The 72,089-nt window shown below is 34.4% G+C and overlaps 3 protein-coding genes and 1 non-coding gene across 4 annotated transcripts; 1 reads left to right on the top strand and 3 right to left on the bottom strand.

The window, feature by feature from the left end:
- Positions 1 to 5,557: 5,557 nt before the first annotated feature.
- LOC145572424 (endochitinase At2g43590-like) lies at positions 5,558 to 6,903 on the bottom strand. Its single transcript, XM_081631399.1, has 2 exons — positions 6,618 to 6,903; positions 5,558 to 5,958 (listed from the first exon to the last, which is right to left on the bottom strand). The coding sequence occupies exons 1-2, from the start codon at positions 6,901 to 6,903 to the stop codon at positions 5,558 to 5,560; spliced, it is 687 nt and encodes a 228-aa protein (XP_081487525.1).
- Positions 6,904 to 16,430: 9,527 nt separating this feature from the next.
- LOC145571202 (protein FAR1-RELATED SEQUENCE 5-like) lies at positions 16,431 to 17,270 on the top strand. Its single transcript, XM_081630273.1, has one exon. The coding sequence runs from the start codon at positions 16,431 to 16,433 to the stop codon at positions 17,268 to 17,270; it is 840 nt and encodes a 279-aa protein (XP_081486399.1).
- A 13,874-nt stretch (positions 17,271 to 31,144) lies between these two features.
- LOC145572423 (histone H2B.11) lies at positions 31,145 to 31,730 on the bottom strand. The gene has a single exon (XM_081631397.1). The coding sequence runs from the start codon at positions 31,667 to 31,669 to the stop codon at positions 31,262 to 31,264; it is 408 nt and encodes a 135-aa protein (XP_081487523.1). The 5' UTR covers positions 31,670 to 31,730; the 3' UTR covers positions 31,145 to 31,261.
- An 11,354-nt stretch (positions 31,731 to 43,084) lies between these two features.
- LOC145573459 (small nucleolar RNA R71) lies at positions 43,085 to 43,191 on the bottom strand. The gene has a single exon (XR_014097480.1). It is a non-coding gene; the product is annotated as a small nucleolar RNA R71 (small nucleolar RNA).
- Positions 43,192 to 72,089: the final 28,898 nt, after the last annotated feature.

Below are 72,089 nucleotides of genomic sequence, written 5' to 3'. Positions count from 1 at the left end.
ATATTGTTGCGAGTAAAGGTCTTAGCCCTAGTCCTGCCATGGTTGCGTTTCAAGGCAAGATCTACCTTTTCCACCGCGGCGGGCAGTCAGTCAGTGCTAATGTTTTTTATACAATTTCAAGTGAATATTCGACCTTGTTTCCACCACCTCAAGTCGGGTATTTCGACGCCCTATATGATACTTCTGCTGTTGCCGACCCTGACAATAACAGGATTCTCGTCCACTTCTCTACCATCAATTCCGTCTTCGCTTTCTACCCTGAAACTTGTGAATGGGATTTGTTCCTTGAATCTTTCGCTTGGTCTTCGCCGCTAGTTTTAGTCGATGGTGTTATCTATTACTACTTGGTCTACTTCCCCGAGACCCCTGAATTGGTGGGCGCATACGATATTGCCACCAAACAGCGGCTTAATATTGTATTTACCTCTGAGCTCTCTCACCGTGTTTGGAGATACGAGTTTGATGCTATGATAAAATAATTTATGATATAGAGTAATATAATATTATGAGTGGGTGAATAATTTATTATAGTAAAAGTTAAGATATGAACCATGAAAAAGAAAGAATGTGAGGGAGAGTGAATATTTTTATTATATAAGTGGAGACCATAGAGAAGAGAGAAATGATAAAATAATTTAAGCGGGTTTAAAGTAAGAGAGATAAATAATAAAATATAATATAAAGTTATCAAATAAGAAAGTGATGCATTTATAAAAAAAAACACCCGTAAAACAAAAGTGATGCATTTAAAAAAATAACGGAGGGGGTACAACAAATTATGTAGTATTTGCATACAACTTGTACAAGTCATTCGTATATGGAAATCAATTACCAAAGGGTCCAACTAAACAGCTCGTGCAGTCAAATAGTGACACAAATTTGGAATACCAAAATGCAAGTAATCCACTCTGTTATAAGATGTATTTTTCAACTTGATTTAATTTGTCTAAAAGGTACTTATATGTCCATTTTTTGTGAAAAATGACCTTATATGTTCAAAGTGGTAAAAAAGGTCCTTATAAGTTAGTTTTGTTGTGCGGAGGGACATTGACATCAAAGTATGGTCGCTGACTTCACTTTTCCCGCATTGACCATCATGTTACATGCACGTGATGTTTAAAATGTGTTTTCCTTCTTTTTTTTCCCATGATTTTGAGGAAAGAGAAAGAATTTTGAGAGAAAATTTGGGAATAGAAAGAGAGATAATGTGAAAACGTGGGGAAAAAATGAACGAAAGACTATTAAAAACATCACATGCCACGTGCGTGATGGTCAACACCGGAAAAGTAAAGTCAAGGACCATATTCCGACGTCAAAGTCCCTCCTCACAACAAATGTGATTTATAGGGATCTTTTTCACCAATTTGAACATATAAGGTCTTTCTTCGTAAAAAAGTGAACATATAAATACATTTCTAACAAATTTTCCTTTAACAAACTATGATAAAAAAAATTAATAATTTCCCTATTCCCGCTGTAAAATAGATACTATCACCAATTAAATTGGTTCATCAAGGAAATATTTCAAAATGGATATATTAAACCACTAGTATACAAACTTCTACATTCATTCATGAAAATGATACTCAGATTAAGCTTAATAAAACCACAACAAAACTTTCAAGTTTAGAAATTATCTGTATAATGAAGCAAGTAAAATTAGACCATTACAGATGTATTATACTTGAAGTGATTTTTGAGATGATACTCTTTGATCTGACATTATAGTAGCTTATAATCTTTAAAAAAAAAAAAAAAAAAAAAAAAAAAAAAAAAAAAAAAAAAAAAAAAAATCAACAAAATAAATTAAAGCAAATTTTAGGTGAGGAAACTTACCAAACACTTTGTGGGCATGATAAAAACATGTAAAATATATGAATGAAAATAAAATTTCCAGCAAGTAGAATGCATCGAATAACATATTTTCAAATCATAATCATCTTTAGAAAATTTAATCACATCAGAAAAGTAATTTCGAATTGAATTAACAAAATTTATGCAAAAAAAACCCTAAAATAATTAAAATATGTACAAAAAATACCCTAAAATAATCAAATTTTAAATCAAATTAAACCCTAGATTAATAATTAAGTCAAGAAGAGAAAGATCATTCCCAATTTGCAGCAAGAGATTGAGTGAGGATGATTCCTGAGTTTTCAGCTTTGGAGGAGAAGGGGAAAGATTGGAAGGGAGTGAAAAACACGACTTCCCTTCTAATTTGGGGAAAAACGTTTTCTTGTATAAAGAACAATAGGTTTTTAACCCAAATTTTCTTTTTCGTATCCGGTCCAAACCAAACAATGTAAATAAGGAAAGGCTCATTAGCAATAGAACAATGTGTGTGGGGTTAATTTGTGAAAGATTATAAATATTCATGTGATTTTGACCGATGACTTAAGAAATTAAAGTATCTATTAATTGTGAAATAAATCAATTCGAGTCGATTTTCAGTTTTCAAAAAGCAGGTTCTTAACGGTTCAGTTCCTTTCTAGTTCATTTTTGGAACGGACATGTTCATAGGTTGGGTTACAAATTGGCAACTCTAGTTGATCACTGAAATTTTTTCCATGGAGGCGGATGCACGATGCTTCTTGCATCCGGTTTTTTTTTTAAAAAAAAAAAGGTAGAATGAACATATAGTTATTCAGTAAAGAACATATAATTGTTTTGTAAAGAACATATAGGTATTTAAAAAGAACATCACATATCGCTGTTTTGTAAAGAACATATAGGTATTTAAAAAGAACATCACATAGCGTTGTTTTGTAAAGAACATATAGCTATTTTGTAAAAAAAATCTAGCTTTATTTTCTTTATATATATCTAATGAACATCCGTAGTATTAATAAAGAACATGATAATATAATGTAATGTAATGAACATTATTTTTATTCAACCACCATAATCTAAAGACAAATTTCAAAGAACATTTCAAAATAAACAATTAACATTATGTCACAAATAAAAGTACATTATACTGATAATCAAAGAACATGTATATAAAGAAGGGTTTTTTGTCATAAACTACCTAATACAACCTAAAATTTGTGAGAAACTACCTAATAAAAAAAATATTGTAAGAAACTACCTTATAAAAGGTAAAATGTTGTAAGGTACTACCTTTGGCCAAATTTCCACAATTAATCTAATTTTAAGGCGTTGACCTACCTCAAAACACCCCTGAAACCACCATAGGGTTGCTTTTCAAGGTGGTAAGGTTATTTTGGGGTGGTTAGATGATATTCCAAATTGGTGAGGGTAGTTTAATTTCGTGATTCAGATATTTATTTTTGGGGTTAGAGGTGGTGGTTTTGGGATTGGAAGGTGGTTGCTTTGGCTTGGTGGAGACAATTTCAAGTAGGTTGTGTTGGTTTTGGGGTGAAAGCGATGGTTTTGGAGGTGTTTTGAGGTGGGTCAACGGTGTCTTCCCCGCGGAGGTAGTATTTTACAACAATTAATATTTTGTTAGGTAGTTTCTTACAACATTTTACCTTTTATTAGGTAGTTTTTTACAATATTTTTTTATTAGGTAGTTTCTCACAAAATCTGAGCTTTATTAGGTGGTTTTTGACAAAAAGTCCTATAAAGAACATGATTTAATAGCATGTATGTTATTCACAATTCTATAACATGTTTTTTTCACTTTAACTAAATGTTCTTTACATTTCTATACAATGTTCTTTCTTTCTTTTTTGTTTTTTTTTTTTTAAAGAAGAGATCGACGCACCATGAGAATCATGCATCTGACTGTAGGAACCACGCGTTGGTTGATCACAAAGTTGTCACTTAGAAATGAGTGTTATACAACATCATATATTACATCTAACATTAAATAATCAAGATCAATAATTCGATTTATTTTATTTCATTTATAATACATTTTTGTGTAAATTATTGTTAAATAAATAAATGAATCATAATAACTAATTATTCTTTTAGTAAGAGCAACTGTGCAAGGACCAAAGCTAAATATATAATTCAAAAAACACAGAAACATTGCCCTTCAAGTCTTCAATAACGCGGTGAATTAACAACGTTCTAAATGAACGGTGTGTTTGGTAGAGGAATGGGAATGAAAGAAAAGAAGGTGAGGTAGGGAAGGGAAGGGGAAGGAATTAATGATGAATTTTCCTCCAAAATATGATCTTTTTATTATTGGAGAGATTAATTTCTTATTACGGTTTAATTCTTGTATCTTCTTTCCTCTATTTCTCTTCCCTCTTCATTTGTTTTGCAAATAAGATAATTCTTCTCTCCATTTTTCTTTCCTTCCTTTCCCTCCATTTCATTCAATCCAAACAAAATAGTGTAAGTTATTTTTTTCACATTGGTAAATAACTATATATATTGCTTAAATTATTATTCAATCTTAACTGATATTCTTGTTTTCATGAACTTCACAAAACAACACTGCCATCAAATAAGCTCCTATTGTTAAATTTTACACATGAATATATTTTATGATATCAATAATATGCGTACAGTTAATTAGCAAATACATTATCACAAAATTAAATAAGACTTTTTATAAAGAACTACCTTATACAAGTCAATTTTTGTGAAAAACTACCTTATTAAAATAATATTGCAATAGCATCTCCAATGGCAAGTTACAAGCCTACAATGCTCTGTAGCTTGCTTTTCCACATCAATTTTTAAGCTACAAAACTTTTTAGCAACAAAGTGTTCCAATGGTAAACTACAAAGTCTTTTAGTTTGCAAAAAATAAAATTTTTTAAAAAATAAAATAATTATAGACATGTTACAATATGAGTAGAGTTTTTTTTTTTGTCTCTTTTTCAATCAAGCATGTAGCTTGTTTGGGCTACAGTAACTTGCATGTTGCTCAATTTTTTGTTCTCCAATGATAAGCATGTAGCTAGGAACTTTATTTATATTACAAGCAAGTCCTTACAATTAAACCATTGAAAATGCTCTAAGAAACTACCTTTTAAATAATAAATGTTGTAAGAAACTACCTTATAAAACAATTAATGTTGTAAAAAGCTACCTTTTGCCGAATTATTTCATTGAATAAGAGACGTTTAATGACCCATTTCAGTCATTTTTTTCTCCTTTTTCCACCCAATTTCTCCATAGCCCTCTTATAACCCCTAATACCCCTTCTCTTTCATTGTTAAATTAAGCACATGCATGGTAGCAAATTACAACATTTAGTTTTTATAAGGTAGTTTCTTACAACAATTTTTTTATAAGGTAGTTTTTCACAAAATTTGATGTATATAAGGTAGTTTTTTCACAAAAAGTCCAATTAAATACTAGCATTTTTCAAAATAATATCCGTGTATAATAATTAGAAGCACACATATATTACTTGAAACACTAAAGTTACATTATTATCTTCATGTTTACATTATTTTCTTCATGTGTAAATCACTTATTTCTCAAGTTATACACGTAATTGTTTACAACACCTTAATACATAAACAATGCATACTACTGATATTAAGTACTGAGAGTGCTACGTATATATCATTTCTCTCCCAATCATAGGGTAGAAACCATGCATGCATACAATTAGGGTTTATAATGTTTTTTAGCAAGAAACGTTAGGACCAGGAGTAATTTTGAACTTCTTGCAATAGCTCTTATAGTACTTAACACGGTTTTTTACTGCGGCAGGGCTTCCACCATTGCATTCGCCTCCATTTATAGCACGGATAGTAGCTCCAAATCCTTTGCTCACTTTAGAATGAACCCTAGTGTTCCAGTACCAAAGTGCTGTCTTGAAGGACACACTAGGGCTTGTCGATGCGAGTTCGGGATGTTTCAACAAGTCAAGTCCAAGGTATTTCCCAGCAGCTCCATAGTTGCAGTTCCATGTCAATTGAATCGGCCCTCTTCCATGGTAGCTTTTTGCTTTGCAAGGATACTTTGTACAAGAGTGGTCACAATATGGTTTAGATGATGCACCAATCTCATCTATGTAGCAAAAATCTACAATGCAAAGAAGTAAACATTTTTGTAAACTTTGTACATTTTTTTTAAAATGGTGAGGACCTTGACCTGACTTTAATCCTCACAGTTTTGTTTGGTCTAGTATTTGCGGGTCAGGCACTTGGGAGTGGAAGGGAAGGGTAAAGAGAATCCCTATCCCCCAAATTCCCTCATTTAGTAGGATTTAAACCCCAAACCGCTAGGATCTTAGGTAAGAATCTTACTAAGTGAGCCAACACTTTATTGGTTGTAAACTTCCAACATTAGTTTGTTTGAATTCGTACACTAAATATTACTATGAGTTTAAAATGCGTATTAATTACTATGCATAAAATTTTTAGTAATTTGTAGTTGGGAAATTACTCCTTGTTAAAAATAATAGTCCCTCCTCAATCGGGCGATCGGTTAGGTTTAACTTTATAAAATATGAGCATTATTGATCAAATTAAACAATGATTGACTTATAGAACAATGTATAATAATAAATATTTTGAATTTTTACATTCTTATAATTTTTTATCATCATTTATAGTGCAAGAAATATAAGATTGAGCTAGCTAGCTCAGCTAATAATAATACTACGGAGTACTAATTCATAAGTCTAGATATGTAAAATTTGATGAAAATATAGACGAAGAAGCTAAGTTCAGGTGACTTACGACCAGTCTCGTGGGTGGCATGAGCAAAGAAGGCAGCGATCTCCCTCTTGGCAGCAAGAGTGGAACCACTTCCAAACTTAGGAAAGGCTTTAGCAGCATTAAGAAATCCTGCACGAGTGTAGAAGTGTTTACCCTTACACGACGACGAAGCTTGGTTGATGATACTATTGAAGAATGATGGTGTTACTAGACTTGATACTTTTATAGCATCTACCACAATAAGGTTATTACTGAGGTGAGTAAAAAGTATTCCCACCATCATCACTAGCCCTAATTGTATTTTCATCTTGCCCTCTAATCTTATTGTTATTATTCCACTTAAGCTATATTTTACCTCAAACTTGTTTGAGATTTGTGTTGGAAAATGATGAATTAATTTAGCAATAATAGGGGCTATTTATAAGCTAAAGTTTAGTTTAGTAAGGAGTACATTACAAAGATTAATTAATACAATGTAATAAATTATAAGATATTATAAGATTTTTAAGACTTTGTTTATTACATAATAGAAGGCCAATAATAAGAATTTTAGAGCATTGGCCAATAAGATCTTGCCAAAGATGATTTTATTGTCTTATTATTAGTCAATAGTTGACCATTGACATTTTCCATGTTTTTATCGGCAACATATGTGCAACATAATACGCTAATACGCTATGTATGTGATTATAATAATTGGCCAATGTTATTCATATCATGATAATCCTATTTTTTCAAAATAAGTTTTTTGTTCTAAGTCAAAGTTTCATGATTATATCATCATTGATTCATTGTAATAGATTAGAACCTATTTAGTTAAGCTTATACGAGTATTATACAGATATTCCTTGTCAACAAAAAAAGAAAAAAAAAAAATCTATAGATATTCTTGTTTGATTAGTCCTTAGATCAACTCCAATATTAAGCTAATTAGCAAATTGGCTTGACATGTGACATAAAATTTTAAGCTAAATTCTTTTGTAACTAGTTTGTGCCCCCAAAGGTTAGGCGCTATTAGCTTGTGATTTAAATGAACCTTATTAATTTCTTAGTTATCTTTTTAGATTTAATTTTATTAATACTAGTTTTGTTCCCCCTGCGATGTCCGGTTGTTTATTGAATTTTAAGATAAATTTTTTAATCTATATATCAAATTTTAAAATATATCATTAATACAAAATTAGTTAGGAATTGATGTGCTTTTGTGACGATTTGTTATCTAACAGGCATGTAATGACTAATAATAATGTTGGAGGAAATGTTCGGTTTAATACATTAAAAAAAATTAAAAAATTAGCAAAAAATAAATTAAATAAAATAAATGTTCAAAGCCCGTTGGGTTGACCCGAACCCAAAACTTTGGGTAAGGTTGATCATTTCTTCACTCGTAACTTGAAGTGACCCAATCTGAGATGACTCATGACCCAACCCTAATTTACATAGTAATAAAATTTTATTAGATTGTGAAGTATATGAATTTAATCGATTAGTATATATTATAAATGGATGTTTTACGCTTTGAACTACTTCCTTTGCTCCAAAAAATATTATGATATAAAAAATAAATTTATATGATAATTTTTGAGAATTATAATCTAATAATTTTTTTGAATAAAATAATAATTCAATTTGTACGTCTAAAATATTGGTATTTTATCGAAAATAAAACTTTAAACTAACAAATTTATCTTAAAATTCTATCCAAATAGAATTCTAAACTAACTTTTTTATCTTATGAAATCTATTTAAATCTATTTAACTTTTTTATCTTAACATTTACAGTTTGCACAAAAATTACGAAAAAGAAAACAGCGCTTATTGGATAGTAATCAAAAAGTTAAGTTGTGTAAGGAAAAATGTACATAAAGCTAGAGAAAATGAGTGAAAATGTGTAAATATTATAGGGTTAGAGAGGTAAGGTAGTAAAGCAGCTAGGTTTTCTAAAAACGAATTAAAATAATGAATGTAGCTTTAATTTTAAATATAGATGGAAAAAACATGGTCATGTCTCAATTTTTGTTAAATGGTTGCATTTAATTAATTAATAAAAAGTCATTCGACATCTACAAAAGATTACGTTAACATTTTATTAATGGAGTAATTTTACTATTCCTAAAAAAAAAAAGGAAAAAAAATCATGACCATATTTAATTTTAAAGGTTTGCTAAAGGTGTATTAACTAAGAAATATCAACTTTTTGTAATTTTTACCTCACTACATACTGTATTGATCTCATTATTTTAACTTTTACATTGGCAAATGTGCCTATTCAAGATCGAGCATTTATTTTGAAACAGGTGGAGTACCATCTAAGCTTGAGGGGTGGGAATTAATAAAATGGATGTTTAATAATAAAAAAATAAAAAATAATAATAACTTTGAGGATGAAATTGGATTATCATGGACGCTAGTAATCTTATATATTCGAATAACCCTTATTCTTTTGTTTTGATTATTACTCCGTAATAATTAACTTTAACTGTTTGTTTATAAGGGTACCCTCAAACACATACATATGTAATAATAATGATTGTTTAAATCATTTGACTAACAAAAGAGTCTAAATTTAACCAAATTTATTTCCTTTTGTTTTATACAAAGTAATAAATACTTTATATATTTATAATATGAACAAAAAAATTGAATATTATATTAAATCCTTTCAGCAACTTTTTGGTGCAACATGCTACACCATGCGACATGGGTTATCCGAGATTTTTTATCAGAGATTACTCGAGTTTTTTTTGTCATGGGTTACTCGGTTAGGGGTTACTTGAGTGGCTCAGACAGGGGTTACTCGAAGGATTCACTCGGTCAAGGGTTACTTGAGGGGTTACTCAGTTATGGGTTACTCGAGTTACTAGATCAAGGGTTACTCGAGTTACTCGGTTAGAGATTACTCGAGGGTTATTCGATCATGGGTTACCCGAGTTACCCGGTCAGGGGTTACTTGAGTTACTCGGTCAGGGGTTATTTAACGAGTTCGGTTAGGGGTTACTCGAGTAATTCGGTCAGGGGTTACTTAAGGAGTTTGGTTAGGAGTTACTCGGTTAAGGCTTCAGGGGTTACTTGAGGGTTCACTCAGGAGTTACTCAGTCAGGAGCTACTTGAGGGGTTACTTGGTCAGGGGTTACTTGAGGATTCACTCAGGGGTTACTCGAGGGATCGATTTGGTCATGGATTACTCGATATTTACTCGGTCAGGGGTTACTTGAGGGGTTACTCGGTCAGGAGTAACTCAAGTAACCTCTGACCAAGTAACTTGAGTAACCCCAACAACTCGAGTAACCCTTAACCGTGTAACCCCTGACAGAGAAACTCGAGTAACCCTTGACCGAGAAATTCGAGTAACCCCGCCAACTCGAGTAATCCCGGACCAAGTAATTCGAGTAACCCCTAACCGAGAGACTCGAGTAACCTTTGACCGAGAAACTCGAGTAATTCCTAACCGAGAAACTTGAATGAACCCCAGAAACTCAAGTAATTCTTGACCGAGAAACTCGAGTAACTCCTGTTACACGGTATATTAGGCCGCATACAAAAATATGTGAAAACCTTTTTTATTATTTTTTTTTTTTTTTTTTTTGAAGAAAAACTTTTAATATTTATTGGTTTACTTTCAATGATAATAAAAAAAAGTATAAAAATAAATAAGATCTTTTATTGGATAGCATTGTGGCGCTAACCAAAAATAATCCGAATTACATGCATGGCCAACAAACACTGCTCCATAACTTGCTTATAAATTGGTAGAGAAGCTTGCAATATCTTTCATTCTCCAAAAAAAAAAAAAAGAAAAAAACCTCTCTCAGTTAAGTGCATTTGTTTTTCTATATATTTCATGGCGAACAAGACTACGGTCCTTTCTTTTACCCTCATGCTCATGGTCATCTTGCCTACAGGTATATATAATATAGTTCACCCTCCTTCAACTTTGCAAAGTCCTTTAAACATATTTGAAAGGTGCCCCATTTCAATTTTGCATGCACTTGATGCATTATGTGTATAATATTTAAAATTATAGGTATCTTTTTATTCAAGCATAATGCTACCTATAGCATTTTCTAATTTTAAAAAGAAAAATCATAATCCCTACTAAGGATAGCCTTTGCCTAATTTTATTTACTCCGCCATTCAATAATAAAGTGTAAATAGTCACGTACTCATGTGATATACGAGTACAGTTTATCATCTCGAGTGTACTTTTATAATCTCAGCTTCTTAAAATTTTGGTTAATTTGTTACTTAAAATATTGATGGTCAAGTTTATGTTTGTAGACTATAAAAATTGAAATAGGTATTACTCTGATCTCTCTATCCCTTGATTCTTGTCCCATTGCTTTTTTTAGGTCAAAATTAGAAACTTTGACTACAAATTACTATTAATCTATAAGAGATAATATAGTTATATAGGATTTTTTAAATTCATTTCATTGTATATTTTATTAATATCACATTTTTATAATTTATACGTGTATGAAAATGATGATATATAAGTTTTAAAATGCGCTAGAAAATCGTAAAAAGTCATATATATATATATATATATATATATATATATGAAACAGGGACAATGAGAGTATCTCCCTTTGTATTTAAATAAGTGAAACGTTTTGACTTTTTGTAATATTAATCTAATTCAACTTAACTAATGTTTGTGATTTATACATAAGAATAAATATAGTCTTATATAGGTATTTGTTGAAATTATCTCAATGAATAATTTATCAATATTATCAGTCAAAGTTATAAGACCGAGGAAGTAGTATGTTTTGGACAACTAAAATGTGTTGGAAATATGATTCTAATGGAGTTTTTTTTTTTTTTCATTAATAAATGTGACTTGACTTTTTTACATAAAATCTGAGATTTCGAACTCATAGATCAAATGATTTTTTTTTTTTTTTTTTTGATGTTTTGAAAGCCACAAGCTAAGGGCAAGTGATAAGAATCGATCTCAGGATCACATGGAACCAAGAGAGAAGCTTTAACCACTTGATCATTCCCTCACTCTCGATGAATTATTATTATGGAATAATCATTAAGCGTTAGGGTAAAATAAGATATTTTCATGAGGACACTAAACCTCCAGGTTTCTTTATACTCCCTCCATCCCAAAACTTCTATCCTTTTGGCCTAATTTTAGTCCCGAAATGATCGACCCATTTGCATAAAATACCCACCAATTTACAACAATATTTGTGCAAAATTAGCTTCCCCGTATAAAATTTTGTTTTTTCATATATTTTTAATACTTTATCTCTCTACTTTTTTACAAACCCCATGTAAAATTTATCTTTCCAATATATTTTTATTTCTTTTTATTTAAGTTTCTTAATAACCACGAAATCAACCCAAAAGGGTCGAAGTTTTGGGGACAGAGGGAGTAGTTGCCTGCACGCGATGCATGCGATAAAGACAATAGATGTTAATTTAATTAAATATGTTTTTTAATATACAAAAAGTATTGAAGTTTGAATCATGTTAAATGACTAATACAGAGTAATAATTATGTGAAATTGTATTTGTAGGAATCAAAGGACAGGGTGCGACATGCAACGATAACTATCAAATGACACAGGAATTGTGCAATAGTGACGACGATTGCCAGAAGTTATGTCAAACTAAGCAGTTTTCCAGATTGTTGAATTCAAGATGTCAATCAATTCTTGAATGTCAATGCACTCACCTTTGTAGGAAAAAGAGGAGGCCTAGGCCTAGGAACCCTTGAAAACTTGAATAGTTTAGATATTCTCAAAGAAGTGACACTATAAGTCACGGTAAAGGGTAGGGGTACACATGGTGTACAAAAGCATCAATCAAAATTTGTCAAGTCAGCATTGAAGTTAGGGAAAGGAAAAAAAGAAGAGGGAAAAACGAGCGGCAATATTTTCAGGTTGGGTGCCACTGTGATGTAGACCTGGCAATCCTGACCCAGACCCGATGACCCGACCCATGACCCGAAATCGACCCGAAACCAGTGACCCAAAATTGACCCAAAACCCGAATCAACCTGACCCGACCCATACCCGACCCGAAGTGGAACTGACCCGACCTTGACCCGAAACCCGAAATGACCCAACCCGAAACGACCAGACCCGAAGTGGACCCGAGACCCGAAACGACCCGACCCGAAATTGACCCGAGACTCGAAGTTGACACGACCCGAAGTTGACCCGACCTTCAACTTGAATTAATTGACCAAAATAGACTTGAAACCCAAAGTGACCCGAACCAAAATTATCTTATACCTGAAATGACCAGAATCTATTTAAGTTAAAGACTTGTCCTTAGCAAACCGAAATAGAAAAAAACCGCAATCAAATTGAATTAATTGACCTAAATCTATTTAAGCTAAATATTTTTTTTTTCCTTCTTATTGTTTTACTTTTATTTTTGTTTTTCTGTATTTTAGAATTTAGTCACTTTACTTTTACTTGTGGAAATTTGGAGGGAGTATTCCCGCTCATAATTTACCTCTTGTCCTCATAATGAAATACTTTTGTAGTTTTAGCCATTTGGGGGGAAGAATTTCCCACTATTTTAACCAAGTTAAAAGTTTTATTTTGTTTCCCTCTTAAATCTTCACTATTAAGTTGTAACTTTGTTAAATTGAAATTTTGAAAAATTTTAATTGATCAACAACTGTGTCCGTAATCTTACATCTAAATATGAGAATATTTCACTTAATTAGTAATACCTCCGTTTTTTTAGTTGACACATTTTGACTTTATTCACACACTCCTCTTTGACCGTATTTTGTGTTTTATATGTAATGAAAAATATAGTCATGTAGGATCTTGAGTTCTTTAATTGGATAGTAGACTAGTCAATAGATACAAGCATAGTTGCATAACTGCAATACTTCATAATTCATTAGTTCATTATATACTAATAGTGATGAGACATCCTATGAAGTAATTTGAACCGGAGAGTCGGAGACTGAGCTATTAAGTAGCCCAGAAAAGGTTTAATCTAATCCTATCAAGTTTGAATTTCAGATCAAATTACCTTGAAAAAGAAAAACCTTATTATGAGTTTCATTTGAAAAAACTTGAACAAGAAAAACCTTATTATGAGGTATAAGCCGTATAACTCAATTAGTTAGAGCATCCCTCTTAGTTTCAGGAGATCCTGAAATTGATTCTCAATCTAAACAAAAAAAAAAAAAAAAAAAAAAAAAAACACAAGTTCAATAAAAGTCAAACAATTACTATATTCCATGAAAAAAGTAGCCTTAATAAATGTAGTGAGTTTTTCATCAAAAAATAAATAAATATATACACAGAGTTGAATTTAACCCAATGCATTGACCCGAATATGACCCGACTCGAAGTTGACCCAACCCGAAGTTGACCCGAAAATTGGACCCGAAAATTGACCGACCCGAACTGACCTGACCCGAACTGACCCGACCCAAACTTGACCCGACCCGAACTCGACCAGAAGTGTTGACCCGATTATCAGTCGACCCGAAATCAACCCGAAACCCGAAATAACCCGACCCGAACATGAACCGATAACTTTTTTACCCGAACTTGACCCGACCCATACCCGACCCGAATGACCCATTTGTCAGGTCTACTGTGATGGAGCTGAGCGGCAAAAATTTCAATGGGCGGCAACAGTTAATACAACAATTAATGGATAATACAGAATTAATTACCTAATTTAGGTTCAAAATTTACCATCTTCTTCCCCAAAATTTCATCTTTTCCCCCAAAATTCCTTGACAAAGAACACAATTTGAATAAGAAACGAATTATGACAAAATTATTCAAGTGTGGATGTTAATTTCATCAATCAGCTACAAGTATTAGGAGGTAATTTTGTTTCTTGTCGAATTATTTCGATCAAATTTCCTAATTTGATGATTTTGATGATTTAGGGTTTTAATTGTTAGATTTTGGGTAAAAATTTATTTTGGGTAAAAATTAGAATTGTTATAATGATTGATTTGAAAGGGTAAATCGTGTAGATTAATATATTGATTTGTATGTTGGGTTTGGGATTTGTTTATGGTATACTTTTTTATTGTGAAATGTTATTGAAGTTTAGGAGTATTTCTGGGTTGCGTACTGGTATCAATTGTTAAATGGAATCGTTGTTTATTTGCCGCCAATAATAAATTATTTTATAGGATCTGTTTGTTGTATGTAGTGTCATTTTGTCAATATTAAATTAAAATATTATTTCATAGCATCTTTTTTATTTTTTAGCATCTGAAATTAAATACAGTAGTGTGTTTGGCATTTTGGCAGTGAAATGGAAAGCGAAAACCAATCCCCTCATTTGCACATTGATATTAGTGAAGTGATAAACGATGTAGTTAGCTCAATCGTAGATTCAGAATCAAACGATGTAACAGAAGACGAAGCAGCAATGCCATTCGATCTCAATGAAGATGCTGAGTATAATAACATTGATAATGAAGAGGTTGAGGCTAACAACAATATAAATGAACATGATTCTCCGAATCGGTCAAACAGAGAAGAACAATCCAACCGTACTCCATCTGTGGGTATGTATTTTTCAAGTGGTGAAGAGTTTACAAAGTTTTGCCATACGTATGCCTTTGAGAAAGGGTTTCAATTTTTTGTTCGATCAAGTATAATAATGAACGATTATCGTGAAAAAGGAGGAGTAAATCGTCTAGGTGTTGGGGAGATAGAGCCTAAAGGTCACGTGATGTCTCGTATTAGACTAGTGTGTAAGATGGGTACAAAAGACAAGAGGAAAAAGAAATCGAGAAGGAAGATATCATGTGCTCCTACAAACTGCAAGGTGTGTGTTGAGGCACGATTCTCAAATGGTTGGTTTTACATTAAGAATTGTGTGTTGTCCCACGATCATGTACTATTTCCAAATGATAGTCGGCTGATGGTGAATTATCGGGGCATTGATGACGGTGCTTATGAGAACATAGTCTTAAATGACTCAGCTGGAATTTCAATGACCAAAAGCTACAATTCGATTGTTATTGCCAGAGGAGGACAAGAGAATTTAACTTTCAACAAGAGTGATTTGAGAAATACAGTAAACATTGTTCGACGACGTGTCATATTCGATGGGGATGCTGATGCAGTACAAGAATATTTTGAAAAGATGTCAGAAGCAAACTCTGATTTTTATAGTGCAATCCAAACAGATGAAGAGGGCAAACTTATGAATGTATTTTGGGCTGATGCAAGGGCTCGTTCGCAGTATAAAGACTTTGGAGATATAGTTACATTTGATACAACATTTTTATGCAACAAGTAAGAGCTGCTTTTACTGCATATGTTTGGTTGTTTGTATAATTTAAGTAGATTAATGCAGCTTGTTTGTTTGCGATTTATTTATAATAGTCAAAATATTTTAAAGAGTTGTTTTATAATTTACAGAATCTGATTATAAATTATAACATCTTGTTTAAAAATTAATAGAATAGAACTGTACGTGGCAAGGATTTGTGTTTATAAACTAGGAAAAAGATTGTTGTAAAGAGTTGTTTTATAATTTGTAGTTTGTGTTTATAATTTATATCAAGAAAAGAACCATCTTCAATTCTTGTAAACGGTGAAGTTCTTTTTACTGGTTTATTCTTTGTACTATAATGTATCTTTAAGAATCAATGAGTATGTTTAAAGATTCATTTTCTAATTTAAAGTATCATGTTGAATTTTGTTGTAAGTTATTGAATAAAATTATATTACCTTGTTCAGGTACCATATGTCATTTGCTCCTTTTATTGGGTGAAATCATCACGGGTCGTCGATCATTTTAGGTGTAGCCTTAGTTACTAATGAAAACGCAAAAACATTTGAGTGGGTATTTAAACAATGGCTGCAGTGTATGGGGAAGCCGCCAAAAGGTATCATCACCGACCAATGTAAAGCTATAGGGAAGGCGATTAAAATAGTATTTCCTGATGTGCCACACCGGCTATGTATATGGCACATTTTGCAGAATGCTCACAGGAATTTAGGAAAATTAGAGAAATTTAAGGAGATCAAAGCTGATTTGAGAATTGTCGTGCATGATTCGCTGTCTGCAGAAGAATTTGAGGATTCTTGGAAACAAATGGTGATAAAACATCGGTTGCAAAACAACGATTGGATTAATGACACCTACGAAAATAGGGAACACTGGGCCCCCAGTTTCTGGAGGGGTATTTTTTGGGCTGGAATGTCATCAACCCAGCGGAGTGAAGGACAAAAACGATACATTAAGGGATATGTTGGTGTGAACACTGGGCTGTTGCAATTCATGCAGCAGCTTGAGCAAAGCAATAAGAAGAAAGTCGAAGATGAGAAGGAATTGAATTTCCTTTCACATAGTAAACCTTGTGGTTATGATAACACAATTTTGGCCGAGTGCGTATTTAGCAAGGCGTACACAAATAAGAAATTTCTTGAGGTAAGGGATGAGGTGATATGCCTAAGGCTAACAAATGTGTTGAGGACAGGAAATGAGGGGACAAAAGTTATGTATGATGCAGAAGAGAAGATTCTGATTCTTGTTTGGAAAGCAAGGCGAAAAATGTTCAAGGTTTCTGTGGACAAGGAAAAAGGTGAATTTTTATGTTCATGCAAACTATTTGAGTTCTGTGGAATACTTTGTAGACATATTATAAGGGCTGTTGAGCAAGAAGACATTGACTGTATCCCTTCAAAATACATTTTGGATCGTTGACGGAAGAATATAGTAAGGGATTATGAAGGCATTACTGTGTCGTACTACGACCCTAACGATTCGATGAAGTTGAAAAAGCAGAACGAAATTCACGCAAGACATCAATACCTGTCAACACTTGCACTCCATAGCGATGAGACACTGAAATTGTATAAGGAAGCAACCGATAAAATCTGTGGTACTCTAGAAGCAATTATTGGTATTCGATCCACGAAAGATGGAAAGGACTGGTCAGACCCTTCAGTGAACAGGATGTTCGGCCGGCGCAGGCTTAGGCCGAAGGAGCAAAACTAAGAAAACCTTCAACGTAATGCAAAACCACCTGAAGAAAGGAACATTAAGGATCCAGTAGTCAAAAGAGGTGTGGGAAGGGGACAAACTACAAGGAATAAACACCTATTAGAGAAAGGATCGAAGAAAAGGAAGAGGAAAAATGACCAGGTTAGAAATTTTTGTTGTTCATTAGGTGCATTGATTAAACTACAATTATTCTTGTTTGTTTTAATTCGTGGTATCAGTAACAGATTTTTTTTTTAAATGATTTTTTTGAATTGTTGGTATCATTAATTTTTTTAAAAAAATGTTCTTTGTTTTAGGAACCTGAGGATGACGGTGATGGGGATGATAATTTTGACAATGATATGTTTGGTGACGCAAACCAGTTTTATGGAGTAAATCTGCGGCAACATACTGGTAATTTCAGTTCTGTTTAGGGTGGTCCAGTTCAGTATGGTTCAGTCAACCCCCAACGCATGTACCAGTACAACCCATACCGAGGACTAAACCAAAGCCCCCCTGTTGGTCAAGTATTTCAACAGCCTGGAACAAATATGAACCTACATAGTGTTGGCAGAGGCGTTCCCGGACAAGTAGCCATGAATTCTCAGAATAGTTCTCAACAATCGAATGTTAATACCCACATCCATCCAATGTTTCTGAGTTGAATGACTAAGTAATATGTAAGATATGAATCAGCAATCAAATATTTGTACTGCTCCTATAAATATCTTTTTGATGCTGTAAATACAATTTTGATGCTATTAAAACTCGAAAAAACCTTGTTTTATGGAATTTAAAGAAATCAGACTGGTATACAATTCCGATATGTGTTAGAGCTTGGAAAAACCTTTTATGGAATTTAAAGATGTGTTATTTGTTTTTATAACTTGTAATGATTTCATCTAATTGATATGTATATACTAATAATGAACTAGTGTAATGTTTACATTATGAAAAGTTTTTTTTTGTTTTTATTATGAAACCAGACCTCGATTAGTTGTATTGATAATTACAAACATTAGTATTTTTGGCTATTATGTGAATGAAACCTAAAAATAAAACCTATATATATATATATATATATATATATATGTGTGTGTGTGTGTGTGTGTGTGTGTGGGGGGGGGGGGGGGGGGGGAAGGTTTTTGTGTTGAAGTGGGATTCTCATAATATCGGATTTAAACATTTCAGACCTTGGATTGATTTTATTGACGATTGGTAACATTAATATTTAAAAGTAATAATTATGACTAATAGGAGATTAAAATGTAAACAAGAATTATAGGTAGTGTATTGACTTTAAAGCAATCATGGCTGAAATTGTTTGAAGTATAATTAGTATATTTAAAGTCTAAATTAAACCTTAATAAAATCCAAAAAAAAAAATGGTGTAGTCGGGAATCGAACACGGCTCACTTGTGATTAATAAAGACATATTCACCAACTACACCGGAGGGTATCAGCAAATTCAGCACGTCTGTTATAGTATTATTTATGTTTTTGCACCATATGTATTTATATAAAAAGAATGGGGTGATTATATTAAATATAATATTACTCGTTAAATGTTAATAGGATGCTTATTTACGTTGGGTTTGAAATTATACATTGATTAAATCTATCATATTCAAAAACATTTACTATTTAATTAAATCATTTGGTAATTGATACAATACTTAAAACAATTGTTGTTATCAACCCCATCCTAGAGAGTTTCATGTTGGTCTCTTCGCACTTGGACAACTTTATACGTAATAATTCACTATCAACCCTCATTTCCGATATTTTGTCTCGGAGAAGCTTATTTTTTCAACTTTTAGATTGACCGCCTCGCAAATCATCGCCATGCACTGCTCCTTCAATTGTGCCACTAGATCTCTTAGGCTTTGGGATTCATGTTGGTTTGCTTCTTCTTCTCAGCAAAAGAATCCACAATTATCATCTTATCAAAAAATTTAAACATTTGGGTATATCATACTCCACAGCACTTCATAAACCGAAATAAAGGGGAAATTAAGGGTACAGCTGGAAATTACCTTCCAATTCAGACATGAATAAAACTTGCGCCCTGCATTTTCAGTTTTTTTGCACACTTGTACTTTGGGTAGTAGACTATGATTGCATACAACAACACGTTCACCAACGTTCATGTTCCAAGTAGAGGATGAACATGATTCATTTTTTTTATTTTTATCCTCTACAACTGTCATCTTCACTCACAATACGAATTTGTTGGCATTCGCTCTCTACTACTTTATAGGTTTGACACGTGGACTATTTGGATTTTGAAATTAAAGCAATTAATACTGTTACCGTTGGGTTTATCATGAAATATTCACTTTTAAAAACTACAAATATATCATGTAACATAATTTAGTTTACAGGATCATTATAATTGTTATAGAATTAAAATTGTTTACTTTGAATCTGAAAAATACAAGTATTAGGTCCTTGGTACACCCGTTGATCAATTTGTTAGTGCATTAAATACTATACCCGTTGGTAAATTTAGAGTGCATATTTCAAAATAGTTATCGTTAGTGACGTAACACTTACTTGTAGTACCAAATACCTATTTATATTATCGGATAATTAATTGTAGTATCAAATGCATGTTTATAATAGCCAGAACAAATTCATAATAGAAACACAAATTTAACTACTGATCATCATATAATACTGTTAATTAAATGAAGCTAATAAGTAAGTTATTGTGCACAAAACAACTTCTCATATACATTTAATTTTTACTTTGGTGACGCGTTTACTTGGATGAATTGACCGGGTATGCGATCCCATAAACAACACATCGACAGCCTAATAAATCAAATAAGGAGTTTAATTTATGAAAACTGAAAATACTATTATTACTATGTAATTAGGAATAAACCTTTGCTTTGCTGTAAACACCGTTGTATTGAAGGTCAGACTATATTGCCACAGAAACATTGTCCTTGCTCCATGAACAAATCATGCAACCATTAACATTCCACTCCACCTTGCTTGAATAGCTAATCCTGTCTAAGTATATAAGTTGCACCAAACAGGTTATTTATATCATCTATTTTGTGCATAAACAATAATCAAGAGAAAAACGTCAAGTATAAACAAACCACGATTAGAAGTATTCCACAACCTTGCTTATCCTAACTGTCACTGTACATCGTAAGCCAGTCCAACATATACTTGCCCCAGTTATACTTATATGCCAAGTTGCATAGTGCAGTACATAAACATGAGCAAAACTTATCAAGCCGTCTTTCATCGTTGGACAAAGCAACACACCTAGAGTATAGAGTAGAAAGTGTTGCTTGAACATGGCCTTATTATATTTCTCAGCACATATGTCACCATACACTTTTGACTCTTTGATAGCACCGTGAAAGGAATGACCCTTATACTTTTTTCACGTTTGAATGTTTCAGCAGAAGCTTTTCCGGATAAAACAAGAAATCAAAACCAGGAACTCCGAGGACCCACCCAACCATCTCACAATCAACAACAACATATAAGTTCTCCCTAATTTTTAGGGTGCGTGAAACGGGATCAAACCTTAAAACAATCCAACTTTTAAAGGATGGGTCTATACTTGCAACGGACAAATAGAGCAGATTGACAAATCCCATTTCATCAACCCAACCTCTTTGAGTAGGATTCAACTTCCCAACGAGTTCAACAAACCAAATTAGATTTTTTGTGCAAGTTGAGTATTGTACCACAAGTTTTACAAAAAATAAAATTGATCAACATACACCCATCAGAATAACAAATAACTTATTTCTTTTAAAGTATCATAAGTTAGTTTATGAAATAATAATTTAGTGAATGAAAGCATAAGTTGTTACTATACACAGGACAAATATTTTATTTCTTTTACAGTATCATTAGTTGATTAATGAAAGAATAAGTTAGTTACTATACACCAGGAGAAATAATTTATTTCTTTACCATCATTTTATTTAATTTACTTAATATAATTTTAAACCATAATTTATTTAAATTTATATTAATTTATTTTACAGAATCATTTGTCCCTAACTAACTGTAAACAATAACTAATTTATTTCTTTTACAGTATCATAAACTACATAGTGTAAGGAGCTTATCTTAATTTGCATAAAATAAACTGCAATAATTAACTAAAACTAGAGTGTTACAAAACCATTAAAATTGAAAGTGAATTTTAAATTACCATGCAAATTTAGATACGAATTTGAAAGTTAATTTCAAATTTATAATTGAAATGCTTCAAATCAAAGGTGTACCTTCGGATTTGGTTTCCAAACAGCAATATGCTTTTCAGATCTTCGTACCCTATCCCCCTTCAATTTCTGGTTATGTTTGATTAATATGTGCACAGATCAATTTGACAATGCAACCCTTTTCAAGTTGATGAAATCATCATCATCCACGAGATCAAATAATTCACTCATTGAACAATCAAACGAAGGAATATAACTTACATTACATGGTTCATACCCAACCCTTCAATTATGGCAGCCAATTTGTCTGGTTCGAATTCATTGTCAAAGATGTGAACAACAAGGTGTTCTCCATCTTTGTACTTCAATTTAGGATAACATACAAGCCTCCCACCATGCCAGATTGTACAACTTATTGAATTTCATCCTGCCATTCTGAACTTTAAATGCATGTACTAAAAATGGATCTAAAAAAGAAAAAATATTTAATAGGAAAACAAACAGCAAAGTGGACTGGGAGGTGATGGCGGTTTGAAGTTTGGTCCACATGTTCCACAATATATACCATTATTTTTATTAATTTCATTTAAAGCTATAGTGTGTACTAGAGTTTAAAACATTGTGTACGCGGATCTGAAAGTATTACTTTTATTAATTTAGATTTTATAAACAAAAGAATGATTCTTTAAAATAAAAAAAAATGTTTCAAATGAAAAAAACAAAAAAAAAAAAAAGGTTTTTTCAAGGTCGCAAGGTTCGAACACTGAATGGCTTTGCTTAATACGCTATTTCGATAATGTCTAGACCATTGGACTAAGGGGGTATCAGCACATTCATTGGATTACATATTAATATATATTATTAAATGAATAGGTTCTTTTTTAAATTTATCAAATTTGAAAATTTTTTACTTATTAAAATACTTTTTAAATTTTGGATAGAAAAATAAAATAGTTATTTAAATATAGAAAGTTACATCTAAAGGAATAAGTTTGTTTCCTTCACAGAAATATAAAAAAAATAAAAAATATGTTTTTGTTATTTTGATATTTTAAAATTAGATATGATTCTGTAAATTGAAAAGTTATGAAACCAAAAATAAATAAAAAAAAAAATTTATGTACCTTGTCGACAGAGTTCGAACTGTGGTATCCTGCAGACAAATACACACGAAACTAGTATTCTAAACCATTGGACTAAGGGGTATCAGCACGTTCATTATGTGAAAATAAATTTATTTATTGAAATGTATCTATGGCAATTCCGGCAAAACTTTAGTGTCTCCCACTACAATTTCGGCGAAAGTTTGATGTCAATTACAATTCTGGAAATTTTTTTTTTGTGTCCAATTTCAATTTCTAACAGCAAACATTAAACCAATTTCCAGCTACAATTTCTACGAAAATATTACAACATCGACATTAACCAAATTAATTTACTTACAGCATATAGTTCCAAATCTTTTTTTTTTTTTTTTTTTGAAACATCAACCAAACTTGTATTCAAATAAGTTTATTCTTCATAAGTATTATCATTAAAATTCATTTTAATAATTTTAACCCACCGCGAGTACGGCCGGAAACAACAGGAAGAAATAACATAATTGACCGACGACGTTCAAATTTTCACCGGAGAAATCAGTAGAAATCGCAGCGGGGTCAAATTATTCAATGAAGAAACTAAGAATTTAAGATTTCTTCAGTATTCTTCATTCGTTATGAAGAGAGTAAAAATTGGACAGAAGAAAAAAATTAGGAGACAGAAAAAAAAAATTAGGAGAGAGAAAAAAAAATGAGGGGAAAAAACCAGAGACATTTTTATTTAGGGATTATATACTATATTAATTTGGGTAGTTGAAAGGTTAGATAAATTTGAAATTCAAAATTGAAAATTTAAAAAATATGGTTTGAAATTCAAATGAAAATGAGGGTGGCCCACAAATTAATAAGATTCATTTTCAACCAATAAGGTGCTTGTGTACAAGATTCTTTTGTACACATCACAATTTGAGATGAATATAATAAATTTGTCACAATTATTAGTGTCACAAGACTACATAAGATTTGTTTTTAGTCCCTCAAAAAAAAAAAAAAGAGAGAGAGAGAGAGAGATTTGTTTTTAGTGCGGAGTAGCAAAATAAATTTTGTTGTACAACGGATTATAAGAATGAGTACTATCATTGTTTTATAATAAGTGTTACATTTTGACTTTTTTTCACATTACATAATTGTTTTGACTTGAGCAATATATATATATATATAAAATAAAAAACAAATATTATTATATAATATATGAATATTGTTGGATTTGTTAAAATATATACTTCCATAATATCAATTTTCTAATTGCTTAACATATAACTAGATAATTTAATGGTCAAAGTCTTGTCTCAACACACGTCTTATTACTCCGGAGTATAATTTTACTAAGTGCCATGGTATCACTATTTATTTATAATATCAAAATATAACCATATAAATTATAAGGATCTTGCTATGAACGCCCCGGGGCGTTTGATAAGCATTGAAAATATTTCCTAAAGTGGTATTAACTTGGGAATGCATGCCGAAATCACTCGTCGATCGCTATAATTAATGTTCATTTTAATCTAATTTTTCTACTTTTAGCTAACTTATCCAATGTCCGGGGTGTTTGTTAGTATTTGCCAAATGATAAATAATGTAGTATTAAAAATTTGCATCTTCCACATTAATGAAAGCAATGATACATTATAACAAATGATCATACTTAAGATTGAGAACCAAGGACAAGTTGAAGTTGTGAATATAATAGGTTTTGATGTTTATCATAGATTTTGTAGTGTTAGTTCCAGTACGTAAAGTAAATGGTAGAGACTTAGCTTGGCTAAGGGGCATTTGCCTAGGGGACTAGTACCCCCAGTGTAATGTTTTGGTTTGTGTGATTAATAAATTTTGCCTTTTCTCAAAAAAAAAATGATCATACATGCAAATAAAAGTTCACGTCTATCATCATCTATGTCTTTCTCAATGTCATATTAAGTTTTGTTTGCAAAAAGCTACTGATTGAGTCACCATTTTTTCAGATCTCATGAACTTCCTTGTTCAACTTGTATTTCCTTGCACCATTGGTTTGCAAGAACATTGTTTCAATCATGTTGTTTCCAGATCGCTACAGCAGTGCTCGAGAATACTAAAGATCTTTTGACTAAGTCAATCATGTTAAGCTATATATGTAAATATATTTTTGTTATGTTAAGTAAATATTCATGTATAGCTTTTCCTAATTTATAACCTTAGGTTATGCCTTGTATATGGTTATATATTGTACGACAGTCAATGAGAATCACTTGAGGAAAATATTCCATACATTCTTTCATGGTATCAGTTGCCTAGGGCACGATTTCTTCATCTCTTCCACTGCTATCCTCGGCTTACCACTCACCATTATTGTTTTCTCTTCTTTCTATTCTTTTCTTCTTTCTCAATAGGTTATTCTAAATCATCTTTCCATCCCCGGCTCTTGCCGTTCCCAATATCAAGAACTGCATTTCCATTACCCTAGAAATGGAAAATGTAAAATACTCTACGTGGGCAGAGTTGTTCAAACTTCACGCAAAATCTCACCGGGTCCTTCACCATATCATTTCCCCCCTTCCAAAGGCAAGGAGAAAGTTCCTACCGAGGAAGAAAAGGAACTATGGCAGACCCTTGATGCCGCGGTTTTATCGTGGATCTATGGTTCTATCTCAAGTGACCTTATCAACACCATTATCGAACCAAAAGCTACAGCCATGGACGCCTGGAATAGGTTGCGTGACCTATTTCAAGACAATCAACATTCCAAGGCTGTCACTCTTGAGCAGGAGTTTTCCACCACGAATTTGGAGGACTTCCCTAATGTCTCGTCATACTGTTAGCATTTGAAATCTCTCGCTGATCAACTCAAGAATGTAGGTGCACCTGTTTCGGACAGCATAATGGTTCTTTAGTTGGTTGGGGGCCTTACGAAAGCGTATAGTGGTGTGGGTACGCTTATTAGGCAGAGCAATCCCCTGCCCGCTTTTTATCAGGCGCGATCAATGCTCACCTTAGAGGAGGCCGGCATGGCCAAGGACGCGTAGACGGGGGTCTAATTCGGCGATGGTTGCTGCATCTCCTGATAATTTGCAATTTGATTCCGGCTCCCATGGCCATTCAAAAGGGAAAAATCAGAAAAAGGATAAGTCCGGTGGCAACCGAAAAAATTCTGGCGGTGGTTCCGGCGGTGCAAGATGCGGTTCCAGCGATGGCAAGGCTAATCAGGGGTCCGGCGGTGCAGGTCGTGGTTCAGGTGGGCAGCAGCAATATCCGACTTGGGGGTGGATGCCTCAAGGGTGGTCCATTCCACCATGTCCCTATCCAACTCAGGGATGGGCTAAGCCCTCTTTTCAACAAAGGCAGCCAAGTCTGTTGGGCCCATGCCCACAACAAAGTCAGCAGGCCTATGCAACTTCCTCTCCTGGGTAGCCCAGGTCTTATGCTCCTTCTTATGCTCCAACAGACATCGAGTCTGCAATGCATACTAGACTCTTTCTCAACCCGATCCGTCGTGGTACATGGACACTGGAGCTACTTCTTATATGACCTCCTCTCCCAGTAATTTCTCGTCTTATTTTAATTTGAGCACTCATCCTAATAATGGAATTATTGTTGGTAATGGTCATACTATTCCTATACTTGGTTATGGTCACACTAAATATCCTTCCCCTACTACTCCTCTAGCTTTAAAAAATGTTCTCTATACTCCTAAACTCATCAAAAAATCTCATTTCTGTTAGAAAATTTACCATTGTTAATTCTGTGACATTTGAGTTTGATCCTTTTGGGTTTTCTGTGAAGGATTTTCGGACGGGGATGCCAATCATGAGGTGTGATAGCCACGGGGACCTTTATCCTATTACCAACAATCAAGCTTATCCTTCTACCTTCGCCGCCATATCTCCTAAGCTTTGGCATGATCGGTTGGGTCATCCGGGTGCTCCTATCTTAGACGTTCTTAGGCATAATAAAAGCATTGATTGTAATAAACATTCTAGTTCTAGCATTTGTGATTCTTGTGTTTATGGCAAGCATGTTAAATTGCCTTTCGTTCCATCTACTTCAAACACTCTTATGCCATTTGATATTATTCATAGTGGCTTATGGACATCTCCTATTTTGAGTTCTACATGACATCGTTATTACATTATGTTATTGGATGATTTTTTAAAATATTTATGGACTTTTCCTATAGCCAAGAAATCGGATGTTTATGACACTTTTCTAGATTTTAAACCCATATCCTAACCCAATTTGAACGAAACGTCAAAAATATTCAATGTGATAATGGGAGGGAGTTTGATAATGGTCCATTTTGGGATTTTTGCAAACGTAATGGCCTTCTTGTCCCCATACTTCTTCTCAAAATGAGAAAACCGAACGAAAAATTAGAACTATTAATAATGTCAGTAGAACTCTTCTTGCTCATGCATCCCTACCACCTTAGTTTTGGCATCATGCTTTGCAAATGGCTACATACCTCCTTAATATTCTTCCGAGTAAGTTGTTGGGTAATAAGTCTCCTTTAGAGATCCTTTATCAACGAGTTCCCTCTTATTCTCACTTACAGGTTTTTGGGTGTTTATGCTACCCTCTTATTCCTTCTACCACCATTAATAAGTTAAAACCAACGTCTACTCCTTGTGTGTTTTTGGGTTTTCCTCCTAATAATCGTGGCTACAAGTGTTTTGATTTATCGTCTAATAAAATCGTTGTTTGTCGCCATGTCTTGTTTGATGAGAATGTGTTACCTTTGGTAAACTTCATACTCCAACTACTCACTCGTATGCTTTTTTGGGTAATGGATTGCATCCTTCTATTATTCACCACTTAACCCAAGCTGGTGATAATTCTACACATGCCCAGCCCAATTCTCCTCCTACATCACCTGCGGCCCAACCCCACTCCCCTCTCTCACCTACTGTCCATTCTCCTTTGGGTACACAAGAGGCAGTTGGGCCTCCCTCTCCTTCCAGCCCATGCCGTGCCTCACCTCCACCTTCTCCCTCGACACAGCTACAAAACGGCCCACTTGCACCCATTCCTGCCCACATTCCAGTCCAGCAACCTTCCATTGTGACTCATAGTTAGAATGGCATTTTTAAGCCAAATAAAAAAATATTTTTCCAATGTTGTTGTCACGAGGTCTCCCTTACCTCGTAATCTTGTCACGGCTTTACGTGATCCTAATTGGAAAATTGCCATGGATGATGAATATAATGCTTTTATTAAAAATAAGACGTGGGAGTTGGTGCCCCATCCGCCTAATGTGAATGTTATTAGATCTGTGGATTTTTACTCATAAACTTAAGTCTAACGGTGATTTTGAGAGGCATAAAACCCGTCTTGCAGATGATGGTAAAACTCAGTAGGTTGGCATCGATTGTGGTGAGACATTTAGTCCGGTTGTCAAACCGGATACAATCCGTACTGTTCTTAGTATTTCATTATCGAAGGCATGGTCTATCCATCAGTTGGATGTCAAAAATTCTTTCTTACATAGTGAGCCGCAAGAAACAGTTTATATGCATCAACCAGTTGGTTACAGAGATTGGGTTCATCCAGATTATGTTTGTCTCTTGCGTAAGTCACTTTATGGACTTAAGCAAGCACCTCGGGCTTGGTATAAGCGCTTTGCTGATTGTGTGTTGCTCTTGGATTTACTAACAGCAAGATGGATAACTCTTTGTTTATCTACCGCAAAGGGTCTGATATGGCTTACATTTTATTATATGTTGATGATATTATTCTGTCTGCTTCTTCTGAAGCTCTCCGACGTTCTATCCTGTCTCTTCTTAGCTCTAAGTTTGCTATGAAGGACCTTGGTCCTCTGAATTATTTTTTTAGGTATTGTTGTGACTCGACATGAGGGTGTTTTGAATCTCTCACAGCGCAAATATGCCGAGGAAATAATTTACCGTGCAGGATGTCATCGTGTAAACCGTCTCAGACACCAGTTGACACGAAATCAAAGGTAGGCGCTACTGCTAGTGCTAATTTTGATGGCCCATCTTTGTATAGGAGCCTTGTAAGGGCTTTACAATACCTTACATTCACCACATCGGATACTTCTTATGTCGTTCAGCATATTTATCTGCTCTCAAACGAATTATTCGATATGTTCAGGGTACTCTTGGTTATGGCCTACATTTATATCCTGATGCGGATCAAGGATCTTGGTGTAGATTTATTTTGTTTAGGACTTATTTTTTCTTATTTTATCATGTTAGTAGTTGGTTCAATATTATTAGAGTTTGTTAGAATTTAATATTATCTTTTTAGTTATAGTTATCCTATCGGGCATGGGATTGTATGCCTATAAATAGATTATTTTCATTAATAGAATCATATGTTTTTGAGTTTAAAATAATTAATTGTGAGATTGATTCGTGTGAGTTAATTTCGAAACGTTGCTTTTCTTCTCCTTGGAATCGAAAATATCAAAATTTATTGAATTAGGTTTAACCCTAATTGCTAGTATCCCTTATCGTAGTTTAATCCACATCATATCCATCTTCTATTTCTTCTCTGGTCACATATACTGGTGCACATTAGGGGGGGTGCCCTAATATGAGACGCTCGACGTCTGGTTATTGTGTACTTTTGGGTGATAATTTGATCTCTTGGTCTTCCAAACGCCAACCCACATTGTCAAAATCTTGTACACAGGTCGAATATCGTGGGGTGGCAAATGTTGTCTCCGAATCATGCTGGATTCGGAATCTTCTCTTGGAATTATATTGTCCGGTTAAAAAGGCTACAATTGTTTATTGTGACAATGTTAGTGCTATTTATTTATTTGGAAATCCAGTACAACATTAACGTACAAAACACATTGAAATGGATATTCATTTTGTCCGAGAGAAGGTTGCATGTGGGGAAGTTCGAGTTCTACATGTGCCTTCCCGATAGCAGATATCTTCACTAAGGGTCACCACGAGTCTTGTTTGAGGATTTTCGGGACAGTCTTAGCTTATTTGGCCCTCCCGCTTCAACTGTGGGGGTGTGTTAAGATATATACTTCTTCCATTTTTTTATAGTTGTAACAGTTTGACTTTTACACTATTCATGTGTTTTACTTTGACTAGCTTTGACGATTTATACATAAATAAAAATATAGTCATGTGGATCTTGTTAGATTCGGCTCTATTTGTACAATTTTAATATCTAAAATTTATAATTTTTACACATTGGTAATCAAAGATATTAACGATTCAAGACATAGATTGGCAAGCGTGAAAAAAATGAGAATCCCTTGAGGAAAATATTCCATACATTCTTTCAAATCATGTTACTGGTTGGCGATGCTATAACCATGATGTTACGAGTAATGATGGCTTAAAGGCCTAAGTTCCCAGTACATGGGCTGCCAACAGCAACATGTCTAGTACACTTACAGAATGAAAACACAGGAGCTCCACAAATGTACTGCTCCTTCATGTCAAAGATAACTCAACCAACAATTCACTGATATTGTATAAAAAGGCGACAATTCTAAAAGGTAGAGGTTAATCTAAGAAAGCAACATCTTCAAGTTTGAACTTGGCCTAGCACTAGAGGGAATAAAATCAAGATTTCCTTAGCTGCTTTTTTTTTTTTCTTTTCAGTTTATACATTTGTACTTTTGTTATACTACGTCGAAAATTCAGAATATACTCATCATAATTCTTCCTGCAATTCAGCACTTAAGGTTAATTGATTCGATTTACTAGTTTGCATATGACCATATTCAATATCAAATCAAATCACATACCATATTTTGCATTAAAAGAGAATTTCTTTATCCCAAATTCCCAATTAAACTTCAAATTATTTATCAATCCACTAAATTTCTTATTCATTACGAGTATCAATTAGTGCTTTTTTTTTTTTTTTTTAGGAAGTTAGTGCCGTTATTAAATGGCTAATTTGCAAAAATTATACTACAACTTCAACACATGAAATTAATTTGATAATTTACAATTAATGTAAAAAATTTCACAAATATTGTTCAATAATTTACAATTCCACAATATTCAATCAAACATCAATGTATTGTATAAGAGATTTCGGCAAGAAATTTAACAATTAACTCCACAAATAATCAAAGAATTAAAAAATAGGACAAATGCTATTAACTCCACAAATAACTCCACAAACAATTAACTCCACAAATAATTCTATTTCCTGTATTCATCCAAATAATTCTATTTAACAAATAACCAATTAACTCCACAAATAACTCCACAAACAATTAACTCCACAACTAATTCTATTTCCTGTATTCATCCAAAATTCCAAGTTAATGATAAAAAAAAAAATAGGACAAAGGCAGAAATTGAACTAATTCATCAAATTAACCAACAAAATGTGATAACTCCATTGATATCCAAGCAAAACTATACACCAATTCCATAATAATCCAACAACATCAACTGAAAAAACGAAAAACATTAAAATTCAAAACCCTAAATTAAGAGCTAGTAAACTTAGTAACAGCCTTAGTTCCCTCAGAAACAGCATGCTTAGCCAATTCACCAGGCAAAACAAGCCTAACAGCAGTCTGAATTTCACGAGAAGTAATAGTAGGCTTCTTATTGTATCGAGCAAGACGAGCAGATTCTTGAGCAAGCTTCTCAAAGATATCATTTATAAAGCTGTTCATTATGCTCATTGCCTTACTCGATATTCCGATATCGGGATGAACTTGTTTCAGAACCTTGAAGATGTAGATTTTGTAGGTTTCTACACTCTTCTTTGATCTCTTCTTCTTTTTCTCCCCTAGTGCTGCTTCTTTGGGGAGTTTCTTTTCGGCTTTCGGCTTCTTTTCAGCATCAGCAGGTTTCTTCTCTGCTGGCTTCTTGTCTGCCTTTGGCGCCATTTATGGATGAATTTTAAGGTCTTTGAGAGAGAAATTTGTGAGAAATGTGTTGTGTTTTGGAGTGAAGTAGTGGAGTTCTGAGACAGAGGATTTGGGTATTTATAGAAAAGTGTAGTGGAAGGCGATTGGTTGGATTTCAGTGACACGGATCGAGGGTATTTTGCCGTTGATTTTTTGAGATATGGTATAAATGGATGGTTGAGATTGGTTTGTGATTTTTAGCAGGAGAGTTTATAAATGAACTGAAATTTTAAAATGGGGGTGGGTTTTGAAATGGCGGTTTAATTTTGAACTTTGTGAACGACTCAATTTTTATTTTTCTTTAAGAAACCCAAGGAGGGCTACTATTTTATTAAATCACTAGTTTTGGCTCCGTATAATGCACAATAAGATTATTATTAATAATAATAGTCAATTAAAATTAAATGATTTATATAATTTTTTTTTTTTTTTAAACGTGAATTTATTAATATTTACCCTTTAAATTCTTATGTGTTACATATGCTAGTTTTGTGTCCTGGGCGATACCCAGGTTATTTGTTGAATTTTAGGATAAACCTATTGGTTAAATATGGTTATATAATCACTTTTGATAATGTAGGATATTTAGACATGTGATATTATACTTAAATTATTTTTACCTATTAAAACTTATTTTTGCTAATTCCCTATTATTTTAAATATATTATAAATGGAACTTATTTTAAATAACTTTTTAAAACGAATTTGATGATGGAAATAGAACCGAGTTATTAGATTTTTATTAAAAGTTAGGATTAATTTTGTATGTGTGAAATATTAAAATTATATCGATAATAAAACTTTATACAACAATTTTATCTTAAAATCTATCCAAAAATCACTTACTTAGTATCATATGTGTCACAATAATACCTATTTTTCGTCTATGTGGCGCAACGCTTGGCGAAAAAGTAGAACGCCAAGTGTCACTGTCTCGTGGCTTGGCTGCGAGACCGGCTTTATATATTAGTGATATGATATATATAAATAAATAAATAAAATTATTTTTTTTGATAAAATTTTAAAAATAAAAATAATAGCATTTTGGAAGGAAAATTTTTCACAAATTATACCAAGTGTCCCCTCCAATAATTACTTTAGTTTAAGTATATGGACTAGTTTACTTTTTTTCTTTTTATGGTTTTTTTTTGACAAAAAGAAAATGGATTTCAATAATATAAGATAGTCAAACAGCGAGAAAATACAAGTTAATATCCTATATATATTAACAAAACTTGTTAATATCAAGGCTACTTTTGTAAATTTAGCATCCACACTAAGGGTAATCTTGTAAATTTAATGGCCAACTGTAGACACCTGATTGTGTCTCCCCAAAAATCAAACCCAATGATGAGTACTTTTCACGTCATTAATTATCGAATGAGGTGAAATATGAAAGAGTCTCGTGGTGCACTTGTTTTTAATAAAAATACTTCTTTCTGTTTTCAAAATCTTTCTTTTCGTACCTTATTTATGAAAAATGTCCAGTCCTATTTATTTTGGTCTTTGATATAGGTCCAATAACTGTGTAGTTGGATGGGGCTCAAAAAGAGCTTTCCAACGATATATTATAAGCCCAATTCCGATGAATAATGAGAAAGTTATGACCAAAATACTAAATTGGCCCCAAAATGATTTTATATACGGCTCAATGATCAATTGGAGGGCCCATTAATTATTATTCATTAAATTATTAGAATTGCCAATTTTCTAGAATAATCTAGGAGGTTATTTTAAGTTCTAATTGAATTAGGATTAATAATTACACTTTTATTTTATTTTAGAAAAGATAATAAATTTAATTTGGAATAAAACAAATATTTTAATGATAAAATTGATCTAAGAATAATGATAATTACGGAGTCTAATCGTCTAATTATATTAGAGGGAGGACTCCCACTACAAAAAAAAATGAGAATAGGCAACACTTAAGATTGCAACACTTACAGAAATGTTACTCTTTATAATCTAACACAACAATATTTATTTCTTACCTTGAACTAAAGTAACAGGAAAAAAAAAAAAAAAAAAAAAAAAAAAAAAAAAAAAAAGTGTTGCTCTAGACTATATAAGGCAATAGTCGCTTAAAGTGTTACCTTTTTCTTGTCTAAGACAACAAACATAATAATTGTTGCATGAAAAGATAACAATAACAAAACTATTGTTTGAAAATATAATATTAATATCTATGTTGCCATCTATGGCAACATTTATATTAAAAAGACAACATAATTTAAGATGTTGCTTTTATGGCGAGTGTTATGTGTGTGGGTGTATATGTATATATACATACATATATATGTATATACATATATGTATATGTATATATATATATACATATATATACATTCGATGGTGTTCCCTAGCTTGCGGAGGACTGTCACAGCAGAAAATTGAAGACAGCTACAAGCGGAGGTGTCTTCAACAATATCCCCTAGCTTGAGGAAGGTCGTCACAAATGCAGCAATAAATTGGTTATCCCGGAGACGTGTGCTCGACGGTGCAAGATACACGTTTCTTAACTCTTATATCTGTTTAACTAATGCTAGTTTGCAGGTATCGGAGTTAAAAGAATGATTTAGGATCGCAGAACGTTCTGAATCATTCTCCGTCCCTATCGCTACTTTGGCTTTTGTTTTCGAAACTTATGTTTCTCCAAACTCAGTCAAAGTGGGGGCTTCTATAGACACCTTATTGTGTTTCCCCAAAAACCAAACCCAGTGATGAGTATTTTTCACGTCGTTGATTATCGAACGAGGTGAAATGTGAAAGAGTCTCGTGGTGCACTTGTTTTTAATAAAAATACTTATTTCTGTTTTCAAAATCTTTCTTTTCGTACCATGTTTATGAAAAATGTCCAGTCCTATTTAGTTTGGTCCATGATATGGGGTCCAATAATTGTGTAGTTGGATAGGGCTCGAAAAAAGCTTTCCGACGATATATTATAAGCCCAATCCCGATGAATAATGAGGAAGTTATGACCAAAATATTAAACTGGGCCCAAAATGATTTTATATACGGCCCAATGATCAAGTGGAGGGCCCATTAATTATTATTCATTAAGTTATTAGAATTGACTTTAATTTTCTAGAATAATCTAGGAGGTTATTTTAAATTCTAATTGAATTAGGATTAATAATTATACTTTTATTTTATTTTAGAAAAGATAATAAATTTAATTTGGAATAAAATAAATATTTTAATGGTAAAATTGATCTAAGAATAATGATAATTACGGAGTCTAATCGTCTAATTATATTAGAGGGAGGACTCCGTACAGTTTTTTATCACAGTCGCGCCATCGAGCTGCGAGGAGTATATCGCGTTGCGATAGTCTTATCGCAATAGGAGCAGTTTTACTCCGAGTCGAATTCTGACTCTTTTCTATTGTTCCGGATGTTTTTCTCTATAAATAGGGTCGTTATTTCCCCGTTTTCAATCATCAACAATCATCTATTCTCTTCTCTCTTTAAGCTAGAAGCTTATTCTTTCTCTCTCTTGCTTTCTAAACCTAGTCTTCTAAACACAATACCGCATTCACGAGTCTTAGACGCACATAACTAAGCTCGAAGTTGCCTTCGCCCTAGACGTGAAAGGTTGATAATTTTTGAGGGTTTGGTCCCAAATCCCTATTTCCATTATTTAAATTAATTGTTTGATTTAATATTTCATTGAAGTTACTAACGTGTGTATTGTTTTGATAGAAAGAGATACGAGGCAACAAAGTAAGTTGTTATATTTTAACAGAAAGCATGCTTAGATTGTTATAATTCCTAGTATCATGTTAGGATGCTTTTATTGCTTTCTAGTATCATGTTTAGGTTGCTTCCTATTTCTTATATCATGCTAGTATCATGTTAGGAATAAAGCTTTGATCTTTATTGTTTAGTGACATGCTAGGATTTGTTATTAATCTTGTTAGTATCATGCCTAGGATCTTGCTAATATTATTATGCTTTATTAAGATTATTATGATGATAATTTGTTGATTTATTATGTTGCTTGATATTATTGTTATTGCTTTATCACGCCCTCTCTTGCAGGTTTACAGGGAATTTGTACTTGAAATCACGCTTAATAAGATAATTAATAATTTTATTTAGAGTAATATGATTTTAATTCAAGTGATCGCCAATAATAGATTCGTTTGTGCATTAATAATCATCCAACATAGATTAAACAGGTTTAGGGTTAATATATTGATTGTATGTTAGTCAGAAAGCGCACATGAATATGAGAAGAATAAAGTAGAGGCCTATTTTTAAGGCAGGTTCAATCTCTTTTTGGTTGGATTTGTACCTTCATCCCCGAATATCCAGTCCTAGTTCAAGACCACTATGGAGTTAGCGATCTCATGGATCGTGAAGGGGTGTAACCTTCACCTTATGAACGGTTTACAAGTTCCTAAAACTTGTTGGCGACTCTTTTGCTCTAGCTTCTTTCCCTTTAAACGCCACCATACTTAAGTGTATGATCACAGTGGGGCTCAAGTATGGGATGCTTGAAATATTCCCTACAACAACCCCCCTTTCTCTCCCCCTATCACCACCACACAACCACTAGTACCACCTGCTGCACCATCGTACGACCCTTAGCTTTGCCAGCCGACCACCACACAATCATTAGCACCACCGGCCGACCCTCACTGAGCATTAGCACCACCATTATTCGACTGTCGCATCACCGCGATGAACACCACTAGCATGAGTGAATCCCTTTCCCTAAGGGGTTAGTATGACCTACTTTTAATAATTTGCTACTATGATGTCGTTTCTGATTTAGAACCGTGAAGGTGGTCAATCTTGAGCATGGCCATGGGAGGGGAGGAGAGAGAAGGAAATAGTGGCCATGAGAATGGAGGAGAGTGAAGGAAATAATATCATGTGAGCGGGAGGAGAGAGAAAAATTGGTGATATAAACATGGCTTTGTTAATATAGGATATCAACTGGGTTTGCCTCCCAATCAGCACTTACAAACAATTTCTTGGAAATCTAAAATTCCATCACAAGTACAAATCACTTTAGAACTAATTACGTCGTAGATTCAATGAACAATTGCCTTAATAAAAAATTTCATGCGAAACGATACAATCTGTGAGTTAGCACTAATTCGACTTGAAATCCACTTATGAATAATTGTTTATGTGAAAATACTCATATGGTTTTCTGGATTCTTTCGGAGATTATGAAACCCTAAATATTAAATCCTCGACAGACAAAAAAATAAAGAAATTAAGTCTAATAGAATATTCACTATATGCTTTCAAAAAAAAAAAACGAATAACCACTATATTAAAGATGGGATCCATTTATTAAAAGCAATTAAAAAAATTTTGGGGCTTATCGCCAATAAAAACACCGGTGAAAGCCCCACAAAAATTCACTATTGAGACTAGAAGAACAGGGATGAAAGTGAAGGAGAGAAGAAGGAGAAGAGTGACGAAAAACTTTAAAAAATAAAAAATAAAAAATAAAAATAAAAATAAAAAAATAAAAAACAACAACAACAATTAGCAATGAAGGCTAGAAAAACCTCCAAAGGGGGAAACCTTAAAAAGAATTAGCATTGGTATATTTTATTATCTTTGTAATAGTAATAGTAATAGTAATAGTAATAGTAATAGTAATATTAATAATAATAATAATAATAATAATAGAGAAAATACAAGTTTATAACCTTGATAAGCAAAAATCGTTTATCACAGGATAGCGCTGTCTTTTCATGTGGTTTAGTAAGGGCATTTACGTCCATCAGCTGATGAAATCTAACTTGTGTCGAAAACGTCGTTTACCCACTACACAAGCAGCATTATCCCATTTTTTTTAACGACGTTATCCCTTGGAGTTAACGAAGTAATGGAACGTCCGTTACTCGTAACTTTACCCATGAGGTAAATTTTCTCACTATAGCACTCCTTCTGCTTTTGTTCATGTGACTTTTCATTCGAATTAGAATCTAGTCTACAATTTCAAAGTGTGGAAGTTGTTTTAAGGAATTTTCCGCCACCCCCAAATCGAAATTCGTGGAATTTGTGTCGTGCTACTACTGTACGGTTTCTGACCACCAGTTTGATACGATTATCTAAGGTAATTGATTGTAGTTGATTATACGTTTGGATGGACCCATACAAGTAACTTAACATTCTGTATTCACATGGATTTGTTTCTATGTGTGTGGTTTTCAATACAGATTGTTAAAGCTAATCTGATATGAGTTAATCTATATATAACATAAATGTTCATTCCCAGAATGTGTATTAATTGAAACAACTTTGTTATGTTCACGGCTCTTTAGGGTTTGGGTTGGCTATATTTTAGTTTGCTTATATTATTCGGATGTGCAAAGGTTGAAAATTCGAGATAATTTGATTATTTTCTTTTCACATTGTTAATGAATTTGGAATTTCGGTGCGAGTGATCACCCCCTATACAACTTGATTTGGTACTTTATTTGATTTATTCTCAATTGCATTGAATTAAATTAGGGTTATGCGTCTAAATAGATTGATTTTATTATTTTGAACTTCATACCAATAAATAGGCATTGGGTTGGCCGTCAAAGCGATTAAGGAATGACAACCAGGTAATATTGTATATATGGATCAAATATTTAATTGGATGTATGTCATGAATATTTTAGTTTTGTTTCGTTGTTCATCAATTAGACAATTACATCTTTATTGTCTAGCATATTTGCGGATCAAAGAGGAATTCGAAGGTTGTTCGACTTTCTCTCAAGTTATTTATTAAGGTAACATACGGTCCGTGTATGGTTGGGAAATTGGAAGTTGTATTAGTGTGTTAGTTTATTTTGTTGTTTTCTTATAAGACCTTTTAATTTAAAGCACCGTACTTTTAATCGTCATTATGAAGGAAAACTGGCTTAGTGTTGGCAGTGGAGTCAAGGAAAGGAGGGAAGTACTGAAAATCATTATTTTGGTAGCTATAAGGTAGGCATTAATCCGACTTTTTCCTTTAAATGTAATGCGTAAAAGGGGAAGTTCTGATTTAGTTGTTGGGCTGATTTCTTTCCAGTCTTGTAGGCACCTAACTTGACTTATCAAATTGAGTCTTTTGGAAGAATACGTCAAAAGTTTGATGGTAGACGTGTGATGAAGTGGGTTATGGAGATTGGCTTTGGTGGTTTATTTACCTTAGCTTAATGCATCTGCCCATGCAGCTTGCGTACTGGTTGCTCATTCATGTTGATCCGATTAATAACATCTTCACTTCTCCAGATGGGATGGAGTTTAGATTCTCATCGATCCAAGTTGTTACGGGGTTTTTCTGTGTCCTTCGGGAGAGTTACAACACCAAGACTGGAATCAGCTGCCTGAACTCGCAAAACCACGGGGACTCCGGTTGGTTGGAGCTCCGCCTCCGACTATCAAGTTAGAACCGGTCGAAGAATGTAAAAAGGTGCGGAAAAGGTAAAAGTGAGATTTTCTCGGATTTCGAGATCAGGTGATTTCTCTAATGTAAGAGAATTCTTATATGTTGTAATAAATTAACGTACCCCAGAAATGGGGGAAATCTCCCTATTTATAGGGTCATCGGGAATTGTGCCCCTGCCTAGGTTACGAAAACCTAGGACCGATGGGATATGTCGTTTTGAGGATTTCTAGGGAATTGGGCCATGAAGGCTGTCTTTTTTCCAATAACTGGGAGGGACACATGTCAAAGGGAGATTGATCCACTTGGAACCCCTCCTAAGGTGACACGTGTCGCACTCTAATAGGGCAACGTGTTATTGGTATTTTTACCCAAAACACAAGTGAACTGGGTATTAGGGATACCTATTGGTGAAAATGTTGTTCCAACGAAGAAAATGATAAACGCTAATATGAAAGTCAAGGTAGAAGGATTGTAGAAGCAATACGGGCAATCATCGGAGACCAGATCCACTGAATATGAAGGGCGTGTCTACATTGCAAAGGGTATTGTAACACCCTAGAATTGAAATTCCTTTATTTTAAAATACTTGTTTTGCTCTTTTTAAAACTCAAATAGGAAAATCTTAGACATTACCGCCACTGTGAAAACGGCTAAGGCAACTATCAAAGACACACAGCGGAAGACTATCTTTTAAAACATTCAAAACAACTCAACGTAAAACGTCAACCAACGAAAGTAAAGTCAAACCAAAGTAAAAAAAAAGTCAACCTACAACTTGGAACCATTGTAGGCCCTTAACAAAACCGAACCAATTCAAAACCTTTGCGTTAGTCTTACAAGCATAACATAATAAAAATAATTAAAGCAATAAAACATCATAAACTTATGGAAACTAGCATGATTCGCTCTTCACTCATGCCCATCATGAATATGCTTCATCACCTGAAAAGCTTCTCTCTACTTGTTTCCACTGTTCTCCATTAAGTCATCATAGGGCCAAGGTAAAGACAAGGCCAACAAACACACAAACACACAATCAAGAATGCTGAGTACATAAGCGTAATTAAACACACTAACATGCTATCACCTATCAACACACAACTTACCTTGTTGCACCTGTTTACAAGCATACAACATACAACACAACTCTCAATTAAGTAACTAATTGATTCATTTAGCATTGATTACGCATCAAACGTGTTTCCCCCTAACCTGCCCCAATAAAGGGGTACTAACACGGGAGCTAACCGTTCCAGTATAAAATAACCACTCGTAAGTGGCGGAATTCCTGCGCATAATAATAAAAGGAAAATACAGTGTCCTGTACTCCCAGTAGAAGTTATGGTCAAATATAAAGTCGCATAACTCCCCCCATATGTTCATACTCAAGGTATATACGTTCCAAGAGTTTTGGTGCGTAATCTCTTTCACTTTACGTTATTTACATTTTATTAAACTTGGTGATGACTCTCAAACCATAACACAATCAAACATTATAATTATCCAAACAATTTAACATTCTGATATGTCTAGTTTATGTAGTATTTTACCCCCGTCCCTTGGTCATTATTAGTAGTGTTTTTGGCTCTTTAGAGCCACTTTTATTACTAATATGTGTTTTCTAGTGTTTTCGTAGTTTTGGTTGAGTTTTGTAAGGAATTGCACCTTTGGAGTACTTTCCCGGGATTTTATGGAGCAACTACGAGCATTGGAGGAGCACGACCATCTTTCCTAGCCCAAGATCGGTTAGAGTAATCAAACCGGTGAATAAGGGATCGACTTGTGTGAAGACGAGGCATTTGGACCGAATGATTAAAGCCCCAAAGAGGATATTTGGTTTGGGCCAAGTTACGAGCCTAAACGAGGAGTCCAAGCGGCCCAAGGGTGTCCACCCGATGGTCCGCCCGGTGGTCCGCTCGATGGTCCGCCCGATGGTCCGCCCGGTGGTCCGCCCGATGGTCCGCCCGATGGCGCGCCCGATCGGGCAAAGAAGACTTATATCGTAACAGCCCTTCGCCCGATCAAAAAGGCGCGCCCGGTCGGGCGGTGTGGCGCCCGGTCGGGCGCGTGTCTCTGATAGATCTTTTAAGCATCGTTTAGTTTGTTTTAGTTTAGGATTCTTGCTGATTATAAATATGTTTTCGTTAAGCAAGTTTGGGATTCCTTCTTTTCTTTTACACTTCCTTATTCTCTCTTTACTTTTGTAATTCTTTCTCTTAGACTTTCTCTCTCTACTTAAGCTTATTTTCTCTCTCTACACTATATACTTTGTTCTTTACTCAACTCTTTATTCTGATTACTTTGGTAACGATTTCTTTTCTCTTAATCTCAGTTATTTATTTTATTCCTTCTATCATGTTTTATTTTATTGCTTTGATTAGTTTAGATTTAATTATGTGTGAGTAGTTCTTTTTCTAGGGTTTATGGGGATCCATAAATAATATGAAGGGGTAATTTATTGTTGTTAATTATCAATGCTATATTAATTTCCTATTGATTGATTTAATGCTCTGTGACTAGATTAGGCCTGATCTTTTATACATTGACATGAATATTTTGACTTTGCTTTCCGTTCGCTGAACAACCTCCCTGTTGCACCCTCCCGAAAAACTGCAGATCTAGATGCGAGATGATCCCGAACCTATTTCATAACCACCAACTTCGCTCGAGGGGGAACTCAGGAGTAGGACGCGAACGAGCAGATTTCCGGCCTCTTGCATTGCATTACCATAACGACAAGAAAAATTCATTAAAAAAAGAAAGATTGCTCTTGTGACTTGGATATTTTTGTTCCAAATTCTTCCTCTTCTTCTCCCGCTGAATCAAACTTTTCCTTGCTTGACAATATTGATTCGAGATTCGAGAGATGAGAATTGATGTTTAGGTCTAGTTTCAATAGGCAGGTTAATCTATAAATGGTTAAGTCGAGATTCGAGAGATGAGATTTAATACCGGTAGATTAATTCTGTGATTGTAATACGTAGCGAAAGCCCTTTATTATCTGGTTAATTGATGTATTAATGATTGGTTATTATGTTTTACCCTGGAATATTATTTATTGGTGAACCTATGCCCTAGGTCTTTAATTCATTGATTCCTCTTATTTTATTCTCCCTACTTATATTCTTCGTAGTATAATCTTTAAATCACAACAAATTGTTACTAATAATTTAGATTGCTATTAATTAATTAGGAATAGAAAGACTAGTTTCCCTGTGGATTCGACCCTACTTCCCTGTCTGCATAAGTTAGTGGATTTAGGTAATTGTTTTTGATTAGGTGATACGACTTTAGCCTGTCAAAATTTGGCGCCGTTGCCGGGGAAACGGTTATATTTTTTATTTCTAATTGTTTTTGTAGTCTAGATTATTTTCCTTCGTCCCGGAGAACATAAGTTCTTTGGGACAGTTCTCATATTTGTTGTTTAGTTCTTTGTTTATGCCCAGGTGTTCCAGATCAGGCTACATTCCATTCGATCCTGAGATCGAGCGCTCTTTCCATAGGCAAAAGAATTTATACAAGCAAATACCGGCGAGTTCTGGTGGTGAAATTCCTAGAGACCCTTCATCTGATTCTAGTGATCCAGACACTTCTTCAGAATCAGAATTAGAGATGGGAGAAAATCCATCTAAAAAGCTCAGCGACTATTCCCAGCCATCTTTGGCGCATTTTCCCCACCTTTCTCCTACGCCAGATCTCGAGGGAGTTCAATTCGAGATCAAGCCCCAGTTCATCACGATGATAGAAAGGAAGCAATTTAGTGGAGCTAAGGGTGAAGACCCAAATCTACACATTGCTGACTACTGTCAATATTGTAACACTATAAGGCAAGATGGGGTCACGCAAGACCAAATAAGGGAGATTCTCTTCCCTTTCTCTTTATGTGGAAAAGCTAAACTGTGGTTTAATGGTTTAAATAGAACTGCACTTGGCATTACTAATTGGGAGACTCTTGTTTTGAATTTTTATAACAAGTATTATCCTGCAGAGAAAACAGCTCTATTGAGAAGCGCAATTCAAAATTTCGCCCAAGAGCCAGATGAGTCACTATATGAAGCTTGGGAGAGATTCAAAGACCTGCAGAGAGAGTGCCCTCATCATAACTTAGCACAGTGGCAGTTGATACAAGCTTTCTACAATGGGATCGGAAATTCTTCTACAGCAATTTTGGATTCTGCAGCTAATGGGAGGTTTATGAACCTCAATGTTGATGATGCAGGTCAGGTTATTGAAGATATGGCGATCCATAATTCCCAATATGGGAATCCTAGAGGTTTTGCAAACAAGGGAAAACACCACGTCGATTCTGTATCCTTTTTGCAATCTCAATTAACCTCTATTTGTCAGAAATTGGATAACCTTACTACTGCTAATTCTAAAATAACTAATGTTTCTGCAATTGATAATAATGCTAATGATGCTTTCTGTGAAAATTGTGGAATTGTAGGTCATTGGGAACATGAGTGTAGGAGTTCTATGGAGCAGGTTAACGCTTTTCAGTCCATCAAGCAAAATAACCCATACTCCAACACCTATAATCCCGGGTATCGGAACCATCCTTACCTTTCCTATAGGAGCAGTAATGTGCAAAATCCCACACCTCCACCTCCACAACAACCAGCACCACCACCTCAGCAGAAATATTACCATCCCAATGCTGGCCAGAAAAACCAACCGCAAACTCCTCCACCACCTTCTGACCCAGCTTTATCAGAAATTAGAGCGATGTTAACTAGTATGCAAAAGCATATGGAGAGTAGAGACTCACAAATTGACTCGATTGTAGCCCACAATAAAGTCATAGATACTCAAATTGCACAGTTAGCCGCTGCTCTTCAGGTTCGTCCACAAGGAGCCCTACCATCGCAACCAGTACAACCCACAGATCAGGCGTTTGCAATTACCCTTAGGAGTGGTTCACACTATGATGGGCCTCCTATGCCCAAAGAAGATGAACCTGTTTCAACAGAAATTGCTAATCCTGATTCCTTTATACCAAGGGATATTAATCCTAGCCCTGCAGGGCTAAAGGGTAGTACTAATATTTCTGATGTTATATTGCAGGGTAAAACTCCAGGGAAGGTTGTAACTCAAGACAGGAGTAATGATGTGCAACAACCAATTATCAAACTACCATTCCCAAATCGAAATTTGAAAACCAAGGTGGATAAGCAGTTTGGTAAGTTCCTTGACATAGTGAAGGATTTGCAGGTAACAGTTCCCTTTACAGAATTAATCACGCAAATACCTTCATATGCAAAATTCATGAAAGAAATATTGACTAGGAAAAGGTCTATTAGTGAGGTAGAGACTGTCGCTTTTACTGCTGAATGCAGTGCCGTACTACAAAATAAATCTCCACCCAAACTAAAAGATCCTGGTAGTTTTTCTATCCCTTGTCATATTGGAAATTTAATGATTGATAATGCATTGTGTGATTTGGGCGCTAGTGTTAGTGTCATGCCATTATCTATGTGTTTAAAGCTAAAAATGGGTAAATTAAAGTCTACTAATATTACTCTGCAAATGGCTGATCGTTCTTCTAAATACCCCATAGGCATTCTAGAAGACGTCCCTGTTAGAGTAGGTAAATTTTATATACCTGTGGATTTTGTTGTTCTTGATATGGCTGAGGATTTGCATACCCCAATTATCTTGGGTAGACCCTTCCTTAATACTGCTGGAGCAATTATAGATGTAAAATGTGGTAAATTGACACTATCAGTAGGGGATGATAAAATTGTTTTTAATTTGAATAATACCCCTAACAGCCCCATGCTAGAGGAGAAGTGTTATAAAATTGATGTGGTTAGTAATTGTTCCAATAAGCCCCAAGCTTTTGTTAAAGATCCCTTGGAGGCGGTATCGTGTGTTGCATCTTCTACAGGTACAACTAACCGATGGAAAGAGGAAGTGGACGCAATAGAGAAAGCCTTATACTGTGAAGGTCTTGGTTTTGAAGATGAGAAGGTGGAAATGAGTACACAAGTTGCGGAAACTGAGCCTATAGTGAGAGTTCCACCAGATCGTGTTGTAATAGCTCAACAAAGTGATAAATCGAGGCAACCAACGGTCAAAAAGGGTTCTCAATCGAACAAAAGTAAAGACCCACCAGTTCAAGCCAATGAGGATCCACCCAATAGGGTGAATTGGCGCCTTACAGGGCGTGTTAGGAAGCCGAGTCGTGGTTTAAAAATCGCTCAACCGGGTGAAGAACCACTTGACCAGGCGATAGGCCAAGGGGCTTAACTTCCCGACATGTAGTAAGAGGGTCGTGCGGGACCTAAATAAACCAGCGCTTTGCGGGAGGCAACCCGTATTTTTCTTGTTTTTTTAGTCTTCTTTCTATTTCTTGTGAGAGGAGAGAGGAGAGAGTTTAATGAGTTTATTGAGTTGTACAGGTTAGAAGGAAAAGAGTTAGTCAAATTTGGAAAAAAGATAAGGAGTCTCTCGTACCAAACATTGCCTCGGGCCCGACCGGGCGAAAGACCGCCCGACCGGGCGCGAGAGCAAGGGTGAAAATTTGACAATTTTTGCCCGACCGGGCGAAGGACCGCCCGACCGGGCGCGAGAGTTGACGAGTACGGACATTTCGACCGCCCGACCGGGCGCGAGAACAAAGAGAATTTAGAGGGTTTATACCGCCCTACCGGGCGGTGTGGCGCCCGACCGGGCGCGAGAGCGGATCAGCAAAACTGCTCCACTTTGACAGGCCATAACTTTTGCGTTTCTTATCCGTTTTTGGCGTGTGACCTATCGTTGGAAATCTCTTCAAGTCTACTTTCCAATGCAATTGGAATCATTGAATTATCAATTATACATAAAAAGTTATGATCAGAATAGTGCACCTGACTCAATTTTTATCTTTTTTCCACTAACACTTTGTTTCTTTCTTGCCCAATTTTGTTCCAAAGAGATGCATTACAATCTTGAGGCTTTGGTGACATTGATGTGGTTATGATGAAGAGTAGTCACCTTGAATACTTGCTTCCCCTTAAGACAATGAGGACATTGTCTGATTTAGCTTGGGGGGAGGTTCTCGTGTTCATATGGTATATCTTTCACTCTCTCTCTTGGTATGCTTAGTGTAGTTTTACTGCTTTCCTAGTGTAGTTTTATTGCTTTCTTATAAGAAAAATACAAAAAAATTGAAAAAATAAAAAAATCCAAAAATACGTTCCAATGAATTGTAAATCATGCTTCTCTATGCCCCATACTTGAGAAAATTTGTTTTGATTCTTGGTTATTGATGATAAGCATTGTGGACTTGTTGGTCATGATTTGAAGTTTAATTGCTTGGATGCCTAAACATGCGTCAATTTTGTCCAACTACTTGTGAATATAGTGCTTGACTAGTTGATTTGGTTAGGAATGTGTGTTTAGTTCCTGGTATGTCAATGAATTTGAGTATTGGTTTGCAACTATGAGTAGTATTTCATGACTCACCTATTATGCACATGAGGAGGACGAAGGCGTTCATTCTTTTAGGTAGCCTTCAAACGATATTAGATACATTTGTTCCCTTCTTGCTACCCATGTTGTTGCTTGTGCCCTTTTATTGTTTATTTAGCCACATTACAAGCCTTTTTAGCCCCATTGGTTACTAGTCCCAAGCTTGGCTTGGGGAGCTATAGTTAGTGAGGTGAGGGATTTGTAGTGTGCACATTATTTGCACAATGTGGAGGTATAAGAAGAGTAATTTGTTCTTTGATTTTTGTGATTGAAAAAAATAAGAATTTGTGTTTCAAAGTTGAAATTTCCAATGTGGAATAAAAGGAAAAAAAAAAAGCAAAAGGAAAAAATTGTTATATGTTCAAATTATCTATATGAAAGTTGCCCAAGAAAAATTCAAAGAAAAAAAAGTATCAAGTTTGAAAAAGGAATGAGTTCAAAGTTTGTTTATTCACTCAAGTTCTACATTGTCATATTTTTATGAGTGAAATTGTAAGTGTTGGGATTGTTTATATTGATTGGAGTATATTTGGTGGATTTGTGTTGGAGTTAGTTTTGTTGGAGATGTTTATGATCATTATATTTGATCATGGGTTTATTAGGATATGGCTCCCTTTTAGCAAGGCTTTTCTCTCACATATTCCCAAATTTATCTTACCCTTTACCCTAGCCTTACATTACAAGCTTTAAAGACCTTCCGACCTTGTGCATAGAGTTGTGTAGATGTGAAAGTGTTGTTTATCAATGCAAATTATGAATTGACATATTCCGAGTCGACTATTAGGTTGAGTGCTTATCTTTTTAAACACACGAGTGTGAGTTTGGGAGGGCATTGTTCACATAAAAGGGTGGTTGGAGAGCGATCGAGTACATCTTTTACTCGCCACATAAATGAGAGTTGAGTGTGTGAGCACTAGTCTTGAATTCTATATGCTCGTGTGGTTTGCTCTATTTGACAATTGTTGGGGAGGAAGAGTGATTGGATGAATGAGATTGATTGATATTGAAGCATGCTCATTAGATTTTCCTTGAATCGTCTGTGCTTGATTTGATTATTGGGGTGAGGAATGTTTTATATGTTCATTGATGAGCTCTTTGCTTAGGGACAAGCAAAGGTTTGGCTTGGGGGAGTTTGATATGTCTAGTTTATGTAGTATTTTACCCCCGTCCCTTGGTCATTATTAGTAGTGTTTTTGGCTCTTTAGAGCCACTTTTATTACTAATATGTGTTTTCTAGTGTTTTCGTAGTTTTGGTTGAGTTTTGTAAGGAATTGCACCTTTGGAGTACTTTCCCGGGATTTTATGGAGCAACTACGAGCATTGGAGGAGCACGACCATCTTTCCTAGCCCAAGATCGGTTAGAGTAATCAAACCGGTGAATAAGGGATCGACTTGTGTGAAGACGAGGCATTTGGACCGAATGATTAAAGCCCCAAAGAGGATATTTGGTTTGGGCCAAGTTACGAGCCTAAACGAGGAGTCCAAGCGGCCCAAGGGTGTCCGCCCGATGGTCCGCCCGGTGGTCCGCCCGATGGTCCGCCCGATGGTCCGCCCGGTGGTCCGCCCGATGGTCCGCCCGATGGCGCGCCCGATCGGGCAAAGAAGACTTATATCGTAACAGCCCTTCGCCCGATCAAAAAGGCGCGCCCGGTCGGGCGGTGTGGCGCCCGGTCGGGCGCGTGTCTCTGATAGATCTTTTAAGCATCGTTTAGTTTGTTTTAGTTTAGGATTCTTGCTGATTATAAATATGTTTTCGTTAAGCAAGTTTGGGATTCCTTCTTTTCTTTTACACTTCCTTATTCTCTCTTTACTTTTGTAATTCTTTCTCTTAGACTTTCTCTCTCTACTTAAGCTTATTTTCTCTCTCTACACTATATACTTTGTTCTTTACTCAACTCTTTATTCTGATTACTTTGGTAACGATTTCTTTTCTCTTAATCTCAGTTATTTATTTTATTCCTTCTATCATGTTTTATTTTATTGCTTTGATTAGTTTAGATTTAATTATGTGTGAGTAGTTCTTTTTCTAGGGTTTATGGGGATCCATAAATAATATGAAGGGGTAATTTATTGTTGTTAATTATCAATGCTATATTAATTTCCTATTGATTGATTTAATGCTCTGTGACTAGATTAGGCCTGATCTTTTATGCATGAGTTTGACAATATTGATTCGAGATTCGAGAGATGAGAATTGATGTTTAGGTCTAGTTTCAATAGGCAGGTTAATCTATAAATGGTTAAGTCGAGATTCGAGAGATGAGATTTAATACCGGTAGATTAATTCTGTGATTGTAATACGTAGCGAAAGCCCTTTATTATCTGGTTAATTGATGTATTAATGATTGGTTATTATGTTTTACCCTGGAATATTATTTATTGGTGAACCTATGCCCTAGGTCTTTAATTCATTGATTCCTCTTATTTTATTCTCCCTACTTATATTCTTCGTAGTATAATCTTTAAATCACAACAAATTGTTACTAATAATTTAGATTGCTATTAATTAATTAGGAATAGAAAGACTAGTTTCCCTGTGGATTCGACCCTACTTCCCTGTCTGCATAAGTTAGTGGATTTAGGTAATTGTTTTTGATTAGGTGATACGACTTTAGCCTGTCACATTCCAATTTAATTCTTGAATAATTAGTGACCGCATAATATTTAATGTTGAACCCTTTTTAAATCTACCTCGGTGTCAAAGACACCTTAAATGCGTAATGCGCCACAATTCCTATCCTTCGGTGTTAGAAACACCTTAATGCACTAAGGCACCAATATATAATTTATTCCTCGTGTACATAGACACTTACATAGCTATTTTCTCATGCTTATAGCATCAATAAAAATTATATGAACCATAATAAAATTCCTTTTTAATATTCCAAACCAAATTAAACATTTAGTTTAATTAAACATGCTCTCTATCATGCCAATAATAAAAGTGTGGTTCATATACAACATGCCAAAATAATTATTTCCATTCAATAATCCATCACAAATAATTCATGCTTCATATTTCAATCACCAACATCAACCAAATAATAAATTCCAATCAAAATCTATCATGATACTATTTGGAATCAATTATTCAAAGCCTAGCATGTTCCTATATCACCAAATAAATACCAAGTACGCGAACGTACCTTAAATAGGATCTTAAAATCGCCAAGACTAACAGAAATCACTCACTTGGAAGTCTCCTACAATCCAAAATCATAATAGGGCATTAAAATCTACTCCACACAAATTTCCAGCAATATATACTCTTATCAAATCACTAATAATTTAATTAAAACAAGCTGAAAATTAATTTTAAACCTCTTACTTGAATCCCAATTAATGGGTAGTCAAAATTCCTTCAAGAAACTTAATTTTTAGCTTACTAACAAAATTTCCAGCAATATTAATTCATGAAAACTTGCTGTAATTATATTTTAAAACCCTCAAATTAAAGGTTTAAACCACCCTAAATTATACAAATCTAGGGTTTCAAATTTAGGGCTTTTTAAAAATTAAAATCTGAAAATTAATTTGCATCATGCTTAAAATCAAACATAATAAAATCATCAAAAAACCCATAATTAATAATTAGATTTAGGATTAAACAAAAGAAATAAAAAAAGAATAATGTTTTTTTTTGAATGGTGGCCGGACAGCAGCCACGGCACCACAACCGTCTGCTGCCGTGCTGCTGGTGGCGTTGCTGCTACTGGTGGTGCGCCGGTGGTGTGGTGGTGGCCGACGGTGGTGCGTGCAAAAAGGGGAAGGGGAAAAGAAAGAAAAAGAAAAAGAAATAAAGGAGAAGGGAGAGAATGTTTACCTTGGGTATTCTCTACTCTGAGCAAAGTTTAATTTGCCCATGTGTTAAATATTTATACCCTTTTCTCTAGAAACCCTTCTTACCTTAATTTCCCTTTCTATCTTTACTAATCCCTTTCCTAGTTTCCTAAAATAAATCCCAACTTAATAAAATAATTAATTAAATAAAACTTTCCTTTTATAAAATATTTTCAAACTTATTTAAAATAAATAATTAAAATACCATAAATAATTCATTTCGAATTATTTAAATACTTCACAAAATACTTATTTAAAATAAAATACGTATAAAAATACGGGGTATTACAGGTATACATGTGAATTCACTAATGATGGTGTAGGGATGAAAATTTTAGCCATGTTGGATGTTATGTGAGTCAAAGGTCAAATTATTGACTCATTAATTATTGACATTTAATTAAGGTGAATTAATTCGGGTGAACAACTAAATAATTAGCCCATTTTAATTTGGTTTATATAAATGTCAAGCCCAACATCCAATACACATCAAACCCTGACCTTAGGGGATTCTTCACTCTATAAATAGAGCACTCTTCACATCATTTGGGGGGTGGGAGAGGAAATCCTAGAGAAAAACAAGTTGAATAAAAAGTACAGAGAAAGCCTCTAAAATAATCTAAACCTATCCGAAGAAAATCTCTCATCAAATACTCTAAACCTCTCCAAAGAAAACCTCTCAAAACCTAGAAGAACAACAAGCATTCGACATATTGTTCTACTCTAGAAGATCATCCGTGGAAGAGATCAAGCCTCGACGACCCTTAACACAAAGGAAAGATGGACTTCAAATCATCAAGAACATCAGTTCAACCTCTACATCAAATAGTCATTGATCGAGATCAAGCCTCGTCGGCCCTCAATCAAGAATTCAAGTCAAAGGTCTACGTTAACATAAGTACAGTTCCGCATCAAATCTTCGATCGAGATCAAGCTTCGACGACCCTCGTTCGAGAATCAAGTCAATCTGTGAATTACGTCAAAGTCAAAGTGGAGATCAAATCAGAGGAGAAGATTAGAGATTGTACCCAAAATTATCAAATTAATAAAATAAAATTAACATTTTGTTACATTTGTTTTGAATCTATATTTTGCATATTTAAAATTTGTGTTTACAAATGGAAAAAGTTGAGGGTGATTGAGACGAGAGTGAGGAAGCTGAATTCAAAACGTGATTCCTCATATTGTCTCTTCACATGGTCCTTGTCCAACCCAATCACCACAGCTATCATTTGATTTCATTCGCGCGCTGACTTGTGCCCTGAGTTGTAAGGAATACGACTAGTGCAGCCTGGTATTATTGAAGCTAGTTGATAGTGTGTCATCCTTTGCTAAGAGGTTTTATGCGAATGGGTCAGCAAGAGGATGTGGTGGTTGTTTGTTGTTTTTAGTAGTAGTTGATATGTTACTCTGTCATATGTAAATGTATTTTTGACTGTTTATGCATGCTAATGGTAGTAGTGTAATGGTTTCATAGTACATTGAGCCATTGTGTTATCTGATAATTCTTGGGTAGGTGTTTTATTTGGACAGTGTAATACCCGAATATTTTATAATTTTATATAATATATTTTTATGAACTTTCCTAATCTCATATTTTTATTTTAGAATTCGGAAAGTTTTAAAACCCTATTATAATAATAATTTTCATCTATAAGAAACTATAAATACCTTTCACGGCTTCACCCTATATTATTATTATTTTGATCTCTACAATTCAACTCTAATAGAATTGGTTTTGCGCTTCACCATTATCAGTCATTGGCATTATCATATTAAGTGCCTTTGATTAATCTTTATTAAAACCTTTTATATCAAAGAGCACTAACAATCAGTCTAATGGAAGATATAGCAATGATGCCGTCATGCATTGTCTTCTATAATTATTTTTTGATATGTTTTGGCGAGGTAATCACACGATCCTTGGAGTTGTTTGTATACTTGTTTTATTTTATATAATTATTGTGTGATTTGCTATTCATATGTATGATTCATGTATATAATTATATGATTTGATCAAATTTATTGTCTTGTTACTATTGTTGTATATGATTGATTTTATTATTAATGCTAGGGTTTTTAATGTTGTCGCTCTAGTGAGTATTATTATTGAGGTATTAGGGTTATTAATGCAGATTCTTATTTTTGGGTTAAGATTTTATTATATTTGGGTTATTAGTATTATTTCCCTAAGAGTTAAGATATTTATGAATCAAATTGTTATGTTATTTAATTTGGGAACCTGTGCCATTATTGAGATATTATCTATTAGTTTGTGAATGATTATTTGATCAATGTATGAGATCAAAAGGTTGAGAATGATTATTTTGTTCTTGGTTTGAGGCTCAGCGTTATATAATTTAGTCCTTGTCATGTTGGTAAAAGGATGATAATCATGGGTTAAGTATGAGATACAATCTTTATATTATTTATTTTTCTATGGTCCCCTAAATTGGGATTTGACCCTTATGTGGTCTGGTTCAAGGTGTTTTTTTTTTTTCTGGTTATTGAGAGTATTCAAGTTTTTATACTTGTTGATTTGTTATTCAAATTACCCATGTCCAAGGCTAGGTATAAAACAAAGAGCGTGACACACTTTATGGGACAGATGAGAGTAAAGGTTCGTATTATTATTCGAGGTTGACTCTGACAAAGGTCATTTCCAGAGTACAATGTGTAATGTAGTTCTAAACTACATTGTTTAAGTGAGCTAGTAAAGTTAATTATTTTATTATTTTTCTCTGTATTCTGATATGTGGTGATTACTCAGCTTTTTGCTGACGTGTGTGTTGTTTTGTTGTGCTACTTGTGTTTGTGGCCATGTCTTTTTCTTATGGTGGCCCTGCGACGATCTATTTTGGAATTTTTCCTTAATAGTAAGCAGTTAAGATTTTCTAAGCAGGTTTAACAAGTGATAGTAGCTAAAGGAGCTCAAGTGTTTCGATTAGTATGTTGTACGAGTTCGTAAAATTGTACTAATAGCTCACCTAGTTTATTGAGTTGTAATTATTGGGATTTTGTAAGCCTTAACACTTGATAGGTTGTTGAGTGTGGGGGTGATACCTCCGATTTAGGTGTATGCTTCCGCTATTTTATTTAAAAGTAGTTACTCTTACTTTAATTCTTGTTTATTATCAGTTAGTAAATCGGGGGTGTTACAGACAGGCTCATCAATAGGGATCCCCTAGGTTGGGGGGCTTCTCCCAGGCTAAATGTTCGGACGATAAGAGAAATAACTGTTGCTGCAAGGCTTGATAGGATCTCTCTGTCTGGTGATTATGGAAAACTTGGGGTACTGGATACATCACATCTTGTCTTAGCGCTGTTATCTTTATTTGAAATGCTTATAGGTTGTCGTACACCTGTCAAAAATAAATTCCTAACAAAACCAACTAACAATGTAGTAGGGTAAGTAGGGTCGAATCCACAGAGAGATGACTATTTAATCTAACCTCTAAGAATTTGGTGAAACTAAACAAGCCACGAAATTGGGATAAGAATATAGTCTAAATTAAAATACGAATAAGGATCAATAAAAAGACCTAGGGTTATGGTTCACTGTGATTATAGATCTAAATCTATCAAATATCATAAAAAAATCAATCAATCAATTATCTAGAGCAATTGTTAAGCCTACGATCGGGTCTGAACGCTCTCAATTCAACATATGTAGTTCGGTCGCTAACATAATCAGAATTGCTAATTGAAGGTAAGCCTCTAAAAGTAAGATCTTTCGATTCAAACTCTTATTAACAATAATTAATCAAACAATTGATTAGGTTGCAAGATTAACATTATAACACTATCAATTAGAGATATGAATAATCAAAATATCAATAACATCAATCAAATTAAAATTCATTGTATGAACATGGATTCCCAAACTGTAGAAATAAACTACTCTAGCATGAAATAAATAATTAAAACTAAATCTAATAAAGAAAGCATAATTAAAAGAGAGAAATAAAATACCTTAATGGGCTAATGTAACAAACTCAAGGGCAATCCATGGAGGAATCAATGGAATTGCCCTAGAGAAACTATGGCTATGGAGAAAAGAAACAAACGTAAAACAATATAAAAAGCATAAGGAGAAAATAAGTCTCCTTGAGTATTTATAATTCCCTCAAATTCTAATCTCAAAATAAATAAAGAAAAGAAATAAGAAATATAAATTACACAAGTTGTCAAATGATTGGATGATAGAAGATGACATGGCATGAAAATGCTCGATGGATCGAAGGCCAGGCGAAAGACATGCTACGATGCCCATTGCTTGCTTCTTTCATGGGTAAGTTAGAGCTATAGCTCCCTGGTTGAGTGAGCTATCGCTCATTGCTGTTGTTACTCTCGGCATATGTGAGCTAGCTCACGAGCTCTCGTTCACTCTCTGCTGGGCATTATGTCGACTTCACAGGCTTGTAACTTCAGATTCGATAGTCTTATATAGACATTTAACCTATAGTTGGAAATCTCTTCAAGTCTAGTTTCCAACATAATTTGAATCGCTTCAATCCAATTTGTAGAACTCAAGTTATGATCAAAAGAGTGGACAAAGGTCAGTTTTACCACTTTGTAAAACATCGTTTTTCTTCGTTTCTAACTCAAATGCAATTTTGAAAAGTGTATAATGACCCTTGTGGATGCTATATTCATTAATCATTCATATAAATCTCAACTTAAGCTTCCACAAACACATATCCTTCATTGAGCGACCTCGATTCATCGACTTTTTATCCTTTCATAGTCCGATTCTTCCAAAACCACTCTGAAAGCGCCCAAATAGTTATAGAAACTTCCTGAAACATTAAAAAAACACAAACGAAGCGTAATAGAGCACAAAATGAACAACTTATGCAATTGCGACCTAAAAAGCAACAAAAGACTCAAAAAGCAACTATAAAACTAGCATAAACATGCCTATAAATCCTATATAAATGTGATTCATCAAATGCCTATTGTAAGTTATATTTATTGTGATTGGTAGATGTTGGATGTGGCCTATGGACAAAAGCATCCTAGGGAGGCTTGAGACATCCTAGGGGTACTTGGAACTGATACTAGACAGGTACTAATGTATGTATTTCAATGCGTCTCTGTATTTGTTATTGTGCATTTTTATGTATAAACCTATTATATATGTGCCTGGTTGCAGATAGGTCAGTTCATTCATCCCTTCTACATGGGATAGTAAGCCAAGAATAACGAGAAATAGTGGGGCTCCATGCTTTACTAGGAGCTCAAAAACGTGTATTTGCGTTGGTGAGAAACGACTATGTTCTTGTATAATACCTTGGAAATTTCCTTTTTTTAAAATACTCTTTTTCCTCTAAATAAAACTCATTTTAGGAAATATCCAAAATATTACCATCACCGTGATAACGGCTAAGGCTATTTTCAAAGTCACATAGTGGAAGACTAACTTTTAAAAACTAAAATGAAATAAAGTTTAATAAAACCAAACTCAACTTTAAACCAACTTACATTAAACAAATGACTTGGAACCATTAAAGACCCTTTTTCAAACCAAATTAAAATATTAAAACAATAATTATATGTTAGTGTCAACAATTAAATAAATAATTCAATTCATTAAATAATAAACTAAGGAACATATAATCCTCTTCGCTCAATCCCATCATCCTTGATACGCTCCTTCTACTTGTACTTTTCTTTATTTCAACCTCACTACTCGCCCTATAAAATAGGTCATAGTAGGGTCATTATAAAGAAAAGCCAACACACAAACAACAAAGTACGAATCACCAAAAGCTGAGAACATATATATGCACCAATAGGAATAATCACACTAACATGAATATCCTAGCAATAGACAATAAATAAATAGATAAATAAAAACATGCTCGCCATACAACACAAGGCAACTTACCTTTGACTCATGACTCTACTTTAATTTATTAATAAATAGCTTTGGATAACACATATAATGGGTTTCCTTCCTTAACTATCCCTTAATAATAAGGGCCCCTTCACTTAGGAGCTAACCAAGTGAGTACCAACTAGTGTCACCTTGTGACGGAATTCCAGCGCATAATATTAATAATAAAAGAAAGTACATCGTCCTGTACCCCTGTAGAAGCTATGGTTAAATATACAACCCCATAACTCCCCCTATATGTTCATACTCAAGGTATATACGTTCCAAGAGTTTTGATGCATATCCTCTTACACTTTACGTGATTTACCATTTTAACTTGTGATGACTCCAACCAATCAATCAGGAATACAACACAACAATCATCAACACATACTTCAATTTAATTATTGAATTAATTAGTGAGCACATACTATATTTATTTTAATTAAGGTTCCTTGCCTAGTTTTGTACATAAAATTGCACGATTACTACCTTGGTGCATAAAATGCATTATTAAACTTCCTTGACCCAATCTAACTTATGTGAGTGAGTAATAAACTAACTTCCTTGACTCAAAACTTATGTGGATAAGTAAATAAAATAAACTAACTTTCTTGACTCAACTCCAATAATAAATGGGTGAGAATAAAATGATAAATCATGCTCAATAAATATAACTTTAGCTCTTTAAACATATATAAGCCTTACTTAATAAATTCATGCCTTCTTGATAATGAATAATAAATAACATACAGTAGACACCCAAATGTGTCTCCCCAAAACCAAACCCAGTGATGAATACCTTTTGCGTCGAATGATTATCGAATGAGGTGAAAGTGTGAAAGGTCAAGTGTTGCGGTTAGTTTTATTAAATTCTTTCTTTCTGTTTTCGAAAACAACTCTATTTTATGAAAGCAGCCAATCCAGTTTAGTTTGGTCCACGACTAGGGTCCAATAATAGTGTAGTTGGATGGGTCTTGCAAAGAGCTTTCCAACGATATATTATAAGCCCAATTCCGATGAATAATGAGGAAGTTATGGCCAAAATACTAAACTGGGCCCGGTTTGATCTTTACATGCGGCCCAATGATCTAGGGGAGGGTCCAATGTTAATTGTTATTCCTAAAGTTATTAGAATTGATTATAGTCTTCTAGAATTCTTTAGAAGGTTCTTTTTAATCCTAATAAGATTAGAATTAATAATTAGATTTTGATAAAGTTTTATTTGGAATAAAATATTATTTTATGAAAAATACGATTTCGGTTTTCATACGGACTTTATAAATCGATTTTGATTCATATGAGGACTCCGTGTTTGAAAGCGCGTAGGAATCCAGGCTGTCGCCACGCGACAGACCCTGTCGCCTGGCGACAAGGTCGGTTTTGCAGCGACAAAGTGGAGTTTTATTCCTTATCAAATTCTACCTATTTTCCGGACTGTTTTCTTATAAATAGGGTCCTGAACCTCCGTTTTCAATAATTTTGAATCAATCATCTCTCTCTAAAGCTAGAAGCTTTCTTTCTCGATTCTTTTTCTAAACCTTCCCTCTTACAAAATTCCGCATACATTAGTTCTAGAAACACCTAGCCGAGTTCGAAGTTGCCTTCGCCCTAGACGTGAAAGGTTATAATTTCTGAGGGTTTGGTCCCTAATCTGTATTTCAATTATTTAATTTGATTGTTTGATTTTATATTTTCCTTGAAGTTACTAACGCGTGTATTTTGTTATTAGAAAGAGGCACGAGGCATCAAAGTATGTAATCTTATTGCTCTATTCTTGTAGAAAGCATGTTTAAATTTGTTTAATTCCTAGCATCATGTTAGGATGTTATTATTGCTTTCTAGTATCATGTTTAGGGTTCTTCCTATGCTTTCTAATATCATATCAATATCATGTTAGTATCATGTTAGGGCTAAAGCTTTGATCTTTAATATTTAGTGACATGCTAGGGTTTGTTATTAATCTTGTTAGTATCATGCCTAGGATCTTGCTATTATATTTAAGCTTTATTATTAACATGATTATAATTGTTATGGTTATTATTATGATTGTTATTATGTTGCTTGATATATCATTGTTATTACTTGATCACGCCCTCTCTTGCAGGATTAAAGGGAATTTGTATTTGTAATCACGCTTAATAAGATAATTAATAATCTTGTTTAGGCTAATTTGATTATAATTCAAGTGATCGCCAATAATAGTTTTATTTGTGCATTAAATTCAACCAACATAGATTAAACAGGTTTAGGGTTAATCTAATGTTTGCATGTTAGTCAGAAAGCGCACATGAATACGAGAAGAATGAAGTAGAGGCCTATTTAGGGCAGGTTCAATCTCTTTTAGGTTGGATTTGTACCCTTTATCCCCGAACCCTATTTGGTTCCAGACCTTTTGGAGTTGATGATCTCCTGGATCGTTAAGGGGTGTAATCTTCACCTTGTGAACGGTTTACAAGTTCCTAAAAACTTGTTGGCGACTTTTTTGCTCTAGCTTCCTTCCCTTTGGACGCCACCATGCTTAAGTGTATGATCACAGTGGGGTTCAAGTTTGGGGTAATGGCTTGAAATATTCCCTACACATACAAAATTCAATCTCTTTCAACTTATATCAAGCTCATAATAATAATTTCAACATATTCACATGCTTACGTATAAGGCATGGGTAATCATCAATCAATCATTCTAAGTATCACAACAACAACTTAATATGATACTAATCTCATACTTGATACCAATTTAACTTTCTAATATGGTACTATGCATAATTAACACATCCTACACGCATACATACCTTAGATCGTCTTTCCAACTAGCCACAATGCTAGAAATTACAGAAACTTAAAGTCTCCTACAATACCAAGTACATAAACGCAATTAATCCCTTGATTATACAAATTTCCAAAAATTTTTAAATACTTTAAAATCTTTCTAACAAGCTTAAATTTTGGTTTAAAACCATCAAAGCTCTTTCTTTAAGTAGGTAATTAAAATCACAAACTAAAAACTTAATTATAGTGTTTATATAAAAATTCCAGCATACTTTTAAGGTTTAAACCCCTCAAATTAACCTGAAAATTCCATTAGAACCAATTAAAACCTTATCTACTTATGGGTATCAACCCTTTTTATTGAAACACAAAATTAAATTAAAGAGGAGCTTAAATAAAATTCCAGCAATATTATCTTGGTAAAAACTCATCAAAACTCCATAAAAATATAATCTTTAAGCTTTATTATCACTTACAATCATTAGGTATACAAAACCCCCAAATCAATTGCAAGTTAGAACCCTAAAAATCAACTCTTTTATAATTAAATACCCTAGCTTTTAATACTTTATAAAATCCAAAATTAAAACCCTTTTACAATCTGAAATTTATACTCTTTAATCATTAAAACACAATTATATAACATACTTGTAGACGCCCAAATGTGTCTCCCCAAAACCAAACCCAATGATGAATACCTTTCACGTCATTTGATTGTCGAACGAGGTGAAAGTGTGAAAAGTCTAGTGATGTGGTTGTTTTTATTAAAATATCTCTCTTTCTGTTTTTGAAAATATTTCTTTTTATACTCTATTTATGAAAACGTCCAGTATAGTTTAGTTTGGTCCATTATAAGGGTCCAATAATGGTGTAGTTGAATGGGACTTGAAAAGACCTTTCCAACGATATATTATAAGCCCAATTCCGATGAATAATGAGGAAGTTATGGCCAAAATACTAAACCGGGCCCAAACCAGATTTTACCTACGACCCAATGATCATGTGGAGGGTCCAAAGGTTTAATCCTATTCCTAAACTAATTAGGATTAATTAGAAGCTTCCATGAGTTTCTAAAAGATCTTAATTATCCTTTTTAAAAAGATAAAATCAAAGAGTTTGAAATTGAATAAAAACTTTCCTTTTTTTTTAAAATCCTAATTCTATTTGAATTTAAAGATGTTCAAAGACAGTCATATATTGTTTTTGTGTCTCATAATTTTTATTCATATCTTATATTTTTGGATAGATCATGAAATTATCTTTCCAATGATATATTATAATATTAATTCCGAGCTATAACGAAAAAGATATGAAAGGAATACGAAACTCTATCCAAAACTGACACCGTCCCACTATTTCGGCCATATCTTTTTATCTACAAAGTAGTTTAATCTGATTCTAATTGGGTTGGAAAGTAGACGTCAAGAGCTTTCCAACGACATATTATATGACTTATTTGGACTTCTGGATCAAAAGATATGATAACAACAAAATTCGTAAAAACTGTCTTGTATCGCCAAACGACAGGTTTGTCACTTGGCGACAAAGCCTGTCGCCTGGCGACGAGCTCTGTCATTGGCGACAGAAGCGTGTTTTATTCCTTTTCGAACTCTGATCCGTTTCTATCTGTTTCCGAACTATTTTCTTTTAAATAGGGTCCCTGGACCTCCGTTTTCAATCATCAACTCTCATCTACAATCAACAACCAGAATTCTCTAATTCTCTTCTCTCTCTAAAAGCTAGAAGCTTCCCTTCTCTCTCTATTTTTTTTCTAAACCTTCCCTCTTACAAAATTCCTCATACATTAGTTCTAGACACACCTAGCCAAGTTCGAAGTTGCCTTCGCCATAGACGTGAAAGGTTTGATAATTTCTGAGGGTTTAGTCCTAAATCCCTATTTTAATTATTTAATTTAATTGTTTGATTTTATATTTTCCTTGAAGTTACTAATGTGTGTATTTTGTTATTAGAAAGAGGTACGAGGCATCCAAGTAAGTAATTTAATTGTTTTATTGATATTATGATATAGAAATCATGCTAGATTGTTTTGTTGATTCCTAGTATCATGTTAGGGTTGAAGCTTTATTGTTTAGTGACATGCTAGGGTTTGTTATTAATCTTGTTAGTATCATGCCTAGGGTCTTGCTATTATTATTATGCTTTGAGATTGAATATTATTATTGATGATGATTGTGATTATTATGTTGCTTGATGTGTATTATTGTTGTTGCTTGATCATGCCTTTTATGCATGTTTAAAGGGAATTTGTACTTGTAATCACGCTTAATAAGATAATTAATAATCTTGTTTAGGGTTAATTTGATTATAATTCAAGTGATCGCCAATAATAGATTTGTTTGTGCATTAAATTCAACCAACATAAATTAAACAGGTTTAGGGTTAATCTGTTGATTGCATGTTAGTCAGAAAGCGCACATGAATACGAGAAGAATAAAGTAGGGGCCTATTATTAGGGCAGGTTCAATCTCTTTTAGGTTGGATTTGTACCCTCATCCCCGAACTTCCAGTCTTGGTTCCAAAACTATTGGAGTTGACGATCTCATGGATCGTTAAGGGGTGTAACCTTCACCCTGTGAACGGTTTACAAGTTCCTAAAACTTGTTGGCGACTTTTTTGCTCTAGCTTCCTTCCCTTTGGACGCCACCATACTTAAGTGTATGATCACAGTGGGGCTCAAGTGTGGATGGCTTGAAATATTCCCTACAATACTAATCATGTTTTAACAAATAAAATCAAAACCCAAAATACATACTACATAAAACAAATTAAAAACAAGAGGAGAGAGAAGGGAGAACCACTGTGAGTGGCTGACCTAGGGGTAATCTCACTTGGATTATGATTAACTCAGATTTGCTCGCAACCGAAAGGAATAAGCTTAGTGAGGTGGTGAGCAACAAAGTTTCTCTACCGCTTTGCATGAGACCATGACACAAAGTTAAAATATGACACATTAAGTCACATCTTGGAGAATAATTGTAGAAGTAAGATATAAAAAAAGTATAAACTATTGGCCATTAAAAAAAATTAAAAAAAAAAAAGAAAAAAAAGTGTACCTGCTCTAATGTATGGGATCACATCTCTAAAGTTCTTTAAACTTTGTTATTAAAAATTTTAAGTGAATTGAGATTTGATGTATGAGGACATGATAACTATATACTATTTTAATTAGAGCTGTCAATTTGGGTATTCAAGTCGGGTTCGGGTCGGGTCAAATCAGGTTTCGGGTTGAATTAGGATTAGGTTATGTCGGGTCAATCTAGCCTCAGATCAGGTTCAGGCCGGGTCAATTTCGGCTTAGATTATTCCGGGTCGTTAACCTTTTCGGGTATAGGTCGGGTTCGATTCGATTCAAATTTAGATTGGGTTCAATTTCAGGTACGGGTTGTGTTGAGTCGGGTTTGGCCGGTTAATAGATGGTACATTCGGGTTCGGGTTAGGGTTGAGTTAGATAATTATTTGGTCGGATAATCTTAAAGTTAGATCATTTTTGGTTTTAGTTCAAGTTCAATTCGAATAAATATCGATGTGGTGAAACTGAACCTATATAATTACACCTTTTATAATTTGATCAAACATTATCAAGATTTTATTAAGCCTATATGCAAAGTAATAGAGAACAAAAGGTATATAAGCTGAACAAATTGTATCAAAATTTTGTTAAGGATTGAGTGTAATACCTAGAAATTCCTTTCTTTTAAAATACTTGTTTTGCCCTGTTTAAAAATCAAAATAGGAAAATCTACGACATTACCGCCACCGTGAAAACGGCTAAGGCAACTATCAAAGACACACAACGGAAGACTCTCCTTTAAAATATTTAAAACGACTCAACTTAAAAAATCAACCAAAGTAAAACAAAGTCAAACCTACAACTTGGAACCATTGTAGGCCCTTAACAAAACCAAACCAAATTCAAAACCTTTACGTTAGTCTCGCAAACAATAATATCATAAAATAATTAAAGCAATAACACTTCATAAACTTATGGAAACTATCATGATTCGTTCTTCACTTATGCCCATCATGAATATGCTTCATCACCTGAAAAGCTTCTCTCTACTTGTTTCCACTACTCTCCATTAAAAAATGGGTCATCATAGGGCCAAGGTAAAGACAAGGCTAACAAACACACAATCAGCAAAGCTGAGTACATAAGCGTAGTTAAACACACTAACATGCTTTTACCTATCAACACACAACTTACCTCGTTGCACCTGTTTTCAAACACACAACATACAAACTTCTCAACTAAGTAACTAAATAATTTATTTAGTTTTGATTACGCATCGAACGAGTTTCCCCCCCTAATCTGCCCCAATAAAGGGGTACTAACACGGGAGCTAACCGTGTCAGTATAAAAGAACCACTCGTAAGTAGCGGAATTCCTGCGCATAATAATAAAAGGAAAATACAGCGTCCTATACTCCCAGTAGAAGTTATGGTCAAATATAAAGTTGCATAACTCCCCCATATGTTCATACTCAAGGTATATACGTTCCAAGAGTTTTGGTGCGTAATCTCTTTCACTTTACGTTATTTACATATTATTAAACTTGGTGATGACTCTCAAATCATAACAAAATCAATCATTATAATTATTCAAACAATTAAACATTCCAATTTAATTCTTAAATAATTAGTGACCACATAATATTTAATGTTGAACCCTTTTTAAATCTACCTCTGTGTCAAAGACACCTTAAACGCATAATGCGCCACAAATCCTATCCCTCGGTGTTAAAAACACCTTAAGTGCACTAAGACACCAACATACAATTTATTCCTCGTGTACATATACACTTACATTGCTCCTTTGCCATGCTTATAGCATCAATAAAAATTATATGAACCATAATAAAATTCCCTTTTAATAATCCAAACCAAATTAAACATTTAGTTTAATTAAACATGCTTTCTATCATGCCATAAATAAAAGTGTGGTTCATATTCAACATGCCAAACTATTATTTTCCAATCATTAATCCATCACAAATAAATCATGCTTCATAATTCAATCACCGGTATCAACCAAATCACAATTCCCAATCATAATCTAGCATGATACTACTTGTAATTTATTAATCAAATCTAGCATGCTACTACATCATCAAAAATATGCTAAGTACGCGAACGTACCTTTAATACGATCTTAATATCGCCACGACTAGCAGAAATCACTCACTTTAAAGTCTCCTACAAACCAAAATCATAATAGAGCATTAACAACCACTCCATACAAATTTTCAGAAATATATACTCTTATTAAACCACTCATAATTTAATTATAACAAGCTGAAATTTTATTTAAAATCTCATACTTTAATCCCATTAATGGGTAATTAAAATTCTTTCAAGAAACTTGATTTTTAGCATATTACCAAAAATTCCAGCAATATATATTAATAAAAACTTATTGTAATTATGTTTTTTAAACCCTTAAATTAAAGGTTTAAACCACCCTAAATCATATTCCTCCAATAATCAATTATTTATGAATGTAGGGTTTCAAAATTGGGGCTTTTTAATTAGAATTAAAATCTGAAAATTAATTTGCACCATACATAATATCAATCATCATAAAATTAACACAAAACCCTTAACTTATAATTAGATCTAGGATTTAAACAAAAATAAAAACAAAAGATTTAATTTTTTCTTTCGAAGAAGGGGCGACCGGATAGCAAGCCGGCGCCACAGCCGGCTAGTGCTGGGTGGGTGGTGGTGGCCGGCGGTGGTGAACCGAAAAAAGGGAAGGGAAAAAAAAGAAAGAAAAAAAAGAGAGAAAAATAAAGGAGAAGGGAGAGAAAGTTTACCTTGGGTATTCTCCACTCTGGGCAAATTTTAATTTGCCTAAGTGTTGAATATTTATACCCCTTTCTCTAGAAACCCTTCTTACCTAAACTTTCCCTTTTTACTCTTTCCTAATCCTTTTTCTAACTAAACTTTACTAAAATAAAACTTTCCTAAATTAAATTCCAACTTAGTAAAATAATTAATTAAATAAAACTTTCCTTTTATAAAATATTTCCAAACTTGTTTAAAATTAATAATTAAAATATCATAAATAATTCGTTTCAAATTATTTAAATACCCCACAAAATACTTACTTTAAATAAAATACGTATAAAAATACGGGGTATTACAATCTACCCCCTTAAAAGAAGTTTCGTCCCGAAACTTTGGTAAACAAAATTCAAACTTTTTCCTCACTTTGTATAATATTGCTTTATTTTTTGTCATACCTTTACCTTTTTGTGTCTCTTTGAGAACACAATTACTCAAAATACTTGTTAAAATTGTGCAAAAAGCACAAAAATAACTAAAAATATAGGGAAAAAGCGTGAAATTCTATCGCATTCTACCCCCCTTAAAGAAAACGAGTTACGTCCCCGTAACTCAACATACTTGAAACAACTCCGGGTATTTCTTTTTCATTTCATCCTCGGCTTCCCAAGTGACTTCCTCATATTCTTGGTTAGACCATAGCACTTTTACAATTTTAACATTCTTATTGCGTGTACTACGCACTTTACTGTCGAGAATCTTGACAAGTCGTTCCTCATAGGTTAAGCTTTGGTCTAACTCAATTGTTTCAGGTTGTAACACATGAGACTTATCAGGGATATATCTTCTCAATTGAGACACATGAAATACATCATGCACTTTGCTTAGCTCCATAGGTAAGGCCAACCTATAGACTACCTTGCCTATCCTTTGCAGTATCTCATATGGAACAATATACTTTGGACTAAGCTTTCCTTTCTTTCCAAACCTCATTACTCCCTTCATTGGTGACAACCTTTAACAACACCTTATCGCCAACTTCAAACTCTTCTTCTCTACGCTTCAAATCTGCGTAGCTATTTTGGCGATCTTGAGCTGCTTGGATTTTATCTTGAATTTCCTTTACTTACTTCACTGTATCCTCAATCATTTGAGGCCCTAGAATCGTTGTTTCACCTATGTCGTTCCAACAAATGGGACTACGACACTTTATCCCATACAAAGCCTCAAATGGAGCCATTCCTATGCTCGCATGATAACTATTATTATAGAAAAATTCAATCAAATCCTATCTATCTTCCCATCCTCCTTGGAAATCTATAACACAAGCTCTCAGCATGTCATCTAAGGTTTGAATGGTTCTCTCAGTTTGTCCATCTATGGCAGGGTGAAACGCTGTACTCATCTAAAGTGTTGTACCAAAGTTTTCCTGTACACTTTTCCAGAATTTTGAAAGAAACCTGGAATCTCTATCAGACACAATATCTTTTGGAACGCCTTGTAACCTCACAACATTTTTGATGTAAGCTTTTGCAGGTTGCTCTATCTCCCAAGTCTCCTTCATTGGTATGAACACTGCAGATTTTGTAAGCCTGTCTACCACTACCCAAATGGTGTCAACACTTTGACTTAGGAAGGCAAGTCACAAAATCCATTGAAATACAATCCCACTTCCATCCAGGAATTTCCAATGATTGCATAGTCCCTTGGGGTCTCTTGTGCTCTATTTTCACCTTTTGACAAGTCAAGCATTTTGCTACAAATTCCGCAACTTCATTCTTCATTCTAGGCCACCAATACACCTTTTTTCAAATCCTTGTATAGCTTGTCCCCTCCTGGGTGCACTGAGTAGGGTGTATTGTGACCCTCTTCCATTAACTTCCTTTTAACTTCCTCACATTTCTGTGGTACACACCATCGACCTTTGTACCTTAAACTCCCATCCTCATGACTTTTGAAATCTGTAGCTTTTCCTTGTTTTATTTTCTCGCGAATCTTATACAACTTCACGTCTCCTACCTGATTTTCCCTTATTTCATCGAATATCGTTGGTTGGATAGTTAGGTTCGCAAGTATGCCTACTGGTACTCCCCATTCTACAACTTCTAAATTCATTTTCCTCGTTTCTCTACATAACTCATTAGCCACTACTAAAGTATTCAATCCATGACTGGTCTTACGACTTAGAGAATCTGCAACTACATTTGCTTTCCCTTCATGATACTGCATGTCCAAGTCATAATCCGTCGTATACTCTAACCATCTCATTTGGCGAGAGTTCAAATCATTTTGAGTGAAGATGTATTTCAAGCTTTTATGGTCTGTGTAAATTCTACATTTCACTCCATATAAGTAATGGCGCCAAATCTTTAGTGCAAATATAATTGTAGCTTATTCTAAATCATGGGTTGGGTAATTACTTCATGAGTCTTTAACTGCCTTGATGCATATGCAATCACCTTCCCATTTTGCATAAGCACACATCCCAAGCCATTCTTTGATGCATCACTATACACATCAGAGATTCCACTATCGTCTGGCAGTGTAAGCACTGATGCTATAACCAGCTTTTGTTTCAAGAGTTGGAATGCTTCTTCACACTTTTCATCCCACTCGAACTTCTTGTCCTTCTTCATCAGAGTAGTCATAGGTTTAGCAATCTTTGAAAAATCCTTCATAAAACGCCTATAATACCCTGCTAAACCTAAGAAACTCCGAACATCAGATACTGTTTTGGGCGTAGGCCATCCCTTCACAGCTTCGATCTTTGCTGGATCTACTTCTACTCCATCCTTAGACACAAAATGACCTAGGAATTCTACCTTCTCCAACCAGAATTCACACTTAGAGAACTTTGCATAAAGGTTGTTTTCTCTTAGTGTTTGTAGAATTGCCCTTAGGTGTTTTAAATGTTCCTCTTTGCTCTTTGTAGGGAATATTTCAAGCATCCCACACTTGAGCCCCACTGTGATCGTAAACTTAAGTATGGTGGAGTCCAAAGGGAAGGAAGCTAGAGTAAAAGAGCCGCCAACAAGTTTTAGGAACTTGTAAACCGTTCACAGGGTGAAGGTTACACCCCTTCACGATTCATGAGATCGCTAACTCCATAGTGGTCTGGAACCATGACTGGATATTCGGGGATGAAGGTACAAATCCAATCTAAAAGAGATTGAACCTGCCCTAAAATTAGGCCTCTACTTTATTCTTCTCATATTCATGTGCGCTTTCTGACTAACATACAATCAATATATTAATCCTAAACCTGTTTAATCTATGTTGGTTGAATATTAATGTACAAACAAATCTATTATTGGCGAACACTTGAATTATAACCATATTAGCCTAAAAAAGATTATTAATTATCTTATTAAGCGTGATTACAAGTACAAATTCCCTTTAATCCTGCAAGAGAGGGCGTGATCAAGCAATAACAATAAATAATATATCAAGAATCATAATAATTAATTGATACAACAAATCATCATCATCATAATATTCAATCTCAAAGCATAATAATATTAGCAAGATCCTAGGCATGATACTAACAAGATTAATAACAAATCCTAGCATGTCACTAAACAATAAAGATCAAAGCTTTAACCCTAACATGATACTAACATGATAGAAGAAAATAGGAAGCAACCTAAGCATGATACTAGGAAGCAATAAAAGCATCCTAACATGATACTAGGAATTAATATAATCAAAGGAACATGATTTCTATATCAAAAGAATAATTAAGTAATTAAATTACTTACTTCGATGCCTCATATCTCTTTCTAGTAACAATATACACGTGTTAGTAACTTCAAGAAAAATATTAAATTAAACAATTAATTTAAATAATTGAAATAGGGATTTGGGACCAAACCCTCAGAAATTATCAACCTTTCACGTTTAGGGCGAAGGCAACTTTGAACTTGGCTAGGTGTGTCTAAGACTCGCGAATGCGGTATTTTTATTGGAAAAAGCTAGGCTTAGAAAGAGGGAGAAAGAATAAGCTATTAGCTTTGAGAGAGAAGAGAAAGATGATTGTAGATGATTGTGAATGATTGAAAACAGAGAATATCGACCCTATTTATAAGAAAAATAGCCCGAGAACGATAAAAAAAGATCGAATCCTATCTGGAATAAAACTATCTCTGTCGCGGCGCGACAACCTTGTTACTGTGCGACAGCTACGTCGCGGCGCGCTAGTTCTGTCGTTTTGCGATGGTTCACACGTTTTCTAAAAAACGTACGGAATCCTTAATCTAATTAAATTCGATTAATTAACGTCCATACTTATCTTTGAAAATCAGATTTAATCTCTTTAAACACTTATTTTAATCCAAATAGAATTCTTTATTTTCATAAAAGATATAATTATTAATCGTAATCCCATTAGAATTCAAAATAACCTTCTAGATTATTCACCTTCTAGATTATTCTAGAAGATTAAAATCAATCCTAATAAGAATATTACTTAATGGGTCCTCCACTTGATCATTGGGCCATATAAAACCATTTCAGGCCCAATTTAGTATTTTGGTCATAACTTCCTCATTATTCTTCGGAATTGGGCTTATAATATATCGTTGGAAAGCTCTTTTTGAACCCAATCCAACTACACCATTATTGGACCCTTATCATGGACCAAAGTAAATTGTACTGGCCATTTTCATAAATAGAGTACATTTTCGAAAACCAAAAGAAAGAGTTATTTTATTAAAACAACCGCATCACGAGACTTTTCACACTTTCACTTCATTCGTCAATCAATGACGTGAAAGGTATTCATCACTGGGTTTGGTTTTTGGGGAGACACAATCAGATGTCTACAGAAGCCCCCACTTTGACTGAGTTTGGATAAACGCATGTTTCGAAAATAAAAGTCAAAGTAGCGATAGGGACGGAGAATGATTCAGAACGTTCTGCGATCCTAAATCATTCTTATAATGCTGATACCTGCAAAATAGCGTTAGTTAAACATATAAAAAAGTTAAGAAATGCGTATCTTGCACCGTTGAGTACACGCCTCTGGAGTTATCCACTTTTGTTTGACGACCTCCGCAAGTAGGGGACATCGCCTGAGACTGCTTCGCTTGTAGCTGCCTTTAATTTCCGCTTGTAGATTGCTCTGCTTGTAACAATCCTCTACTGTTTTGTGACCATCTTCCACATCCTAGGGAACATGATCGAAGATAACTCTGCTTGTAGTCATCTTCCGATTTATGACAATTCCTCTCATCCTAGGAAAAACTGTCGAAGATAACTTTGCTTGTAGCCATCTTCAGCTTTTATGACGATTTTCCACATCCTAGGGAACATCGTCGAAGATCGCTCTGCTTGTAGCAATCTCCTATTTTTGCGTGATAACCTTCTTAGGAAAGTTATCGAAGATCACTGCTTGTTGATCCTCAGTTTGCTGGTGCTTTGCTGGAATGCTTGCTGTGCCGTTGCTTGTAATTTTGCTGTGCGTTTGAGGTTTGTGTTTGCTTTATGAACCAATATCTTGGTGCTTGCGATGAGCCAATGTTTAGGCGCTTAAACTAAGTGAGACGATCATCATTAGGTCGATCACCTTTTGCGATTGTTAATCGAGCTGACTACTAATCATGTCAATTTGCTTATAGAGGCTAACTGGCGTACCAAGGAACCCAAAATTGCTGGATGAGGTTCGCATAAATCAATATGGGGGCCACAAATTGCATCGCTGAGGAAAGAGAGCCAGCGCACGCTGCCACGCATTGTCGCAGCGCGCTAGGCTTGTCGCGGCGCGACGGAGTCGGGTTTTTCGGATTTAAACCCCTTCTCCTTCCTCATTCCACTGCTGCCTCTTTTTTGCTCGGTTTCGCTCGAAACTTCAAATCATTCGTTCTTACTTGTTTCTCAACCAATTTCGCTCAAATTTGTTGCAAATCGAAGCTCTCGATCTCTAGTTTGCCGATCTATGTAAGTTTTGCTCAAACTCACTTTATTTTGTGCGAATTTTATGCGTGTTTACTCATAGTTTTCCGAAAAAATCAGAACTTATATTGCTTAATTCTCTTTGTTTGTTGAATTTTATGCCATGAAATTGTTTATTTATGCTTGTATATCACCTTGGGAGTGTTTTGAGAGTTGTTTGACTTAATTTGGTGAAGAAATGAACGATTTGCCATTGTTGAACTCTTTGAGTTTTTGAGAACAATGTGACTTGTTCTTCATGTTTTTGCCAACTATTCATGCTCAATTTGTCACAATATTTGTCCTAGTATTGCAAGAAATTGTTTGATTGCTTGAAAATGTTGTTTTTGCTCGAATAAAAAACATGCTCTGTTTTGGTACTACATACTCTGTTTTTTATGAACATAGTATCATGCGGTTAGGCGAACCTTAGATACTATATAACCTTTGATTTACTGTTTGCTTGCATAATTAGCATGACTCGACGACGCGGTTCCGGCTCATGCACTCGTAGGACTCATTGAGAGGACAGGCTTGTCAACGCCGGCGAGGATACTTCTACCAATCTAGGGGAGTTCCCTGAGTGGGATGGGCGTACCCTGTACTTTGCCCCTTTGTTTCACATCTCGGAGTGAGTTCGACTCGGGATGACCGACGAGCGAGTTTGTTGCCATGGTTCGGGCAACAAAACCATCGGGCAGCTGTACGAGTCTTATTTTCGCAACAACGAGGAGTTGCGCGGACTGTGGGAGTCTTGTGGTCTAAATCCATTATTGTAGGCCACTCAAGCTCTCTATTCTTTGACATCGAGTCGTTTCTTGATTCAAGCCTTGGTGGAGTTCTTTTGGGACACCACCAACACTTTTCATTTTCCTTGGGGTGAGATGACAATCACTCCTGTCGACTTCACTCTCATCACCGGACTAGAGTTCCGGACAGCTGCAGTTCCATTCGGAAGTGATATCACTGTTTTCTCTCCCGAGGTAGAGGAGTTGATCGGTCCTATCGCTGTTCGAGCTCGCGACGAAGCTCGGCCGTTACAAATTAGTAGCTGATGCATTCGTTGAACTATGCTCGTAGAGGCTTTCTGAGATGATGCGACCACCCCGGAGCAGCGGGTGCGCATCTTTGCTTTGATCTTTTTGTCAGGGACTTTCTCTCCTGACAAGGGTAGCCGAGTGCTACTCTACTACCTGCCTGCTCTTCGTGACCTTCATTTGGTCGGGACATATGATTGGGCCAGCATAGCCTATGCCGACTTCCTGCTTGGATTGCGACTCGCTTGTCGCCATCGTAGCTTTGATGAGGAAGTCACACTTTCTAGTTTCTA

Source organism: Chenopodium album, chromosome 12, assembly GCF_948465745.1.
Source record: "Chenopodium album chromosome 12, dcCheAlbu1.1, whole genome shotgun sequence".
NCBI classification, from domain to species: Eukaryota; Viridiplantae; Streptophyta; class Magnoliopsida; order Caryophyllales; family Amaranthaceae; genus Chenopodium; species Chenopodium album.
The sequence above is the reverse complement of the archived record's forward strand: the minus strand, read 5'-3'. Positions and strand labels throughout refer to the sequence as shown.

Bases quoted from the DNA above. Each gene is read 5' to 3' on its own strand.
- LOC145572424 (XM_081631399.1), bottom strand. From the start codon at position 6,903: ATGAAAATACAATTAGGGCTAGTGATGATGGTGGGAATACTTTTTACT. The intron at 5,959-6,617 runs GTAAGTCACCTG...TTTGCATTGTAG, and splicing joins TGCCACCCACGAGACTGGTC to ATTTTTGCTACATAGATGAG.
- LOC145571202 (XM_081630273.1), top strand. From the start codon at position 16,431: ATGGGGAAGCCGCCAAAAGGTATCATCACCGACCAATGTAAAGCTATA.
- LOC145572423 (XM_081631397.1), bottom strand. From the start codon at position 31,669: ATGGCGCCAAAGGCAGACAAGAAGCCAGCAGAGAAGAAACCTGCTGAT.